At 37.2% G+C, this 72,089-nt stretch overlaps 1 protein-coding gene across 1 annotated transcript; it reads left to right on the forward strand.

Annotated features, from left to right (window-relative positions):
* Positions 1-3,925: 3,925 nt before the first annotated feature.
* LOC131145770 (protein LATERAL ORGAN BOUNDARIES-like) lies at positions 3,926-24,019 on the forward strand. Its single transcript, XM_058094959.1, has 2 exons — positions 3,926-4,463; positions 23,820-24,019. The coding sequence occupies exons 1-2, from the start codon at positions 3,926-3,928 to the stop codon at positions 24,017-24,019; spliced, it is 738 nt and encodes a 245-aa protein (XP_057950942.1).
* The last annotated feature ends 48,070 nt before the right edge of the window (positions 24,020-72,089 follow it).

Here is a 72,089-nt window from a genome sequence, read left to right on the forward strand (position 1 = left end):
TTTTATATTTTATTTCTGTTCATATGTGTGTTTTATATTTGATTAATAAGGTATTAGGTACACTAACATCACTAAAGTAGCGATCCGGGCCCACGTGGCGGGTCGAGGTTGTTACAATTTAGCCTTGTTTGCTCCCAAACATCCCCAACAGTCTTACAACCGAAAGCCAAAATGCCCCACAAAACCCCACCTTCAAACCTCCCATACTCCATACTACTCCAAACAGCCAGCACCTAATACCCAATCTTCTCCTTCTACTCGACCAAACTGACCCCAGTAAACTTTTAACACCCCACGAACCCCTTGCCAAATCTATGGCAAAACAAAGGCACTTGATTGTTTTCATCGCGTGGACTATACTTATCAAGGTCGCCATCCTCCTCCTCAATTAGCGGCTAAGGCTAAGTTGATCTGTTGATGATTTTTGCATCTGTAATTGAGTCACGTTATGATGTAGTATTGAGATGTAGTGTACATAATGGTGATATGGATAACACAGTGGCTGAGATTTTTTTTTTTTTGACATAGTGTTCATAGTGGCTCTAATGCCATAAAGAAAAATTGAAACAATAAGAATAATGATATTTTATTCAATAGTTGAGTCGTGAACACTATATACTTTAGAAAGGATACAAACATGGGTATTTATAGAAAATGAATGATGCGATTGTAGAATTTTGAACTTCAAAAATTCAGCTCCTTGAGACTTCTTGAAGATTGGAATAAGATCTTCAATAAGTATGCAGCAATGGTTTGAATGTTTGAATTTTTCTTTAATTGGTGAGAGATTTGTTGAAATGTCTTCATGGATGGAATTGAAGTGTTTTCCGTGGAATTGATTTGTTCATGATTTCTTGAAATGTTTTCATGGGTGGAGTTGATTGAGGAGAGTGTGTTGCTTATAACAATAGGAGATTACCAAATCTTTTTGGAAAATACAAATTTTACCCAATATAGTTTATGACAATTAAAAAAGGTTTTCAGTTGGCCCCCAACTATAAATGGCAAAATTCTTGAATTGCTTGTTAATCAATACTTGATTACTTTACATTTTTTATAGTTTGGCCAGCCTATTCTTAAAATTCAGTCTTGCCTCGGATATATTCCTACACAGGTCTTGGCCACTAATCTTACCGAACATGACTCATTTCATGATCTACAGAGTGCATTGGCTTGCATAAAGTTATGCTGATGTTTCAAATGAATATCTGCAACCCTGAACATAACCACTGAAAAGCAATTAAGAATATTTGAAGGGTTGATGATGAAGTTCATCATTACTCCATGGCTGAGCTCGTAGGAAGCTTGCCATATCTTGCACTTACCTCATTGCTCCTCCCGCTTAATTAATTTCTCATAAATTCAATACCCCCCATTAATTTCTTCTGTTTCTAATAAAATTCTGCTGCAACGCTCAATGAAATAATCCCATTCATAAATTCTTCTTATGATTGACCATCACCATGACCATCATCATCATGATGTTCTTTTTGCTTTCTCATCTTTTTCTCCACACCCTCGTCCTTTTAGGGTTCCCACTGATGTCCCTGGGGGTGCCTAGTGCTTTTATTTAATTATGTTCAGTAGTTTGGCCAAACCCTAATTTTTGTCCAAGGAACTACTAAACTCTGTGCTAATATTGTGATTATGGTAATGAAAAATACTTATAGGTTTGACAGTACTGTGATTGCCATTTCAGATGAACTTAAATCCTTGACCTTCTGATATTATTCAAATTAAATAATTATATATGAAGTGGGCTGTCATGTTTGATGACTCAAGCAATAGTTACAGAATTTTCTCATTCAAAAAAAAAAAAAAAAACTTCTACTTTTACATATACATGTACAAATACTTACCTACACACCTACATATATATTCATATATACTCATTCTAGGCAGATTTGCTTATCATTACCATCGGTATGATCTTTCCACACTATATGTGCCAAATTGCCCTCCTCCTTTCCCCCATTGTGTGGCTTTAGATTTTTTTAAATAAAATAAAACTAATTGAAGTCATCTAGAGATATGGTCCATTTGCTTAATGGATTTTTTTTTTTTTATATATAATTTGGGAACTCCAGCCGCCATCGCAACAATTTAGATACTATGGAGCGGCACTAAACCCAGAGGGTGAAAGCCGTCCACATATTGATGCGCTTCTAGTAATTCACCGGTGTAATGCCTCAATGGGGAATCAAACCCATAACTTGGGGTCATTAAAGTCACAAGTCATCCTTCCTACCTCAGTTGGCTTGATTGGGCTTTGCTTAATGTTCTTGATTTAGTTTGAGTTAATTTAGAATTTTGGATAACCATAGTGTTGGACATGGATATGGTCTCACGGCACATGAGAATTAAAGAGAAATATATATATGTATATATATAGATAGCTAGGGTAGAATGGAAATGAAGGAGAAATGGGTGACATCCACATGCAAGGCCTTAATATTATTATTAGATGCAGTATCACAGTCATTCTTTTTTAGTGTACCTCCCATTTATTATTACCTTTGTCTTTTGCCTTCCTCACATCCCCTCCCCCCCTCCATCCACTAAATCCTCTTTGCCTTAGCTTCCTCCTCTCATATTGCCTTTTGTGTTTACTACTATCAATTTGCAGGCCTCTCTCTCTCTCTCTCTCTCTCTCTCTCTCTCTCTCTGAATTAGGGTTTCTCCTTTGGAGGCTCACGACCAGAAACAAATCTAACTGCAGTGAAGCTAGCTCCCATCTTTCACTGGGTACAAGCAGCTGCAGAACACTTTTATATTTGGACAGAACAAAGAACAGTCCTGAAGGAACTCCCACAGGAGAAAATTAAAAGGTACTTCCCTTTATGTTCTTCTGAAAGAAAGCTAGATCACAAACAGGTAAACATATGCATACATGTAACTTACTTAATTATTCCTTGTTTATCCTATTTATTTATTTATTTTGTTTTATGCTTTTTGGGTAAGCTGGAGAGAGTTAAGACGCAGTACAAACCTTTGATTATTGAAGTTGTTCTGATCTCTCTCTCTCTCTCTCTCTCTCTCTCTCTCTCTCTCTCTCTCTCTCTCTCTCTCTCTTTTTCCTTATTTTCATGGTATCTTACTACAGCATTTCATACATAATTATGGTGAGTTGCACCCACAGTCAGATCGGGTCTGAAGATATTATAGCTTCATAATAGCTAATGGAACTGAATTCTTTGGGATCAGGGGGCCTGAAATCTCTGAACGTGTGGAGAGAGAGAGAGAAAGAAGAAGAAGAAGAAGAAGATAAGAGAGATCAGAGAGAGAGAGAGGGAGGGGGAGAGAGAAATGATTATAAAAGACAAAATTAGAGACGAAACTCAAGATAACATGCGGAGCACTCTGCTTGGTTTTAAGTATACATGGTGCAAAATGCAGGAATTAACCCCAAAAAATAAATTAAAACAAAAGAAAGGAGAGAGAGAGAGAGAGTTTTTATTTGTGTTTGCAGGTTGGGCAAGAAAGTTGTTTTCAAAACGCTGGAGAACCTTTTAAAATTGAGATTAGTTTTTTTTGAAATCCAGATTAGTTTTGGTTTCAAAAACATTCAGCTGGGACAGCCCCCTGCACATATGAAGTCTTTTAGAACTTCAAAAAAGAAGTGCAAAATCGAAAGAAAGGGAAGTTAAAATCAATACCATCTTTAAAGGGAATTTTTTTGAAAGGTGACCTTTAAGAGAACTTGAAAGCTAAAAAAACAAAAAAAAAACACCCTCTACAAAGCAAACTCTTAATAACTAAGGTGCAACCCAATTCATATAGCAGCTGTTAAAAAAAAAGGGGGAGAGGAGGCGAGGGGGGGGGGGGGGGGAGGGAGAGGAGGGTGGGAAATACAAAACATCAAATAAAGGGGTTCAAAAAATGATGTTTTGAGTGGGTACTCTCTTTATGCAGTGAAAAACTTCTCATGGCTTCATCCAGCTCTTACAACTCTCCCTGTGCTGCCTGCAAGTTCTTGAGGCGAAAATGCATGCCAGGCTGCATTTTCGCCCCCTACTTCCCGCCAGAAGAGCCGCAGAAGTTCGCCAACGTTCACAAGATCTTCGGGGCGAGCAATGTCACCAAGCTCCTCAATGAGCTCCTCCCACACCAGAGGGAGGACGCGGTGAATTCGCTCGCATACGAAGCCGAAGCAAGGGTGAGGGATCCGGTCTACGGTTGCGTCGGTGCAATCTCCTTCCTCCAGAGGCAGGTGCAGCGCCTCCAAAGGGAGCTCGACGAGGCCAACGCTGATCTCATTCGTTATGCTTGCAACGAGATCAATTCGACCGCATTGCCGCCAGGACCAAGCTCGGCGGCTCGGCATAGGCCGGATCAGTTAAACAGAAGAATGGGCAGCCAAGGAGGAGGCTTCTATCAACAAGCACCCACTAATTTTCATCTCCCTTACGGAACTCCCCCATGGGATGATCACAGCCAAGGAGGAGGAGGAGGAGGAGGAAACAGTATGTGATTGAAGAAGAGAAATTTTCTATGAACCCACATTCTAGCTAGCTAGGGTTTATATATATACATATATTCTCTCTTGGGGATGGGCTGTGCCAAAACTCTCAAATTGTGGTATTATATATATAGGGTTTAAGAATTGTAGCTAGTTATTATTATAGACCTCTAGATATATACCTAGATAGCTAGCTAGCTGCAGGAATGCGGAGGAGCATAATGTATTTCTGTGAACATGTGTGTGCAGCGGTGGGTTTAGCAATTAAGTAATTAATCTGGCATGCAGTGCCTAGAAGTTGCTCTTGTGGAATTTAGGACCTAAGGATGTAGAGCAGAGAACATGGGAACTGAAGTACTTAGCTGATCGAGTGTTAGCTTGGGATTGAAACTCTGGAGCATGTGCATGTGAAGTTCCTGTTCTCTTTTTCTATCTTCCTCTCTCTCTCTCTCTCTCTCTCTCTCTCTATATATATATATATATATATATATATGCGTGTGTGTGTGTGTGTGTGTGTGTGTGTGTGTAAATCATTTCTCATGCGTGTAAGAATAAAAGGAAATATCCCTATATATGTATAGTGTGTGTACTTAGATGTAAAGAGGATTCTCTAGTCTAAGCCTATGGCTTAGTCTTGCCTTTACGCCTTAGATTCTTACTTTGGTTTCTGCTTTGTTCTTCAGGACCACAGCTTTATTTTCTCATCAGCTAGCTGATTAATTGATGAGCTAGAGATGATGACTTGAACCCTTTGGTTTCAAAATCCCCATTAATTAAATATGGTCAATCATTCAGCTCCACTTTTCAAAACATGGGAATTTAAAGGTCTGCAGATGGGATTATGAGTATATGTAGCAGTTTAGTACATTCAAAACTCAACGGGTGCTTGTCTGTGAGCTAGCCCTAGCTAGCTTGCCCCTCTCAGGAACTTATGTTACATATATATATTCTAAGGGGAATTAATTAATTAACAAGTTCCTACATAATAATTAGGTCAAGTATTTGATTCTGCAAGAGGAAGCAAGTTCTGAGACAGAAAAGCACCGAGGAATACGCATACATATAGTGTAGTAGGTCAAGTATATATTCAGCGTTTGGACCAATATGGGAAAAAGAAAAGTTGAGTTTTTTGTCCTTCAACACAATTTTTTTTTCTTGTACTAATATAATTAAGGCTACCGTACGTGAAAGATTAGATGGATCTTTTTATTCGTATCTTTTTTTATATTTGAACTTTGAAAGTGTGAATATATATATATATATATACACACACACACACACACACATATATGTATATATATGGCTTGTGAAACTCAGCCGGTGCAGTACCTTCCATTTGTATGCCGATGCACATATCTAAAACAGTAGGGGTAACAGTTGCTGCTCTCATTGGATCCGCAAAGGAGTTGTTCTCCCATGTAAGGGCTCTCAGCTTTTTCTCCCCTCATTATTATCATTCCCAGCAATCAGCAACCACTTCCCAAGACCAAACAGAAAAATCTCTCTCTCTCTCTCTCTCTCTCTCTCTCTCTCTCTCTCTCTCTCTCTCTCTCTCTCTCGTACAAACACAATATTAACCATTGGGTATTTTATACGTTGTTAAGTTTCCTGATGAAAATAAGAAGGCAGATATGAGGCACATGCATGCAGATATCAAAAAAATTTTAGTATAACTGACCAGAAAATGAAAAGGGTTCTTTTTAATTGATTGTTTGGGTGAGGTAAGATGTGACTGAATTGAATATTCAAAGAAATTAATGCTGTCAAACTCCACAGCCTTCTCCCTGATTTCCGCTGAAAATGAAGGCCAATCCATTTGAAACCCTAGCTAGAGGTAGCTTCATGTTCCCCTCAACCCCAACAAAAAATTAAATTCCCCCCAAAAAATATCAAAGCAATGCAATAATGTTTAAAATATTTATATGTTCTACACGCATTTATTTCTTCCTTAATTAATTCTAATAATACGTCTCTTTATTTCAATTGTTGATATAGGAGTAAACTTTGGAGGTCGAAGCATATTTCTCTTTTTTTCACCATGGAACAAAGGTGGGTGCTGTCCTTGATCCAAAGTGAGAATAATTTTATATTAGACTAAGGAATAATATCAGATTATGGAGAGAGAGAGAGAGAGAGAGAGAGAGAGAGAGAGAGAGAGAGAGAGAGAGAGAGATTTGTTAGAAATAATTAATTTTCATAGCTTAGAGCTTGTTCAAATAGTTAAAATTAACTTTAAGATTAAGTTGTTAGAAGATAGAAATTAAATATGTTTTACTATATATATTTAAGATGACCACATGTGTCACTCATTCATAGTGTCTCTTTTTGACATTCAAAAAATCATATCTTGCTCTCAACTTATTATTTAAATATAACGGCATCAATGCCTATTTAAGTCATAGTGTAATATATTTGTCGACCTTAATAATGATTTGACTCCTCCAATGATAAATGAAAGAGCTCATATATAATGCAAATAAAACGTGAATCAATTTCAACAAGAATGCAATCAATAACTAATGCAAAATTTTTGTTTTTGTTTTTTTTTTTTTTTGAAAGGTAAAAGTAAGTGTATTCTATTAATAAGGTTACCTCATGTCAAAGGCTTGAGGAAACATAACAATAGTAGTATGGTAGAATGTCAAAAACCAACAAAGCAGCAAAATAACATTAGATACATGAATGGCCAACAAACCAGAGAAAACATAAGAGTGCACCAACAACAAATGCGACATGATAGAACTTCACTTCCATGATTTTGATTGATTAAGAAGGAGGTCTTCCCAATGTAGATGAATCAGCCACTAAGTATGTGATGCCCTGATTTTTCATACAATTTTTTTTTAAATATAAACGATCATCAATAAATCAATCATCTACCACGTCACAAACTCTGATATCATATCAACATAACCCGACATGAAGTAGGGTACCAGGTAATCAAACTATCACAAACAAACAAACCTAATAGCAGAAGTCAATATTTACAACCATCCAAAATACAAATAACTAGAGTTCTATGCTCCATGCACATCCCAAAAATCCATACCATACTCTACGGGATTACACAAACACATCCCCAACACAAAACACTTACCCTATATATCAGGGTACTAGCTCCCCTCTATCTTGGAGGTTTATCTTCTGGTCTGTTATGGCTCCCTGAAATATTTAAATATTTGGGTGAGATAACTCTCAGTAAGACGGAATAAATTATTTACAGTGTGTGGCGCATGAGTTTAGTTATATCATATTATACTCATTTAAGTAATTATATCATCTAATAAAATATACAGATATGTACTCATAATCATATAGATATAAAACAAAATCTTTTATAAGCCTTAATTCCATTTCCCAACTCATACACATGCAACTAATATTTATTAGCGAAAGTTCCCGAGAATATGGGGGATTACACGCCCATACATATAGCGTACATCTGCTCTAATATCGTTTGTAACCTTACCCGATTAACTCAGGTGAGGTTACAACTAATACTTATCAAGGCACTCACCTTACTCAGTATGCCCTCGAGCGGAGAGTTTTACTTCGCCCTAATTATTTATATAATTAACTCACACTCTTCAATTCTCATATTCAATTTACCATCTAACTCATGAGTATCCTCGGTAACCAATTCATATTCTGTCTGTAACTCATGATTGCCCTAAGAATATTTACCACGTCATGCTTCCCCCCATGATCAGGGTTGCACGGCTCAAAGGTTAGATCTAACCCGCGGTTGGCCTATCCGGTTATATCAAAATAAGAAATTCATATGTCCGTTTATAGTATGATTAACCTGCCTATCCCTGATCCGGACTCCAGGGAGCAAACTACCTTTCTGATCACTAACTCAATCGACTGTCATGTCACACTCTCCACGAGACCCTGCGGTTGCACTTATCATCCCACTAGCAATGGTATCGTGCTTTCAAAAATACTCAAGTCCATCAGGGTTTTCATTTCCACTTTTCAATATTCGCATTTTAGTATTCATATTTCAGTATTCACATTACAGTATTCACATTGCAATATTCACATTTTAGAATTCTTATTTCAATATTCACATGTCATCTCATATCAGTATATATCTCAATTCAATATTTCTGTACCAACATATCTTATATCTAAGTTTCAAATAAAACACATTTGTATCTCACATTTATCATATCACTGTAAAACATATTGGTATATCATTTTTCATCATTTCCAGTAAAAACCATTTCTGCATATCACGTTTCATCATTTCTATAAAACATATCTTTATTTCTCATATTTTCATTTCGATATCAACATATCATTACATCTCATATTCTCATTTCTTTCCATTCCAAAACATATACATATTTATTCCATTTTATCACAATTCCAATGTAAAACATTATTCACGTTCCTCATGCCACAAAATATCGTCTGATATTCGCAATACAATATCTACAGGGAAAATATCATAATTTCATTTTCACGTACTTATTTAACCAGAAATTTTCAAAAATAATTGTTACAATTTATTCCCCTTACCTAACTTATTGAGAGGCATGCTAAAATGCCCAATCCCATGACCGTAGTGTTCAAAATTCAAAACCCTGAAATTCATATTTTCCCTAGTTCAATCAACTTTATCCTCGAATAATAATTATTTTAATATTTCCTAAACCCACACACCCCCAATAGCTAATTAAACTTTAAAAACAATTAATGAATATAATTCCACTATCCTACCCTAACCTTAGAGTGGTGCCTATGAAACCCAAATTAAAAATTTACTCTGATTAAAATAATGAGGATTAGAGTTAGGATCCCGTGGTGGTGTTTGATCATTGATTTGGCTAAAGATTTAAGGATAAATTGAGGAGAGAGAGAGAGAGAGAGAGAGAGAGAGAGAGAGAGAAAGAGAGGTTACCTTACGCCAAGAGTGATACCTACTTCGCTCATACGATAAATCTACTTCGGTTAAAATGTCAGTGGAGAATGGAACTCAGGGGTGTCTTCTGTTTTTCGATCGGCGCCCGTTTGGCCAAGAAAATCGAGGAGAAAGAGAGAAGGAGGGACAAAGGAGAGAGAGAGAGAGAGAGAGAGAGAGAGAGAGAGAGAGAGAGATAGAGATAGAGAGAGAGAGATGATAGTTTTAACTCTCTAGATTGAATTTCCTAAGGATCTTTTGATCCTTCAGGTTAACTAATATATATATATATATATATATATATAATTAATATATTAACATATTATATTAATTAATTAATTAATTATTATTATTATTATCATTTTTTACACTTCCATGCATATTAATTTTCTGGGGCGTTACATTCTCCTCTCTTTATAGGAATGTCGTCCTCGAAATTTGTTAAATACAAGTCCAAGTAAAATCCATCGTTAACCTAGTAAGTTTTGAGTTAATCTTTAAAACCACTCTATTGGATCTGGTAACTAGCCTAAATCGTTGGATAATACATTTTGTCCTAATACACCTTGCTTCAGCACCAATACTCAACAACTTCAATTTTCATCTCCAGTCTTTCAAAAATTTAACACCGACATAACCTTAGAATAATCAATAGATAACTATCCTTTCATTATGACATGACCCAAAAATTTCGCATTAGTTGTCCAAAACCTACATTTCCCATTTATATATCAAGTGCTTATTAAAAGACATCCCGTTAGGATCAAATTAGTGGAATTCTCTAAGGGATTAAAGTGTGCACAAAGACATTTTTAATAAATATTCCCGTGTGTGCCTTAAAAATGTAAAAATCCCTAATTTTGATTTGTGATTAAGCAATTTCCTCCATGAAAAATCTTTACCATACCATGATCATATTCGATAAAGACTCATCTATTATAGGGTCGTACCTTTGCTTAAAATTGAAGACATAATTATAAGGTACCGACCAATAAATTGATTATCAGAAATACCTAAAGAGCAGTATTCAAAATTTAATATTCTCCCAAATTGCTCTTTGGCCTATGTAGTTGGATATATTCACTTGCACGAAAATATTTTGAATATTATCCACACAATGAATATTCTTCCGAACTTAATGACAACAAAATTGTTAAGAGTATTTGCAAAGTCTCACTTCGCAAGCTTTCAAACTTCAAGTCTAATCTTTTAGAAGATTTTGAATATGTAAAAGGTTAAGTTATATGCTATAGGTTTCAATCTATATGATAATGCAAATTACTAGGAAACCTGTGCATTGAGATCCATAAGAAATGAAGCAATATAGGCTTGTGACCCTAAAATAAAATTGTTTATGACTTTTTGGTCCTCTAAGATAAAGCAGGTAAAGTCAAGTATAAATCATTCAAAATCTTAAAACACTCAGCTAAACTGATGAAAAATGATTACAAGAAAAAGACATAAGAATATGATAAGTGTATAACTGAATGGGAGCAAACTAACTTGAAAATACCATGGCTCTGCAACATAAGCATAATCAAATTCAGTATCATATTTTGTATTTACAACTGGTATCAAATCATGAAAGGTATATTTCTTGTGCGCATATCTGATACAACATGTAAACCACATGATTTTTGTTTAAAAACTATACTGAACCAAACTTGTTGCAAGCTTGAAAGTATTTAGGGGAGTTGAGGTCCATTCCTAGAGAAAGAGAATAAATAAGTCATGTGCATCATAGTATCACTTTAGGTGGTCTAAAATATTTTACAATGATTGCTTAAATGGCTTTGAACTAGTAATGAAATTAACCATATGTTTGTGTTTTTGAAATGCATTGATATAATTAGGATATGTATGGTTAGTCCTTCTGGTCATAGTCCTTTTCGGAATGTACTTAAAGCAAATATCTATAACACAACTTGTTTTGAAGATCCAAAAGGTAAGAGATATAAACTAGAGTAAACTTTTGAGGAGAACTAAAGCGGAAAAGATTTTTTATTGCATAATCTACAATGTGAATGAACTTAAATAAATAAAACAAGGGATGTGACAATAGAGTTTGTATGCACGGATGAACAATGAGCAAATATATTCACGCAAGCACTTGCGGGGGATAGGTTTATCCAAATTAGGCGTGAATTAGGCCTGATGCATAGTCGAGAGGTGTCCTAGATTTATATTAGATGACATAATTAAGGGGGAGCAACGTTACTTAATTTTCACAATTCAGCTCGTTTGTTCCCACTCGGTATCATATTAGTAAACATTTGGTATCAACATTCCATATCGCATTTTTAAGATGTAAACATTTGGTATCACATTAATTAATATTTGATATCCTCACATAATCTTTGAAATTTATGCATTAGCAAGGGGGATAGTTAATGTCAAAAAGGGGAAGAAGAAAATTTTTAGTCTGATGGATGAACAAGCTTACAACTTTAAGATTTCTAAGGGGAGAAGAGCATAAGGGTATGTCCACTCATGTCTTATTATTATACACCTTTTTGTTGATGTCAAAAGGGGGAGAAAAATCGGGAGCAAAGATAATAACAAAACAAAAATCAAAAGCAAATAAAAATCGGGAGCAAAATTTGTTATTGATGTTAGGGGGAGAAGGATAATAGCAAAGCAAAAATTGTTGCAATATCATGAGCATATTTCATTTGGAATCAGGAAAAACAATTTGTGTATGAACATGAGCATATTTTTATTTACTGCATATTTGATGCATTATTTGAGGAGGAGCTTGTAATGACCTGCTTATCTTAACATATAATATAACATAATAAATAAAATACTCAACTCAAACCCATGGGTAGTGGGGACACCTGTCATACACAGCGGAACCTAAGCAGCAGTAAATGTAAATCATCAGCCTCATTACCACAAAATACATAATACCAAAGTTAACTATAATCCCGAAACACTGTATTTATATACAATCTCCAAATATACCAAAAATATACTCATATCTAGGGACCTACAACATGAATTTCCTGCCCCTACATCAAAACTTGCCCTCCTAACAGGGTAGTACCACTCTATCTCAACGGCGGCCTCAATCCACCGGTCTTTCTAGGTTCCCTAAAAGTCATTTAATATTTGGGGGTGAGACACTTCTCAGTAAGGGAAAATAAACTAAATACAGCTGTGTGGTAATATGAATATTTGATGATAATATAGATATACAGTACATTTTCTATACCAAGAAACATTAATCATTTAATAACTACATAAATGTATACCTTCATATTTTTAATAAATCATACTTATCATAACTGGCTGGTATAGCTAATAATATTGAAAACATACCTAATATGAATAGCTAGCTGATGTCATATATTACCCCCCATGACAGGTTGTGCAGCCCAAAGGCGGGACCCGACAATGGCTGGCTGACCACTGCAGAGTCAAAAATGTCTGTAAGTACGATGGGCTCGCCACACCCTGGTCTGGACTTCTAGGTGGATGTCTATAACTGTACACTGAAAGTCATATCGGCTATCCATCTCCCACCCTCTCGTGGGGTAGTTAGTACCAATTTGAACATAGATATCTGATTTATATAGCAATGGTACCGTACTCCTGAAACTAAACTAAACTAACATCCGCGTTCTGATAACATATAGTATATGATAATATAACATTTAACATAAATAGATTGATAGCATTTCTATAATTTCATAAATACGGCCTTGCGCCGAACATTTTATAAATACGACCTCGCGCCGAAATCATATATCATACACGGCCTCGCGCCTGCTATCAATCACGACCTTGCACCGAATACTTCATACATATCATTCTGAATAAATAAATCATTTATCATGTACTTCAAAATCATAACGTACTATATTATTTCATAATTCCTGAAAACATGCTTATTCGTAAAATTGTCATATCATAATACTTTTCATGAAAAATAATATTCATGCCACACATAGCTGAGTAAATTCGTACATTTCATTCTAAAATTACATTTCCTATATTACAGCAGTTTTTTCCCAAATATGCATTTTCTCAATAATATTCAAATATAACACATGTTTTCCTGAAAATTAATTTGCTGATAAATAATACTAATTTGCATGGAAAAATAACTGCATTAGTTTATTCCCTTACCTGACATTGGAAAGAAACCCCCTAAAATTTCCGGTCTTGCACTCGCAGGGTTCCCCTTTCAACTCCCTAAAAACAATAACTCCCAGAACTAAACTTCAGTATTTTCACGTAAGTATCATTTCCTATAACTGCGAAAAGATCAAATTTGGCATAAAAAGTATTAACTCAACTTACGGATGAATTTCAACTCGCTTCCACCAACGATCCACTTTGGCAGTTTTGAAGAGAACTTCCCTAGGAGCGTCGTGGTGGCCTCTAATCGTCGATCAGGTGAACGATAGAGCCCAAATTGAAGAAAAAGGAGAGAGAAACCGTAAAGGAGAGAAAGAGTAAGACATTTTCTAATTTTTCTGCGTTTAATCCGAGTTTTAGGCTATTTATAGGGCCGAATTCGTCGACGAGACACGTCACCTCGTCGATGAGTCCCTGAAGAGTTTCGTCGACGAACCTTCACCTCTCGTTGATGAAATTCAGAATTGCCAAAACTCTCCTCGCTATTTTATCGTCGACAAACCCAATTTCCACGTCATCGACGAATGCAAAGCATTCGTCAATGAAGCTTGCTGCTCTTTTTTTTCCCATTTTCCTCTCTCTCTTTTTATTATTTAAATATCATTATTCTTTGGGTCATTATAGAGCATGTTAGGCGTAACCCATTATATATATTTTTGCTCGTGCATTTGTCATCATCAAAAAGGGGGAGATTGTTGACTCTACGAGTCCAATCCAGTTTTGATAATGACAAATCACTTGATCTGTGCATTGAGTTTGTGAACAGGAACTATATTAAGTATGCACGAAAGGATAACGAGTCATGGAAGTCATAAAGTAAAACATACACATCTTGGCAAGATCCATATAACTCAAAGATGTAAGCAGTAAAGTTCAAGAACGTCATGGGAATGGGTACATATAACTCATGTATTTACATTTTCATATGATTTAATTCGAGACTCAACATATAACCTAGAATGACTTTAGGACTCATGCATCTCATGAACATCATCAAGAGACATTCATGGACTTAGAAATATTTTTAAAACCCTAGAAAGTATTTTTATAAAAGAGTCAAGAAAGAGAGCAAAGCAAATTTTTAATTAGAAAGAAAAAAATTCAGAAAATGGGAACTTCAGTAGCCTGAACTCAACCTCAGTCACCTGAAGATTAAGCTCATTCACCTGAAGAATTAAGGTGAAAAACAAAATATGGCTGAGGCACTTCGGTCACCTAAACTTTGCACTTCAGGTGCCTGAACTCGCCACTTCAAGAGCCTGAACTCCACTTCAGTCGCCTGAACTTGCTAGAAAACTTAAAAATCTAATTTTTTTTAATGTACGAATACGTGAGCTATCTTTTGATCCAACGGTCAAGATCTATTCTAAGGGAAAGATAATTATATATATTGAATATCTAAACCCTAGGGGGAGAGCTAAGAAAAACAAGAAGAGAAGAGAACATATTATTGAAAGAGAATTGAGAAACTTAAGCTGATTGCTACACGATTGCCTGCACTTCATCCTAGATTCATCTTCCTTGGGCAAATCTATTCAGAAAACTAAAAGGGATCTCATGTATACATTTTGATCTCATCTTGGTATTAAGGTTTGGTAATTCGAGTTATTATTTTCAAGAGCTTCTCATCTCATCACTTGTTATTGAGTATCATTAGAGAGATTGATCTTGAGTGTGCATATACATATAAATATTGTTTTTGACAAGATCATTACATGAGAAAGGTTTTAACTATTCGTTGAATAGTTTTTGATTCAAGAGTATATCTATTTTTCAAAGAGCTTATCATTGAAAAATCTATTTTTGAATATTTGATAAGAGGTTTATCTTGTGTGTGCATATAGTAAATCATTTTTGAAAATATTACTACTTGAGAAAAGCTTTGGTTATCGATTAAATTTTTTTGGTTCAAATGAATTTTCATTCAAAGAGTTGATATTTTTAATATAACAAATCTACTTATTTGAATATCCTTAGTATTCATAACGATATATTATTGAGGGATATTTTTTGAAAAATATGACTTTGGGTTTTTTTATCTTTGTAATACATATCGTATATATATTTGCATATTACAAAGATCGGATTGTGATTAAATATTCGAAAGAAAGTTTTTTGATATAGATTGTTAAAATATTCAAGATAAAGCTTTTGGTATGTTCACATTAGATTTTCATGCATTTTTGCAAAGTGAACTAGAGCCCTAATATTCTCCAAAGCATTTAAATATATCGTTATTTGGGAGTTTTGATGAAAAGGGAAATTGTGTGTTGAAGCATATTCATTCATTAACGATTATATCGTTTCACACATTCTGAGTTTCAAGTTTAATCATATGATTATGTACTAAGAATTTGAATTGTACTCACGAGCTTTGTTAGAAGCAACTTTTAGTCTTTTACAGATTTCATTGTATTCACGGTTCGTATTGAAAACTGAGTTTGAGGAGAGAGTTGTATCTTTTGTAAGCAGCAGATTAGGGGAAAGTTGTACCTCTTGTAAGTAGTGTGTTGGGCTTTTTGTGGAGCCTAGTTGTGTCTTAATTTGGATGACGACCCGACCTCTATTTAATTAGAGATTTCTATCCTAAGGCTTAGTCCATGGAGCGAAGGGTGCAACATATAAAAAGGGTGCTTTCGGGTGATTTGGATTTGTGTGGTTGTATCCGCGAGAGAGAGCGAGAGAATTGTATCGCCGCACTCTCTGTGCTTTCTTCCTGATAATATTGAAATCCCTGCAACTCTGTGGACGTAGGCAAAATTGCCGAACCACGTAAATATTGTCTTGTGCATGTGATTGAATTTTTCTTTGGCGTTATTCTTTCTCTATTTGTTTTTCACAGGTTTCGGGAATTTGTTCGTATATTCCTAACATAGTGGAGTAGGAGGGAGTTGTAACTTTTGTAAGTAGCAGATTATAAGGGAAGCTCCGTCCCGATTTAAGGAACAGGGATTATAGTAGAATCCTTGAGTGGGTTGCTCAATGCGAGGACGTAGGCCAAGTTGGCTGAACCTCATAAAAATTGTGTTTGTCTTCTCTCTTCCCTTAACTCTTTACTTTCCGCACTACATTTTATTTATTCGTATTGCATGTGTATGTTGATTAACGTTACACACAATTAATTGGGTAAAAATAACTCATTGATAAAATAATTTTAATTCTGTCATAAATCCCTAAAATTGATTTGTTAAATATACAAATAAGGATTAAGTGGTAAATAGGTTCAAAGAATTTAAAATACCCAATTCACCCCCCCTCCCTCTTGGGATTACACCTAAATCAACAATCCTCAATGAAAAACATGGATTGCAATTATGGCAAGTGTAGGTATACTGACTTCAAGTCAACCATTATCTTACACTAGTGACTAGACAAATATAAAATAAACACGTATCTTGGTTTTTCGGTATAAAATACAATACAGATGGAGTTGTTTAGTTAGTTATGATTAATGATTGAACATTATTTAGCGGCATAAATCTTGTGTGAGATGGACCAGGTTGGAAAGGGTGATATTCATTTGTGCTAGAGAGTTGCTAATGGTAGAGGGATTAGATTCTGAATATAGCTTCAAAAGCCACAATCAATTGCAGACAACAGAAGATTTCACATTAAGCTGTATACAAATCAAATCCCAACCGAGCGATGCCTAAGCGATTAAATTTGTGTCCCATTTCCAAGTAGGATTTGCACAAGATAAAGTGAAAAGATAAAGCTCCAGGTCCAAGCATGTATGATTTTCCTTCTAGATAGTAGATTGCTAAAGGTTCGAGTATCATTATGATTTTTCTTCTAGGCAAGTTGCTAAAGATGATTCTATTAGATGTTATTTGGTTCCTAGGATCATTCAAGATACTTGGCAATGCGATGCCCATGATATTTTATTCTCATGTTTGTTTTTAGGTTATGGTGATAACATCCATTCCCAGCGAATAAAGAATTTCCACAAAACATAGGAGTCCAATTGTTGCACACTTAGTATCTTACATTCTTAAGGGCATCTTAATTTTGGGATTAAACCGTCTCAACTATTTTGGCCGACTTATAGAAATATGAAAATATGTAGTCAAAGTACATTCTCATCGGCTTATCTTTCTTTTTCACAAACAATACCGGAACTCCCCAGGGTGTCACACTGGGCCTAATAGACCCCTTATCTAATAATTCTTGTAACTGTTCCTTTAACTTTTTTTTTTTTTTTTTTAATTCTATCGGTGCCATTCTGTATGGCACTTTAGAAATCAACACTGTCCTCAGAACTGGATCAATAGCAAATTCTACCTCACGTCAAGAGGTAGTCCCAACAAATCCTTGGGAATATATTAGGAAAATACCTCACTATCGGGATATCTTCTAACCTCAACTCACCTTCTGATACTTCCTTTATGCAGGCCAAATTTCCCCGACAACTCTCCAGCAATAATCTCCTCGCCTGAATGGTTGATAACATCTACAGTGGGGTGTGCACACATAATCCCACAAATCTATACTCTTGTCCTCCTAAAGGTCTAAATACTACCTCTCTTTGATAACAGTCTATACTGGCATAGTTAGCAGCTAGCCAGTCCATTCCCAAAATTATATCGAACCCATGCATATATAAAATTACCAAGTCATCTGGTAAAGACCTTCCCTGAATCCAAACTGGACAGTTCCTGAGTACCTTTCTATACAACACTATAGCCCCAATTGGCATAGACACTGAAAAATTGATACCTAATGGCTGAGTTTCTATCCTACAAAATCTAACAAATTTTCGGGCGATAAAAGAATGTGTCGCCCATGAATCAAACAAGGCAATAGCTTTATATGATAGTATTGAAATAGTACCTATCACGACATCTCCTGTTGCCTCAACATCTCCAAGCATCAAAGCATAGTCTCGTGCTAAAGAAGTATTCCTCTGTTAACCGCCTTGGGGTGCCTAATGACCTCCTCTATATGGCCTAGGAGCAGGCACAATTACTGGCGGTGCTCGACAATCTCTCGCCATGTGGCCAGGATGATAGCATCAATAACACATCACCTCCCTGACCCGACACACTCCTGGGTGTCTCATGTAGTTAGCATATGGAACAGAGAGGGGGCATCGGTCTACCTTGTATCGCTCGGTCTCCCATCCACTGTCCTCGACCTCCTCTGTGATCCTGCCTTCTCCAAAGCCCTCGGCTGGACCCTACCTGAAGATCTGGAGGTGCAGGCCTCTTCTTCTGACTTTGTGCCACTATGCCTCTCTATAGGCCACTCTCAATCATGGTGGTTCTATCAACTATCTCTGAAAAAGTCTAACTCAAGCCCTCCTGAAACTTTCTTGCCTTCTTTTCCTCATCTAGCACTAAATAAGCAACAAAAAGGGACAACTCAATAAATCTTGCGGCATACTGTTGTACCATCATATGCCCCTACATCAAGTGCGAAAACTCTTCTGCCTTTGCACTTTTAATAGTAGTGGGGGAGTACCGCTTGAAAAAGATCTCCCTGAAGCAGTTCCACATCATTGCTACAGGGTCAGGTCTCTACTCCTCTAGTAATCTCACTGATCTCCACTAGCGTTCTGCCTCTCCAGTCAACTTGAATGCATCAAATGACACTTTTCGCTCCTTATTACAAGGGAACACTGCCAACATGTCCTCAATATCCTAGACCCAATTCTTAGCCACTAATGGGTCGGCCCCTCTAAAAAACAACGGGAGTTTCATGCTCATGAATTACTTAATCATGCAGCTTCGCTCCCCTGAACTCCTAGCCATCTCTACCATCACCTGTTGGGTGACGCTACGTAACACTGCATCAGGGTCACTGCCGCCCATACTGGAAGGCCTTGGCTCATCACCTTCACCATGTGCGCTACTACTCACAAGCTCCATTCTGAAAATAATACAAAACGGTCTTAAAATTCTATCCTCATAACACCACTAATACACATAACAAACTAGGATTCATAAAATAATCTTCTATAACCATTCATTTTATCATCCTCAATCCCAATTTAGGATTCAGTCCTACCACTTAGAAATAAGACCCAGCGATAGTTTACTATGGCTTTTGTGAAGTCATCACCCCAAGAAAATCACAAAAACAATCACGAAACTCCTGCCTCCAAGCCACAAGATAAAACACTAAATTTCAATCTTATAACTGACTCTTATCCCAGTCTACCCAACTACTACTCTCATCAAGATCCATTCCTATACTTTGGTATTGTATTTCGTTGTTTACTAAAGTCTACAGAACCTATCAACCTAGGCTCGGATACCAAACTATGACGCTCTGATTTTTCATACAATTTTTTTAAAAAATATATATATATAAAAAATCATCAATAAATCAATCCTCTGTCAAATCAAAAACTGTGATACCATATCAACATAACCCGACCTGAAGTAGGGTACCGAGTAATCAGACTATCACATATGAACAAACTTAACAATGGAGGTCAATATTTACAAACCATCTAGAATACAAATAAATAGAGTTCTATACATCCATACACATCCCAAAAATCGATAACATACTCTAGGGGATTACACAAACTGTAACGCCTCAAACCCAAAACTAGGGTTTAGAGTGTTATTTAAAATATATCTTTGATACCACCTTGTGACGCCCCAAACCCACCAAGTGGGGCCCGGGTGCCCCATGTTTCATTCACTTGTATCTAATATCATAATCTCAATTATACAACGGATGTAATAACAACTCTTTAATAATATACTAAAGTTTCTACATATCTACAATCTTAAAAGGTATCCTCCAAACAACCAGTATTCACAAACTTATATACATCTCAGAAAACTTAAATATAATACAACCCCAAAAATATTATACATCTAAAAGTCATACCCTCTTGCTCTCAAAAATGCTACGCCAAGCCTTGAGCTCACTAAGATCGATCACGTGAAGGTCCTAAAAAAGATAAAATTCCATATCATGGGAGGCACATCTCAGAAAATCAGAATAGATTAACACCAGTGTGTGGCTAACTTGAGGTTTGTGTACAAATATATATAATCATCATTTATAAAAGTATCAGAATTATGAACCCATTCTCTGTCCCTACTCACACATATGCAGAATATTTTACCAATGAGAGTTCCCAAGGATTGGGGTGATTACCTACCCATACAAGTAGTACCACTTTACTCTGATACCTTATGCAACCTATAGCTACAACTGAAACATATCAGGGCACTTACCTTACTCAGTAAGTCCTCAGGTGATTTGTTTATCTCGTAGACACACACATTCACAAAAATGTTTACAGGCAGAAGTTCCCGAGAATAGGGAAGATTACCTGCCCTTACAAGTAGCTTCCCTCCACCCTAATACGTTATGCAACCTAGTATAGCTACATCAGATACTAATCAAGGCACTAGCCTTTCTCGGTAAGCCCTCGAGCAAAGTGTATACTTCGCCCTAAATAAATATAATACTACAATATATAATACATATTTACTTTACTCTGTATATGTTATCTTTGTATTACTCATCTTTTCATGTTCTCAGTATTTCACATCACATAATTCACTTTCACATTTCGCATTACTCTGATTTCATGCACGTGAATCTCATTTCCATATTTCACATCATCCACATTTCACATTCACATTTCGTATTACTCTGATTTTATGCTACTCTGTATTCATGTCTGCATTCACATATTCTGTTCTCATATTATTCACTAGTTAAATTAAAAAATTTCGCATTTAAAACTCACTACCAAATGGATAATCACTATCATGCTTCCCCCCATAATGAGTTGTGCGGCTCGAAGGCTGGACTTTATCCTGGTCGGCCCACCAGAGCTAAATCAGAAAACAACCTCTTCAGTCTGTAAATTAGATTGGTTTTCCCACTCTGGTTTAGACTCACTACAAAAAATAACGTTATTAGTAACGGTTTTCAATTAGCCGGTATATTTGCCGTTACTAATACTTATTAGTGACAAATTTTTCAAACCGTCACTAATAATAGAGTATTAGTGATGGATTAAAATCGTCACTAAAAACCTAAGCCCGTCACTTTAGATTCTACACCAACTCGACCAAAAATTGTCACTAAAGCCATAGTATTAGTGACGGTTTTAAATTCGTTACTAATGCTCTATTATTAGTGACGGTTTGAAAACTTTCACTAAAACTTTTTAAAAAGGCAATATTAGTGACGATTTTGAAATTGTCACTAATACTTAAATTGGACAAATAGTAGTGAAGTTAATTTTTTCCCCAATTATTAATTCTAGTAAAAATTTGTAATTAAATTACATTTTCTTATACATAACATTAAACCATAATTGCAAAAAAAAATCATAAATTATTCAAAGTTCTAATTCAAATTTAAATACAAATACAAATATATTATACAAATTCAAATTCAAATACAAATATATTATACAAATTCAAATTTAAATACAAATACATTATACAAATTCAAATTCAAATACATTTCATCTATTCAGATAACAAAAAAAGTCAAAAGCTACATCTGTAGTGCATGACATCGTGCTGACGTTGTCACAGTTGCAAACCCTTCAAATTAAGAAAGTTAAAAAAATTAGTATACGCTTTTTGAAAATTTGCAGCATTTCCCCTGTAAATATGACATTTTCCATAGAGATATGCTCCAAACCTAAGTGTTTACAATAAACAGTTCACAATAATCCAACTAGTAATGAATTTTACGAGTGCACAAGAGCTTCATATAATAAGTATTAAATAATGTAACGTGTTCATTCATCCCATAAACAATATATATCAGAATATAGTTCTATGAAAAAATAGAATGTGATGTTTATGGTTTACATGACTTCCATAGGACTCTAAAATAACTATAATAATCAAATAATGCAAATGAGTCCATGATTGATCAAATTTTCACTTACATGCTTGTCACAAATTTTCAAAAGAGTTAAACCTAAGTAAATAGAATAAATATCTGCAAATACTTCAAGGTGCATACTACTTCCATATTCTTTTGGTTGAATTTAGAAAGATCATAAATTTAAGTATAAATAGAAAGAAGGAACTTATAAAATTTAATACTTTTATTCTTAATGCAGTAACATGAAAACAATTCTGGACTTGCAAAACTTCAAATTAAGAATATAGTTATTTTTTATAGGCTTATGAAATAGAACTCAATATAAACAAAATCTAGCAAATAAATCCCATTGCTATAGAAATTGTTAAGTTTTCAAATTTAAGCTTGTTTTAAGATAAAATATTTTTGTGACTCATTGACTTTCTAGAGTTAAACCTACATTGCCAGAATTTAGAGCTAATTATATCAATCAAAATTCTAGCATTCTAAAAAATCACAATAGAAAATGCACACATAAGCTTATACAATCATCAAAATTTTAAAAGCAAGTCATATGATCAAGTGTCAGATATCTTCTTCAATTTCAAGTCATAGAACATATTCTGGGTTACTTGCATAATGGATCTAGGGCTTATCAAAGTTAGGCCAATGAAACTGAAAAAAAAAAAAAAAAAAAGTAATTCAGAAGTTTGTTTTAGGTTTACATATCCAGCAACATGTCTAATTGAATGCATGTATTTGACATTAAACTTAAACCTTCAAACATAAATAACAAACTCCAACCAAAATTGGCATAACCACCAAGTAAGCAAGAAGTCAAAGAAAAGTTATATCACAGAGTCCAAAATTGGCCTCTTTTGAATTTTTCTTTCCTTCCTTAAAATTTTCAACAAATTTTCAACAGCATACGGTCAATAAATAGAACATTTCCCAAACCTGCAATTCACAATTTTTTTGCATTATACAGATGTCATTTAGATTAAGACAAGCAATAACTTAAAAGTATCTACCAGTAGGCAATACACATCCCTGCATCAGCCATGCAGGTGGCGTTCGAATCAAGCATGCGGTCCTAATGTCCACTACCAGCATGCAGTTCACAAGATATATCAATCCAAACATGCAGTCTAGAAGTTAAATCATCTATTAAACTGAAGTTTGAACTTTATGACATAATATATAATTTTCCCATACAAGACAAGCTCGATCTAATATTACAGACAGCTGATTCCCAAGTTTTGTTTAACCACACACATGGAAAAAAGGATTTAAAATTGAGAGACTCGATAAGAAGAAAAACAACTTGATTTGCTCATTCTCTTGTCAATTATCATCAAAGAAAGTGAATTGAGTAACTATTCTATTTCTAACTTTGATTTAAAAAAAAAAGCTTGTTGGATACGGGATTTTGACAATATTCTGGATTTGGTTCTTTTTCTTAGATTCATGGAATTTTGAATGCTGTGAGCTAGGGAATTATGTTTCCAGTTGGAGTCATAATTGCAAGGTATATGAGAAATTTCCACTCTGCAGATCCAGCATGGTTTTATCTGATGGATCCATACCCAGTCAACAGAAGGCTGCTGCTCTCCTTCAATATCTACGGCGCCGGCTGCCCTGCTCCGTCAACATTTCCGGCTCCACCTGCTTTGCCGGAAATGTTGACATTTCCGGCCGCCCATTGTTGAATTTTTTGCTCCCGCTTGTGTGTATATATACATGTGTGTGTGGTGTTGTAAATCAGAGTGCAGAGTGTGCAGAGTGCAGTGCAGTAAGAGATAAGAGAGAGTTGAGTGAGTGCTGAGGGAATCCTCCTCCTCCTCTCTGTTTATTTTTCCCAGCAAATAATAATCCCTCGCTCCCGTGGACGTAGGCCGGAATTTGGCCGAACCACGTAACTCCTGTGTCAATTTTGTGTGTGTGTGCTTGTTTACTCATCTTATTCATCAATTGATTGATCGGTTAAAACCCAACAAAGTGGTATCAGAGAGTCCAGGTACGCCGGAGTTCACCCAACAGAGGTGAACAGAGGAGAAATTCTATTTTCTCCCAGTTTTTGAAGTTGCTCCAAAATCCCAAATTGAGCCTTCCATTGTGCAATTTCAGCTCGAGACGATTCCAACGGTGTAAACCAAGCCTCAAACGGACACCAGGGTAAGCCCCACGCGCCGGCGAAGACTTCGGGACGGCGACACGCGCCTGCACGCGTCTTCCTCGCCAGATCTGGCGAGATCCGACCCGCGTGCCCGACCCGTAACCCGGCACAGTGAACCGCGACCCGGATCCACGACCGCGACCCGGATCCGTGCTCGAGATCCGACCCGCTCCAACCCTCTCCCAGACGCCGCGTCAGCGTCCACGTCAGCGGCCGCGTCAACGCCCAGTCAGCAACCGGTTCAAACGCCACGTCCAGACCCGTTTGACCCAATTTTGACCAAAGTTTGACCAGGCCTTTCAAGGCCATTTCAGGTCCGTTTTTCGAACAACTTAAGTCATTTCCAGGTGTTTTTGACCGTTCCGGACGCAACCGTATATTCGGTTTCTTGAAGATTCTGCCCCAATTTTTCTGTACAAGCAAGTTAGTGCTTAAATCAATGGAGGAATCAGACTCGGGTACTATGATCAAGCTCACAGCCTCCAATTACACTCTGTGGAGGTCTCGGATGGAGGATCTCCTTAATTGTAAGGATCTGGCAGACCCTTTGGATATAAAGGTATGAACCAGATTCCATCAAAGATGACGATTGGAGAAGAATGAATAGAAAGACCATTGGTCAAATCAGACAATGGATTTGACCACAAGGTATATCATCATGTCGCACAAGAGACTGATGCTTATAGCCTTTGGGAGAGCTGGAAAACATTGTACCAGGCCAAGGACTGCCCGCAACAAGCCATGTTAATGAGACGGCTTGTTAATCTGAAGTTAAAAGGCGGGACCTCTATAGCTGAACATACTAGTGAGTTCCAAAATTTAGTAAATCAGCTTTCATCAGTAAAGATGGATCTTGGCGATGAAGCAGAAGCATTGTTGCTTCTTAGCTCCTTACCAGATAGCTGGGAGACATTGGTCATCACTCTCAGCAATTCAGCTCCTGACGGCAAACTTACCATGGCGATGGTAAAAGATGCTTTATTCAACGAAGAAGCCAGGAGAAAAGAAACAGGTGCAGAACAGTCACAGGCCTTTGTTACTGAAAACCAGAGGCCGACCTCAAGAAAGTACCAGTACCAGAAGTCGAGGTAGAGGTAGAGGCAGAAGCAAATCTAGAGGAAGATCCCAGGATCGCAGCAGATTCAATGATGGTAAAAAGTTGGCAGAGAGGGAAAATCTCGTGCTACTATTGTGGCATTGAAGGCCATATGAAGAAAGATTGTCGAAAATTTCGACGGGATCATGGTCAAAGCCACCAGCAACAAAAGAAGGAGGAAGGTGAGAACTCGGTCACCTTAACTCAAGATATATCAGTGTTTCTCCTTGATGAAGATGCATGCTGTCATATGGGAACCACGACACTGAATGGGTGGTAGACACAGCAGCCTTCCTACCATGCCACTCCTCACAAGAATTCTTCACAATGTATAATATGGAGATTTTGGTACAGTAAAGATGGGGAACACTAGTTCTTCTCAGATCGTGGGATCGGAGATGTGCAGATTGTAACCAATATGGTTGCACCATAAACATTAAAGGATGTGCGACATGTCCCAGACCTCGGCTAAACCTTATTTCTGGGGCAGCCCTTGATAAACAGGGCTATGAAGCTTACTTCGGGAAAGGTACTTGGAATTATCAAAAGGTAATTTGACAATAGCACGAGGACGCATTGCTGCACATTGTACAAAACGCAGGTGAAGATTTGTACTGATGCCATCAATTGCAGTGGAGATGAAGCATCACCAAACCTATGGCACAAGAGACTCGGACACGTAGGAGAAAAAGGACTCCTTACACTGGCGAAGAAGGCATTTATAAAAATCACAAAAGGTATTGCCTTAAACCCATGTGATACACTGCTTATTTGGGAAACAGCATAGAGTTTCATTAGTTCCTCTATGAAGAGAAGGTCAAAGCCATTGAGTTTGGTACATTCTGATGTATGCGGAACCCATGGAAGTAGAATCAATCGGCTGGCAATAGGTATTTTGTTACCTTTATTGACGACGCTTCAAAAGAAAGTGTGTGTATATTTTCGGAAAACAAAGAACCAGGTTTTTAAATATTTCAAGGAATTTTATGCTATTGATGTAGAGGCAAACAGGGAAGAAATGGAAGCTGCCTCCGGACAGACAATGGAGGCGAATATACTTCTCAAGCGAGTTCAAAGATACTGTACTGATGTCTTAGGCCATGAAAAGACTGGTCCCACGTACCCCACAACATAATTGTGTAGCTGAGAGAATGAATCGGACCATTATGGAAAGAGTAGAAGCATGCTCAGTATGGCTAAATTACCTAGCCATTCTGGGGGGAACTGTTCGTGCCGCATGTACCTTAATTAACTGATCACCGTCAGCACCACTAACTTTGGAATTCCAGAGAAGAATGGACCAGAAGAAAAATTTCTTACCTCATTAAGAGTGTTTGGGTGCAAAGCTTTTGCATATATATCTAATGAGACAGAGGCAAAAGCTCGACGCGAAGTCCATTCCATGTATCGTATGGCGATGGAGATGGTGACTTCGGGCTACGATTATGGGATCCAGAGAGGACAGGTCATCATCGAGATATGGTTGTGATTATTCATGGACAAAACCCGGGTTTACGATGGGACTTGAACCACAAACTCAACGTACTAACCAACACTAGTGTACGGGCTAACCTGTTCATTGTAACAGATCCCGACACTATCATCATTCCTCCCACAAACATGGAGAATTGCAGGATGATCTTTGGAAACAGATGTCAGAGGGTTGAGGCAGGGGGAGCAACAACCCCTTCACACAAAGTGCAGACAGCGGACAGCAGTCAGATGATGAGTATAGCCTCCCTCCAGAAGACGCTGAGCCAGAAGAGCTTGAAAAGGGGGTATTCGTACATGCCGTGTGAGAAGATATCCAATCAGAATATCTGTTTACTCACTGATGAGGGGAGCCAGAAATGTCCCAGAGTCCAATCGACATACCGACAAGCCAATTGGTAGAGCTAGAAAACAAAGGTGTATTCTTTACTAAGAATCAAACGTTATGACTGGAAGACTTCCCAAAGGGAAGAGACGACACATAATGAACAAATGGTGGTGTTCAAGCTAAGAAAGATGGCAGTGAACATTGTCATGACGACAAAGCAATTTGGTCCGCAAAGTTTCGCGAACAGAAGAAAGGTGTTGACTTTGACGAGATATTTTCGCCCAGTAGTGAAAATGACAACAATTCGAGTCATACTCGATTAGTAGCCAAGATGGAATCTAGAGCTTGAACATGGATGTGAGACAGCTCGTACAGTTGACTTGAAGAGACATCTACAGGAGCAACCAAAGGGATTTGAAGTTCCAGGAAGAACATCAATCTGCAGGTTGAAGAAAGGGCTCCGTCTTAAGCAAGCACCCGAGCCATGTGGTATAGAAAATTTGATTCTTTATGGTGTTCACGGATACAAGAGGACTGCAGCATGATCAGTGTGCATATTTCAGATCTTTTCTGATGGTAATCTTTGTCATCTGACTACTCTATGTTGATGATATGTTTGATCAGTGGTCAGGATACAAGAAAGATCAAACAAGCTAAGAGGAGTTGACAAATCTTTTGATATGCGAAGTGAACTTAGGCCCAGCTCAGCAGATCCTGGCATCAGGATCGTCGCGACAGAAAGTGCCTAGTATGACTTATGGTTATCAACAGGAATAGTATATTGAACGTAATGAAAAAGTTCAACTGGAAGGTGCCAGCCAGTAATACTGCACTGTGCTAATCATTTCAAGCTTAACAGAAGTTGTCTCCCTCTCAAGGAAGAAAGGTCAATAGTCCCCTACTCATCAGCAAGTTGGAAGCTTGTGTACGGCAATGGTAGTGTATCGAACCTGACATTTCCCACGCTGATAGTTGTTGTGAGCAGGTTTTCTTTCCATCCAGGTGAAAGACCATTGATTGCTGTGAAATGGGTTCTCAAGTACTTGAAGGGTAAGTTACTCGGAGAGTTGTGTTGCCTTATGTGCGGGAGCTGAACCATCTGGAGGGTTACACTGATGCAGACATGGCTGGTGATCTTTATGGAAGAAGTCCACATCAGGTTTTTGTGTTCACTTTGCAGGGGGAGCTTAATCATGGCAGGCAACATTGCAAGTGAGTGTGTTGCCTTCTTCCACACACGAAGCATAATCATCATATCGCCAGCAGCCTGAAGCTGGAAGGAAGATGTGATGATGTTAAAGTTTTCTTCACTAGTTTAGTGTTCAAACAGGAAGAATACAAGGTACATTGTGAATAGTGTTCAGAGTGCCTGGACCTTGAGCAAGAATTCAATGTACCATGCCCAGAACAAAGACACATGGACATCGCTATCACTGGATACCGCCGAATGATGGAACAACAACTGTTGAAGTAGTCAAAATTCATACAAAGAAAATCCGCAGATATGTTAACAAAGTGGTACCCTATGAGAGCTCCACTATGTAGGGATAAGCTGATGGAGGTCAATTGAAGATTAACATTATTCTCCCCTATGGGTTGGGGGAAATTGATGTGATCCATCCCTCAACAGAAGGCTGCTGCTCTCCTTCAATATCTCGTCGCCGCGCTGCCGCTGCTCCGTCAACATTGCCGGCTCCACCTGTCTTTCCTGAATGTTGAATTTCCGCCGCCCGTTCGTTTGAATTTTGTTGCTCCACGCTTTTGTGTATATATACATGATTGGTGAGTGTGGTGTTGTAAATCAAGAGTTGCAGTAGTGTGCGAGTGCGATGCAGTACGACCATAAGAGAGAGTTGAGTGATGCGGAGGAATCCTCCTCCTCCTCTCTGTTTATTTTTTCCTCAGCAAATAATAATCCCTCGCTCCCGTGTTACGTAGGCCGGAGTTTGTGCCGCACCCGTAAACTCCTGGTCAATTTGTGTTGTGTGCTTGTTACTCTCTTATTCATCATTGATTGCTCGGTAAAACCACAACAGTATCTTCACGCTTCCGGCCAATTATCGGTCATAGTTTATTTGGCGGGGGGCTGTGGGGGGAACTGGCCTTAAGCGTGGAAAGTGAAGCCAGGAGTTTCCAGTTCACTACTCATCGGATTTGGGATTCTCCCTCTTCTGATCTTCCAAGTACGTATAGGTAAAATTTTTTCGATATTAGTATTTTCATTCCCTTTTCTCTTTGGTCTATAGTTCAAAACAGTATAGTTACACTTTGGTTTGTAGTGTCTCTGTCTTTCTTTATTTTACATTTTATTTTCTGTATTTTTGAAGGGGGCGAGGAAGGGCACACCAATTGGTGTACTGTTTTTGTTGGCACTAAGAAGCAACAGAATCCAAACTATTAAATTTCATGAAACTTAAGACTTGCAAGCCCACTAATTGGGTTAAATACATTTCCATTCTATTCAGATAACAAAAAAAAAAAAGTTCAAAAAAGCTACATCGTAGTGGCATGACATCGTGCTGACGTTGGTCACAGTTGCAAAACCCTTTTTCAAAATTAAAGGAAAGTTAAAAAAAATTAAAGTACATACGCTTTTGGAAAATTGCAGCATTTTCCCCTTGTAAAAAATAATGACATTTTTCCATTCTTTTTCTTCTTTGAGATATGCTCCAAAACCCTAAGTGTTTACAATAAACAGTGCCAATAATCCAATAGTAATGAATTTTTTACGAGTGCACAAAGGAGCTTCATATAATAGTATTTAAATAAAATATAAAACGTGTATCCATTTTCATCCCATAAAACAAATATATCAGGAATATAGTTCTATGAAAAAATAGAAATGTGAGTGTTTATGTTTACATTGGACTTCCATCGGGACTCTAAAACAACTATAATAATCAAAATTAATATGGCACAAAATGGGTCCATGATTGATCAAATTTTTCCCATTTTACATTTGGCTTGTCACCACAAATTTTTAAAAGACGTTTAAAACCTAAGTAATAGAATAAATATCTGCAAAATACTTCAAAAGTGCATTTTACTACTTTCCATATTCTTTTGGTTGAATTGGAAAAGATCATAAAATTTTAAGTTATAAATAGAAAGGAAGTCCCCTTATAAATTTAATACTTTTATTCTTAATGCAGTAATAACATGAAAAACAAAATCTGGACTTTGGGGCAAAAACTTCAAAATTAAGAATATTAGTTATTTTTATTAGGATTATGAAATATGGGGGAACCATATTATACCCCCCCCCCCCCCACCAAAACTTAGGCAAAATAAAATCCCCATTGCTATAGAAAATTGTTAAGTTTTCAAAAATTTTAAAGCTTGTTTTAAAGATAAAATATTTTTGTGACATCATTGACTTTCTGAGTTTAAAAACCTACATTGCCCGAATTTAGAAGCTAATTATATCAAATCAAAAATTCTAGGCATTTCTAAAACAAATTCACAATAGAAAACTGCCACACATAAAAGCTTATACAAATCATTCAAAAATTTTAAAAGGCAAAGTCATATGGATCAAGTGTCAGATATCTTCTTTCAATTTCAAAGTCATTAGAAACATATTTTCTGGGGTACTTGCCATATAAATGGAATCTAGGGATTATCCAAAGTTAGGCCAAGGAAAAAAATGAAAAAAAAAAAAAAAAAAAAAAAAAAAAAAAAAAAAAAAAAAAAAAAAAAAAAAAAAAAAAAAAAAAAAAAAAAAAAAAAAAAAAAAAAAAAAAAAAAAAAAAAAAAAAAAAAAAAAAAAAGTAATAGAAAGTTTGTTTTTAGGTTTACATATCCAGCAAAAACATGTCTAAAATTTGGAATGCATGTATTTGACATTAAAAACTTTAAACCTTCAACAAAATAACAAACACTTCCAACCCAAAAAATTGGCCATACCCTAACCACCAAAGCAGGGGCAAGAAGTCCAAAGAAAAGGTTATATCACAGGAGTCAAAATTGGGCCTCTTTTGAATTTTCTTTTCCTTCCTTAAAATTTCAACAAATTTTCAGCAGCGAATACGGTCAATATAAATAGAAACATTTTTTCCCAAAACCTGCACTCACAAATTTTTTTTGCATTTATAAAGATGTCATTTAGGATTTAAGACAAAGAAATTAAACTTAAAGTATTTACCAGTTAGCAATTATACACCATCACTTGCATCAGCCCATGATGGTGGAAGTGTTCGAATCAGGCATGCGGGTCCTAATGGTCCACTTTACCAGCAATGCAGATTCACAAGAGAATGATCAAATCAAAAAACCAGGCAAGTCAAGAATGGAATGTTAAATCATCTATTTAAACTGAAGTTTGAACTTTATGGACATAATATATATTTTCCCATACAAGGGACAAAGATCGATCTAATTATTACAGACAGATAGCTTATTCCCAAGTTTGTTTAAAAACACACACATAGGGAAAAAGGATTTAAAAAATGAGAGAACTCAATAACCTTCGAAGAAAAACAAACTTGATTGCTCTTCTCTTGTCAATATCATCAAAGGGAAGTGGGAATTGAGTAAAACTATTCTATTCTAAACTTGTTTAAAAAAAAAAAAAAGCTGTGGTACGGGGATTTTGACAATACTCTAGAATTGGGTTTCTTTTTTCTTTAGATAGATTCATGGGAATTTTGAAAAATGCTGTGAGCTAGGGAAATTATGTTTCCAGGTGGAGTCATATTGCAAGGTATATGAGAAAATTTTCCACTCTGGCAGATCCAGCATGGTTTATCTTCACGTTTCCCTGCCAATTATCTGCATGATTGTATTGGGTGGGGGGCTGGTTGGGGAACACTGCGTCTTAAGCTTGGAAGTGATTCCAAGGGGTTTTCCAGTTCACTAACTCATCGTAATAAAGTTTGGGGACTTTCCCTCTTGTCTCCAAACGCTAGGTAAATTTATTCCTAATTTTATATTTCATTTCCCTTTTCTCTTGTTCTATAGTTCAAAAACATTATATTAGTTTACACTTGGTTTGTAGTTGTCTCTTTCTTTCATTTATTTATTTTATTTTTGTATATTTTTTAAGGGGGGGAGGAGGAAGTCACACAATTGTGTATTCTGTTTGTTGCAGGCTAGAAGCAAAAACGAGAATCAAAAACTATATTAAATTTCAGTGAAAACTTAAGACTTGCAAATCCCCACTAATTTTGTGTTCTAACTTCGAGGAGCTCTTTTTGGTAGACCAGGAAACAAAAAATTTTAGACAAACTCTTTATTTGCTTAAAGATGTTATGAAATAAATGATTAGAATTAAGACCCAAAAAACTGTGTTTGGTTTTCTTGGGGCTCCAACGCCAAGTGTTCAATTGAATTAATGAAGAGGTTTCTAATTTCTTACTTTGTTCCAAGACTGAAACAAGAGGAAAAAAAAATTATTAAGAATGCTTTGAAACCCATTTGGGTCTGGAAATGCTTTGTGGTTAGAACCTTGACATTTGTATTTATTTTCTATCCATATTCTCAGCTGCAAGAGGAGAGCAGCCATTGATATGGAAAATAGAGTTGGTTGTCGAAAACAAAAATTTTTTTGTTTGATTGGTCTTTTCCTAATGTTCCCTTATTTGCTCTGTAGATATTTTGCATTGTTCCTGAAGACCAAAAAAAAAAAAGGATCACAAAGTACCGTTTAACTAGTAAGAAACATTCTACCCCACCACAGTAATTGGATTATGCTGTGTTAGTTATTGGCCATCATAAAATTGTAGTTCAAGGGGTCTATTCTAGGGACATCTTGATCCTGCAAAGAAGTGGAAATCAGGCTTACATAGTTGTGGCTTGCTGCGTTGGGTGTAAATTGCTCAAATGTTTTAGAAAGGCAATCAACTTAGGGTGGTTTTGAGGGGAGGGGAAATCTGGGAAGTCGGGCCAAGCCATACGATGGATTCCAAAACAACCATGTAAGGCAGGGCCATAGACTTCTGTCTGGCTGTTTAGATCGACAATTAAAAATTCTGTATTGTCGTTGATTTTGGTGTTTTAATTTCTCATGCGATTTCTTTCAGATGTAAGGTTAATATATTTCAGATCTCTCCACAAACCCCCCCCCCCCCCCTCTCTCCCACGGGTTCCTCTTTCTTGCTTCTATACAATGGCTTCACTTCAGATGTATTTATTTATTATACATGAGGAATGTTTGTATTTTTTTTTCTCTTTTAAAAGTTTTTCAAAAAATTGTGTTGTCTAGTTGTTTCTCAAAACAATTCCAATCTTTGTTGCCCGCGTTTGTTTCCTTGGTTTTTTCGACATTCCAGCAATATGAGAACTATGTGTGGCCTGTTGTCCCCTTAGCGCCATCACCCTACAAAACTCCAACCTGCTTCATGTTTTGGATAATATAACTTTATTTGATTTCACTTTCAAACCATTCTATTTTTAAAGTTTTACCAAACAAGTCATATAAAAGATGAAATCATTAATGTTGATGAGTTTATAGGCAATCTCAACATGAGTTAGAATACTAAAAAATGCACACATTGCCCAATATTAAGTGAGAGAAGAGAAGCAGAAGAATTTTCTACAAGATTTGGTCCAGGTTTTGTTTAAAGGTCGGAATTAAGTGATAACCATTTTAAAGAGGGGATGATAAGCATTTCTTATGGTCAACGACTCCGATGAAGTAGTTAAAATAAAACAAAATTATTATGCCCTAAAGACAAAATACCTTTACATACCTTCTTAATGAGATGGAGGCACCCGCAATCATTCTGGGGGGGGGGAAACGGGATAGTGCATTTCATTTGTTCAATCGGCACTCTTCTACCTTAGCCTCCCTGACAGTTAGCTTTGAAAATAGCTATCAAAGGAACCAATTCTTAAATCGGTCCCATGTCATGGCTATCGGAGTTCCACCCTCTTACTGCTCCAATAGTCCACCGCAGTCCAACCCACCTATACAAGCCTCTCCCTTGTCCGTCTATAAGGTGGCAAAAAAAAGGACCCCTTATGTTCCCAGTTAAACTGCAACACAGCCAAGACCTTTTCTCAGTCTTTCTGCCTATCAAGTTCTCAGCGGCGCAAGATCACAACTCCACCTGAGAACGACGGAGGGTTCATCTTCAAGAAAACTTTCTCGATTTTCTAGTGGCACATGGCCTGCAGAGGAAACATTCTGCTCCCTTGAAGCTACTAGCGATTCTCAGTTCAAACCTGCTGAAGCCCACGGGGGCTAACGTAACTAAAACCGCGTCAGAGTCGGTCCCATGCAGCCCCTGCCTGATGGTCTTGCTCCATCACTGCCAAACTCGCAATGGGCACTACTCCTTCCTGGGATCCATCCTAGAGAAAACAACAAAACCCACAACTTAAAAAAAATTTCTAATCGTTATAATATACCACCTATCCTCACCTTTTCCTCAAACCATTTATAACTCATTTCTAATCCCCACTCCTACATTCTAGGAACACAATGAGGGAGCAACCAACAAATCTTGCTATGATTTTCTGAAATCGTCACCCAGAAAATAACAAAAACTTACCACGGGAAGGTCCTAATCCTCTAGACTGATAAGAATAGAACAAAAAATCTCAAATCATTTCCTTAAACTCTGGTTATTGTTTCGTGCCCCTCTAAGGCCTACAGAACCTAGCAACTTAAGCTCTGTGATACCAAAAAAATGTGGACCGACCTGGCTAATTTCCACATTTTTTTTTCAATAAAAATACAAAAATCAAAAATCTCAACTTAGCAGATCATAATCCACTAGGACCTTGTGAGTTACCAGGGGATACAACAGAAAAATTTTTATAACGAATCCTAAGTAGTAAGAAAAAACATACAATTACAATATTATAACAATACGAAAAACAAACCATCACATTACCATAAATACCAAGGAGTCCTAATATCCACGTATTTCAGTATATTAACATCCCCAGAAAATAAAGAGAAATTAAGGATCTAGGGACACTTCCCACAAATACAAACTGCCCTACTAAAAACTTTACCCCTTTCAAAAGAGCGCAGATAAAAACAGGGGCACTTAGATCAGGCGGGGCTTTTCTCGCTCTCATATCAGGGGCTCTTGAAAAAAGTTTATAAAATTTGGTGGGTGAGGACCCCTTCTCAGTAAGGGAAAATAAAAACTAATACAAGTGTTGTGGCAAAATGAGTATTCCATGGTTATACATATACCATACAGAACATATTCAAATAAAAAACTATTATGTCAAATATGGGAAAAACTAGATCATCAAAACATGGCAAAAACATTACTGCATTCATTAAATATATTTCATCTATAGATAATAATACAAAAAAAACATTTCTTGGTAGGTTTTAGCTTGGCTGTATGTCATGTATTACCCCCACATGAATGGGTGTGTTTTTGTGGTGGCCTAAAGGGCGGGACCTGAGAATGGTTGGTTGACCACTGTTATGTCAGTCCAAAAAGTAAAGATTGTAAGTCTGATGGGCCTACCTAAACCTGGTCGACACTAAAAGGCGGATCACACACTTCTTAAAACCACTATCGGGACCAATCCAAATCTTCACACCACTCCGTTTTTATAAAAAGCAGCGTTAACACAATATCATGATCACGAAGACCATGGAACACATAGTAAATGATACTGTGCAAGTGCTAAGCCAGGACCAAAGCCAACCAGGTTTGATAATCTATTATAACATAGGAACTGAAATGTGAGACAGGGATAATCTCATATCCATTAAATTATCAAATCATTCATTATCATTTTGCATATATTAACGTTATATCATGAAAATTCAGCGGGGGCCATATGTCGGGTATTATTACACATTATACCATAGCTCGGCCTGTACGCCAGTTCTTTTTTATTTCTCTTTCTCTGTTGCAAATCATTATCATAACACAGGCCTTATGCTAGGCTAAAGGAAAATCACCAATCCAAGGCTTAGACCGTACGCCGAGCAAATAATAGGACATAGCTCAGCCCCTAATACGCTGGCAAATCAAATCCATAGCTGGGCCCGTTATACACCAGCAAATCATACACATAATCTCAGCCCGTTACGCTCTGGGAAAATCACAACAATTTATAGGCTCGGCACGTATGCGAAATAAATCCTACAATTAGCTTGGAACCGTTTTTTTGCCGACAAATACTCAAAAATCTCGGCCCCATACTCGTTTTTCCATTATAAAAAATCCGCTATCATAACAACATTTCTTAGAAAAAACAGTATTTTTCATAAACAATTTCTACTCAGGGCCCACACAACAGGGTTTTTCCCATATTCAAAACATACCATCATTTTCAATAGTGGGTTTTTCAAAATATAAAATCATATATATAGACTATTTACTTTCCTAAAATCAAAATGTTATTAATAACATATATTTTTCTTTTAAAAGAACTAGCTTAGTTTATTTTTTTCCCCTTTACCTGATTTCTGAAAAAAGCTCCTAAAGGAAAAATTTTATCCTGCACCAACAGGGGTTTCCCAAACTCCAACACCCTTGAAAAAAATGAAAAACTTCAAGTACTAAAATTTATATTTCAACGTGTTAATATTCACTTCCTACAAAACTATCAAATAACCCAAATAACTGAGTTAAGAAATCATGACCCTACTCTCGGATTTGGGGATGGTTTTCACCTCAGGGCCCCCCACCGATTGATCCGCTCCGGCAGATTTACAAAGAAACTTTCCCCAGAGCATTGTTGGTGTTTTCACAGATCCTCAAAACAGTGAAAATTCCAGCTCGAAAAAGCGATAAGAGGGGAGAGAGAAGGTGGGAAGAAAACCCTTAGGATGAGGAAAAGACGAGGTTTTCTGTCCTTTTTTATCAAAAGATCTTCCATCAAAAATCTGAGTTTAGTTTCACTATTTATAGGGCTTTTAGGCTTGTTGGACGAAGCCACGTCATCTCGTTCAACGAGTCCTTTAATTAATTTTGTCCAACCGAAAAACATTATCCTCAGTCGACAAACAATTCAGGACTGCCCCAAAAAAACCTCTCTCGTTATTTCTTATGTCGCCGAATCTTGGCCTTGAGTCGACGAGGGTTCCTCTTATACCCTCGTTGACGAACCCCCTGTGTTTCATTTGACGGAGGCCCCCCCCCCCCTTCCCCCCCTATAATTTCTTCGGTTTAATCCTTTTCCAAGTGCATGTAGTCGACGAAGCTTTGCGTTCGTAGAACAAGTCAATTGCCTTCTTCTATTTCCGATTTCCATTCCCCTTTCTTTTTATTATTTAAATATCATTATTCTTCGGGTCGTTACATTTTCACTCATGAAAATGATGAAAATGAAGAAATAAGAACACGACTAACGTTTTGAATAAAATAATGAACTAAATAATTTGCTTGACTTACATGTTTCCTCTACACACCCAGGCACCACTCGATGGCCTCTAATGTGTTCTTTGATAAAGATTCGGCCTTGACTCTAGGTCGCCGGTGATGGGATCACACTACATTATTATATAAAAGTTCTTTAATATTAATTCAGCAGTGTCAATATAAAAAACACTTGTCAAGTAATGATCAGATAGTCTCGTAGCAATTACCTTTCGATGATTGACGAATAATTTCGAGCCACCGCAATGCGTCATATGTAGTTTTATGTGATTCGCAGCATTTTTTTCACAGATAGCCTACAAAATAGATGTAATGACTTTTTATTATTCACATAAATATGAAAAATTAGTTATTGTAATTAATAGAAACACATCACCTGATAGTTAGGGTCGCAAAAATGGCGACACACCACCCGCCAATCCTCTAGGGAGATCTTATCGTATGCGTGCTCTTCTGCCTCATCTCCCATCTCCCTAAAATGGTTGCGTATTTTGCTGCGATAGGTCTTAAACCGAGAGCACAACTGCATGTTCACTACCTTTTTGACATGGTCTGTGGTGAAAATGTCCATATCAAACTCTTCCTACATATGAAATATATATTGAATGTTAGACAATCTTTTGGGTAATATATTAAAAGTGAAAGAAATGTTTTAGGGTTACTTACCAAGATGCGCCCATATAGAACCAAGCGTTGAGCCTCCGGCACCTATGGCCAGGTGAAGCAGGTGACTGGAGCATATTGGCGACATATAATGCCAAGCTCCTGTGACCAAGCTGTGCACCAATTGTCAAGCTGGGCCGTAAAGCCTGGAGGAATGTTGATATGGATCCGCCACCTAGTCCTCTCCAAGTGCTTCTTTAGTGCAACGTTCTTCGCTGCACCATGGTTTAAACTCGTTGTCTGCGTCATAGAGGTTGATGCTGAAAGAAGAGTTAAAGAACAACAAGATAATCATACACGTGAAATGATAGTAAATATATTATTCTAAATCAAATACTCGTAACCTTACTAACGCTACTCATTATGGTCGGCAACTCACCTTAGGCTTGATCCCCAACTGATGGATCCATGTCGGGCTGGGGTCCTGAGGGCTTAGATGGTGCCACATCAACACTGACGTGCTCAGTTGCTCTCGAGGATGACCCATCATACTCGTGGGATGATGTTGTGGATAGCCTAGACTAAAGTAAGTGATGACGACCTCCTGGTGCCATGTCTACAAAATAATTCACAAGTAAATATAAGAAGATTGGATATTAGATGGATGCATAGTAAATATATTTTCACTTATTTTCATATGTCAAATACATGGTGACAACATAACATGCTTACCCCCTTATACGTCCTCAATATCAATATCATCCTCACTTTCTAGAGTGTCTTCCTCTTCACTGTAGCACTCAACCATAGTTTCATCTTCTTCGTCAATTTCATCACTGTCGATGAAGTCAACGTGTACAGAGGGTTCAATTCTAATGTCAGCAGTTCCTACATGTTTTGTCGTGGTACCAACTATATTTAATGGTATAGGATCGGCTCCTTCCTCAACAACATTGATAGCAGAGTACGTTGCTACACTAATAGATGGTTGATCTTCCTGGAAAGCATCATTGCTGACACTCTTCTCCCTATCTACAACTTCTGTAATATCATACAAACTTCGAGGAGGAATTTTTTGGGCCACATGCCATTCACCCTTTAATTTTGTGTCCTTAAGGTATAACACTTGTTCTGCCTGCGTCGCAAGCACAAAAAGGTCATTTTGATACCATGTTTTACTAAAATTGACACTAGTAAAGTAGGCATCCAAATTTATCCCACTCTTTTTATTGCTAATGTCCCACCAAGTACACTTGAAGATGTAGACAAGTTTGTTAGCTCCATGGTAAAGCTCTAAAATGTCATCCAACACACCAAAGTAGTCAATTTCCTCATCTCCTTCTGTACCTAGCACCGCAACTCCACAATTTTGGGTTCTTCTATGCAGTTTGAGGGACTTTGTATGAAATCGTAAGCCGTTGACAACGCAACTGTTGTAGTAGTTAACTCGTTGATCAGGCCACATGTCAACACGTACAAATCTTTACTTGCTGTTGGTTCTTTATTATAATACATGACTTTCATCTATTAATTACAAAGGACTTTCGATGAGTAAACCGTCAATATTGAAAGTGTACATTATAGCGAACTCGGGCAATAGTTGTTACTTACCAGCACCCAAACCAATTGACAAATTCCTTCTTATGTCTTTTGTCAACATTCCTTTCATTTTGAGCCAAAAGTTCAGCTTTATGTTCGCTATATGCAACAATAGTACATGTTAATGTCAACTAAGTATATATGCATATGTAAACACAATGCAAAGTAAGGAGTTTTGAACCACGTACTCAATATATGGAATAATTTCATCACAATTATTGAGGACGTAAAAAAGTGCCTTTCGTAGGTCGTTCATATCAATGAAATCATAAACTCGTGCACCGAATGGCCGAACATTTCCTCAAAATATAAAGCTCCTCGGTTCTTCATCTTCAACATTAATAGCATGAACACATTTCGCTCCTCACGAATGAACCTTGTTTCAATATCATGTAGATACATTGAACAAAATGTAAAACAGTCACTGTCAATGTATGCCTCAATGATTGAACCTTCCAATCGTGCCTTATTACGCACATACCCCTTCAAAGTGGATAAAAACCTGTGCATTTTACATAGCATTAGTGACTTGTACACAAAAAAAAAAAAAGCAAGGAAATCATGTGAACATTGTAGGACTTTATAATTTACCTCTCAATAGGATACATCCAACGATATTGGACCGGTCCTCCAATTATGGCCTCCATTGGTAAATGGACGGCTAGGTGGACCATCACATCGAAGAATACTGGCGAAAATATTTTCTCTAGCTTGCATAGTATGATCACAATGTCCTCTGCTAACCATTCAAGTACGTTTATGCTCAATTTCTTAGAGCACAACTGTTAAAAGAAAATCCCCAATTCAATCAGCACCGAGCGAACATCTTCGGTCAAGTGTCAATGAAGGAAAACAGGCAAAACCCTTTACAAAAAAGGACGTGACAGTCATGACTTTTCATTCCAAACATCTTCCCTTCCTTCGTGCTCATGCATCAAGATATGTTCGATGCATATCCATCAGGGAACTTCACTAATTTCAACCATTCGAAGAAATTATTCTTCTCATCTTTCAAAAATGTGTAACAAGCTGATGGCATCAGAAGTTTTTCCCCATCACGATTCATATGCAACTCGGGCCATATTCCCATATCTTCTATATCCCGACGAGCATTTGCATTGTACTTTGTCTTCCAATTTATATCCAGCAATGTACAAATGAAATTCTCACAAATGTTCTTCTCAATATGCATGACATCCAAGTTGTGGCGTAGTGGAAGATCTTTCCAGTATGACAACTCAAAGAAGATGCTTCTCTTTGTCCAATTTAACTCCCACTCAGCACGTTTCCTTTTTCTACTACTACATGATTTCCTAAATTTCATATATCTGATCAACCTGAGCTGGTTTAATATCTCTTCCCCACTTAGTCAATTTGGTTGCAACCTTTGTTCAAGTTTTCCATTAAAGTTTCTGACACCACGAGTCCTCCAAGGATGTCCAGGTCGTAAAAAACGACGATGACACATAAAACATAACTTGCGTCCATGCTTTAAGGATAAGGACCCATCATCCTTATTACACACTGGGTGTGCTAAGTAACCTTTTGTGCTCCAGCCCGAAAGATTGCCGTAGGCGGGGAAATCATTAATTGTCCACAACAGTACAACATGCATCCGAAATGTTGTCTCGGTTTCCACATCAAATGTCTCCACTCCTTTTTCCTATAGTTCTTTCAACTCATCAATTAATAGCCTCAAGTAAACATCAATATCATTACCAGGTGCTCTCGGTCCAAGAATAAAAAGAGAGATGTAGATGAAGGGTTCTTTCATACATCGCCATGGCAGCAGATTGTATTGCATCATCATAATTGGCCACATGCTATACGAGTTGTTCATAATACCTAAAGGATTGAACCCATCTGAAACAAGATCAAGTCAGATGTTGCGAGGATCACTAGCAAACCATGGGTGCATTTTATCAAACTCTGCCCAAGCTTTCGAGTCCGCTGGATGGCTAAGGGTGTTTTCCTCTTGAAGATGTTTCGCTTTATGCCATCTCCTCATATCTGCAGCAGTTTTTCTACACATGTACAATCGTTGCAATCATGGTATTAATGGACAATATCGTAAAAAAATTTGGGGGATCTTTTTACCATTCTTCTCATTAGTTGTATACCTCGATTCACCATATTCTAGACACTCATTCGCACTTTCATGTTCACCATAAAAGTGCACAATCATACCTACACACATGTATTGTAGTGTAACCGAGACCCAATTCACACATGTATGCCTTTGCTTCATAAAAGGACTTTGGAAGTGTTTCACCATCAAGCAGTGGTGCCTTAATGAGGCTTAAATGCATGTTGAATGCGCTCTGAGATAACTCGTGCATTGTTTTTGTATGAAGCAACTTTATCAGGAACTATAATTTTGAGAACTTTGTATAGTTTGGATATAGGGGCACTCGTGCATCCCTCACGAGATTAGAAAATGGTTTACCAAGTCGATTTAACGTACTAAGATCGCAAGTTAGGTACCTACTGAAGTAGATTCATCACCAGTATGCGACACACTAACGTCTTCTGTTTCCACTGCAATCCTCCTTTATAAGTCACCTAACATTTTGATTAACCTTTTCGAATGTGTATCACCACCTACTACATTTGCCCCCTTATCTTCATCATCATCATCATCATCGCTCTGAACTGCGTAATCTTCACCATGCAACACCCATGTTGTGTACCTTCTCTCCATTCCAAAGTCTAATAAATGTGTAAGAACCAAATCAATGTGTTTGAATGTTATATTTTGGCATTTCTTGCAAAAACACCTTATTTTACTAGCACCGTCAGCACAAGGATGCGCGAACTCTATGAAATCATGTACCCCTTTCACGTATTCTAGCAAAAACCTACCCCAAGCGTTCATCCAACTCTTATCCATGTTCATTAATTCCCTATAACATGTTCAAGTAAATGGTGTTGATTACATTGTCATAATGTTTATGACGCATGTATTGTGAATCCTATAATCAACCACCTTCCGTCTAAAGGGTACGAATCCTATCCCATTCAGGAATGTTGCAATTATATTGTGATCAATCGCTCAAATTCCTTCGTCGTAGTCATTATAAATTTCAGCAGCAACTCCCCATGGCTCTCCAAGTACACGAGATGGGAGAAGTGCACATCACCTGCTAGTTTTTCATCACAAACAAATTGCCACCACACCCCACTATGCACCAAGAGAACACAAGTAGAGATGCGATCGAAATATATAATGACAATGACCAAAGCGTGAACAATGACAGCAATGTAAATACAACTTCTTAAATTGTCCACATTGGACAATTCAATAATGATTGAAATACAAACATCACTAATCGTAAATGAAACAAATAATCAACATGTTCAATTGATTATTAGTCTACATAATATGACTAATAATCAATTGAATTTTAACAATTGATTTGTCCCACATGTACAATGAGGCATTAATGTATAGTAATCATTCTTGAATGGGTCTAAGTTTCAATGCACACATGAAATGACAATAATTAATTTTGCATAAGGAGCCCGTAATAAGTAGGCAAGGCATAAGCCTTATGGCATTAAGGTGTAAACATTTTGAGAATTTCAATTTTTTGAATTAAAATACATAAATAAATTACTTGTACTTTAAAAATAAGGAAAAAACAACATAATTATAAATGCAATGTAAAAAATAAATATACTCTTTAAACTATTTTTTAGTCATTCAAAAGACTAACTTAAATTCATTAAGTAAATCAAGCCAAGAGAAAGTTATAAAATTGCAAAGTTCATATTACTTTCAAGATTTATGATACAACTCCCAATTATTTTGGAAAGGTTGAGGCTTAATAGTTTTATAGATCAACTCATATTAGAATCCCTTTATATAGACATGTAGTTAAAATTTTCCAACCAAATCTAAACTTGAGCTTCATGCACCCCAAAAGGCTTAAAAAAAAAAAAGGCCACAAAAATAGTGCCTTTCATACAAATGGGCCTTTTTAGGATTTCAAATTTTGGACTCAGTCTCAAGAAGTTTTAGGATTTCAAATTTTGGCTTGCTGCCATTCTTAATATTGGGGCTCACTATTTGGAGGGCTTTCAAATAATTACAAAAATACTAACTTAAAAAAGTCTCCTTGGCACTTAGTGAGGGTAGAGGGTGAGGATCGTACTAGTGTACACCATTGTGGACTAACAAAACTAGAAAATGTGAATTTGAAAAATTGGTCCAAATTAGATTCCTACCATTGAATCAAGAATTAATTATTTATAGAGAAAATATTCGGGAGCCCCTATTGGCCATCACTTAGGGTAGTTAAGATTTTGAGAATTCTGAAGAGAAGATCCTTTATCACCTTAGATCCTTCGAATTGAAAAATATGTTTGCTTTCTTGATTGTGGGAAAGTTAAAAAAAAGTCACTTTTCTTACCTTACTAATTTAAACCTACTTCATATTAGAGACTGTGAGTTAAATATTCTAACCCCATCAAGTAAGAGTTACTTCACAAAATCAAATAAGTAGTACATACTTGTACTAATCCTATTAAATGAGAGTTACTTTCATAAAATCAGAGCAGTGCCCACTTGTACTCTCTCTATGCAATTGTGCTTTGATGGATGACATATTAACATGTTTGGTTCAAGCAATCAAAATTGAAATTGAAATACATAGGACTTAAAAATAGATTAAAAAATATTTCTTAAATTTTGATCCTTAGTCTTGGGTACATAGATAAAAATCAAAATTTATCTAATTTATCAACATAACTCATGAAATTTAAGATAAAATTTGCATTATTAACATTTTCACTAAGTGCCAAATTCCATAAAAACCCATCCTTCCCATGATGAAAATAGGAGAGAGATCACCAGATATGATGCCAATTCTTGCTACTATAAGACTAGTGTTCTAAGAATAAGCAGCATCACACCAAACAGAAGTAGATAGTTTAAAGTCTTGGCCTTTCACCAATTTACGGGATCAAAGAGGAGTGATTTTTTCTTTTAATCACTGATCGTCTCTAAAAGATAAGATTAAACACAAACCACCTAGAAGAAGAAGAAGAAGAAGAAGAAGAAGTAGCAGCAGCTTACCGTGGAAGAAAAGAGGGGAGAGGCCGCTGCGCATAGACGCTGTGGGTAGAGATACTGTGGGAGGCGGCGGCGGGCGGATACACTATGGGTGGAGACGCTGTGGGTGGCGGCAGCAGGTGGAGATGTTGTAGGTGGCGTCGAAAGGCGGAGACACTCTCCGCTGTGGGCGACGGCTTGAGGAGGGAGGGGTAGGAGTGAGGAGCGAGGAGGAGGGAGGGGCAAGAATGAGGAGGGATTATGAAATTTGGGGATTTTAGATTTTGAAGGACGGGCTGGCAGAGAAGGGATTTTAGGTTTTGAGCTAAATAAAAGGACAATTAGTGACGGTTTTTAAAACTGTCACCAATAAAGGGCTAGTAGTGACAAAAATAAAAAACCGTCACTACTACTCTGATTTTTTTTTTTTTTCTTAAAATAAAAAGACTATTGGTGACGGTTCTAAAAACCGTCACTAATAAGGACCCATAGTGACAAAAATAAAAAACCGTCACTACTACTCTGAAATTTTTTTTTTTTTTTTTATCTTTTTTAAATAAAAAAGAGTATTATTGACGGTTCTAAAAACCATCACTAATAAGGACCCATTAGTGACGAAAATACAAAATCGTCACTACTACTCTAAATTTTTTTATTTTTTTAAATAAAAAAAAAACTATTGGTGACGGCTCTAAAAACTGTCACTAATAAGGACCCATTAGTGACGAAAATACAAAACCGTCACTAATACTCAGAAATTAATTTTTTCTTAAATATAAAAGACTATATTAGTGATGGTTCTGAAAATCGTCACTAATAAGGAACCTGTAGTGACGAAAATAAAAATCGTCACTAATAGTATGAAATAATATATTTTTTATTTTTTTAATAAGACGACCAGTAGTGACGGTGGCAAAACCGTCACTAATGTCCCTTAATAGTGACGCATTTTCCAAATCGTCACTAATACCCTTATATAAATTTTAGTAGTGACGATTAGTTAATCGTCACTAATAAGTGACTTTTAGTGACAAATTTAATCTGTCACTAATACCTTAAAATCGTCGCTAATATTTTTCCGGAAAAATTTTCGCCCGAAATTGTTTACTGCGCAGTTTTTAGTGACGAAAGTATTAGTGACGGTTTGAAAATTGTCACTAATAGTGTTGTATTAGTAAGAGCTGCTAAAATCGTCACTAATTCTAACACTATTAGTGACGGTTTTTAAGAATCATCACTAATACCAACTTTTAGTGACGAAATTGAATTCGTCACTAATACTTTTGTCACTAAAAACTAGTTTTTTTGTAGTGACTCCAGGGGGAATCTTTACCCTACATAACTCAATCAACCATCCCGTCTCCATACTCTCTCTAAGACATGTGGGTGCACTAATCTCTGCCAAATATCATACGCAACAGTACTATTCCTCACTATGGTTTATCAAAGTTCTCAAATCATACATTGCAATTTAACATTCACATCCTACTCTGATTAAACAATACACATGCAATATATATTCTCATCACATTTCAGTATTCCCAAAATTATAAATTTACTCATGTCACACCATTTAAATAATACACATAATCATATCATTTAAAATAACAAAAGCTAAACCTATGTTCATCAATCAAATTATTGAAAATACACATTTCATATCCTTCACAATTATCCAGAAATATCATTACTTTCCACATTTCATTTTCACAAATAATATCTACGCAGCCCTAGGCTCAAAATCATAGTTCAAACGATTGGCATTTCTTTTAAAAATTCACATGATAATCATATATATATATATATATATATATATATATATATATATAAACACGTAAAATTTCCATTTTAACTTGTGAAGTTTACAAATCTACTAGTTTAATCTATTCCCCTTACCTGGTTTTCAGAAACTACGCTAGCAGGGACCCCAAAACAATGCCTGCGGCGCTCACCCAAACCCTGATTCAATAACCCTAGTTCAATCAAATCAACCCTAAATAAAATATTATTTTAACATTTCCTAAGCCCATAAATTCCAAATAAACAATTAAACTTCCAAAAATAACCAATTTTATTAATTTCGTAAATCTCACACTCACTTTGGAGTGGTGCCTAGGATCCCTAAATTGAAAATTTGCTCCAACCAAAATGACGATGATCGAGACTAGGACCCCATGGTGGTGTCCGATCGTCGATTTAGCTTAAGATTTAAGGAGAAATTGAGGAAAGAGAGGGTGTTGAATTTTTGGGTCCATCTCCTGTTTTGATTATGACAAACCGCAGTATCTCATCTGTGTGCTTTGAGTATTTGAACAGGTTTATTTTTCGATGCATGGATGTCAGATGACAAATGGAAACTAAGACGCACTTAAATGAGCATACCCCAACATTTTCCATGGAATTGGAAAGGAGCAGTGCATGAAGACCGATCTTTGTTTTACGTTGTATTTTTATATATTTATTTTAATTTGGGTCTATAATAATTTATGGCTTGTAATAATCTGCATATCATGCATAATAGGTATTTATACTTAGGATACTTTAGTTTGACCATAAGGAAAATCAATGACCATAGAAAAGGTCGACCAATGCCAGGTTTTTTAGGCTAAATTAAAATGCCTAGACCATAGATCAACCCGCTCACACAATCACTTAGAATAATCCCCACTATCAACTATGTAATTAGGAGTGAACTTTTAATCATAAGCAGGACCTAATTTTAAAATTGAAAGGGCTTCGGGCGACCGAACCTGTGTGTTGAAAATGCCTCGGTCGACCGAACGTGTGAAAATTCAAAATGTTGACTGAGGGTCAGGCAACCAAACCAAAATGAACTGAACGTTCTCGGTCGCCTAAACACTTACTGCTGACTTGTCCACTTGCCCTAGGCGCCTGAACTTCACGTTCATTTTTACCTCAGGTGACCAAATTGGCATGTTCAGCAAACTGAACTATTTTTCAGGTGACTGAACCTCAAGCACTTAGAAAAATCACCTTGGTTCAGCCACCTGAAGTTCTCACTGGGCACCCAAACTTCAAAATTGCACTTTTCATCATGTGTTTGTTCGGGCAACGGAACCCAAAGATTAGGCAACTGAAACTCTCGGCTTGACCAAATTTTCCGTGGGTTATTAAAGGTAAATAAGGGTTATTTAGGTTAAACATGTTTTAAACAATTTTAAATATTACCCTTATGTCCCCAACGGTCAAAATTTTGAGTTTGGCTATATATATGGATTCATTTCGACAAATTAAAGAGGATTAGGATGATCATTAGCCAACAAAATTCTTTGAAATTCTTTTTATTCATACTACTCATTTTGAACAAATCTTTCAAAATATTTTTGCTTACTCTCCTTACTCTTTAATTTGAAAAACTTTTCTTAAGGAGAACCATTTGTTCATACTCCTTGTTTTGCAAATCGATTTCAACTTGAAAGGGAGTTTGAACTTTTGAGCATTGTGCATATTTCCATCCATTTTCAAGCATACAACTCTCATCTTGCATAATCTTTTGAAAATTATTTTTTGAGAGTTAGCTTAAAGAGTTTTTCCCATAGTATTTTATATTGATAAATATTGATTGGGAAAACTCTATATTTGCTTGAGATCTTGCATCTTCATTGCAAGTATCTAAAGCTTGCATATTATTATTGATATATATATATATATATATATATATATATATATATATAATATCTTTGCAAGCTTTAATCCTAATCTTTATTGGGCATTATATTGAAAAATATTTGTTAAGAATATTTGATTAGGTTTCCTAAGTTCCTTTGATTATTTGTTAATTATAATATCATGAATCAAAGGTCTTACTCACACATACATTGATATACACAAATTGTTGTGAGTTGATATTTTCACTTGACCAAGCTCACCTTAGAATAAATACTATTATCTATGAGTGTATTAGTTATTGTTTGAGTGCATTGGTACATATCTACTTATTATAGAAGCACTATAAATGTACATGTTGATTGTGCTCAAATTATTATATCTGCTGTATTCCCTACGTGTGATCGGAATAGGGAGACTTGCCCTGTGAAAAGTCCTAGAATTGCTCAGAGCCGGTTAGGAGAGCACCGGATTGGTTCAAACCCGGTTAGGAGAACTAGGTGCACTAGCCTGTAAGGTATTGTAAACGGTGTTGCTCCACCCACAAGTGAGCAACTTAGTGGAATCCTCTTGCTTGTTAGCTTGAGGCGGGGACGTAGGCAGTATTGGCCGAACCTCGACAACATATATGGTGTTAGTTTTATTTTTCGCAATTTACTTTCTGCACCTGTATGTTTATGTTTATTGTTTGAACATTTGATTGGGTTTGTGATTACATAGAAAGACACAAGGTTTGTGTAATACTGCTTGTGGAATCTGGTTTAACCTAAGAAGAATTTTTAAATACCTAATTCACCCCTCCCCCCCCCCTCTTATGAATACTCCAATTCCAACAGAGGGAGTATACGTTACCCCAGGAGTGGTGCCTATGTCGCTCCTATGACAAATCCACTTCGATAGGAATGTTGGTGGTAGAGGTAGGAACCCAACGGCATCTTCTATTTTTCGATCGGCCAAATTTTTTCCGAGAAAATAAGAAAAAAGAGGAGGACGATGGAGGAGAGCGTTGAGAAAGAGAGAGAGAGAGAGGAGAGTTAACTCTCTGGAATGCAGGAAACAATTTTCCTTTCCTGAAGCATAAAGTAACCTATGTATATGTATATTATATATTATATTATTATCATTTTATATTATTTTATATAACATTATAAATATATATATATATATATATATATATATATATATATACTTATTACTTTAACCTTACATATATACATACATACATACATACATACATATATATATATATATATATACACACACACACGCACACAAAATTAAATCAATTTAATAATATTTAATTAATTAATTACTATTTTTTTTAATCACTACATTCTCCCCTCCTTATGAAATTTCGTCCTCGAAATTTCACTAACTGTTCATTTCCACATTTCTACAATTTTCTAACTTATCATATCTCATACAATTCAGTATATACACCATCTGAATTTTCTGCATTAACTACAACTAAAAAAAAAATTCTCATTATCTTAAACATAAACTCGTACCTACTCCCTTGGCAATATCTGCCTCGATCAAGATCATCGTGTATACACATGTCGGACCACCTCCACCTCGGGGTACGTGCTAGTTTCCCTAGATCTAGTTCAGTGTAGGTGCATTAGGTAGCAACACATGACAATTCTGCATAATATGCCCCCGCTTACCGCACCTATAGCAGTTATGACCCCCAGCTCGGCATTCACCCCTATGCCTCTTGTTACATCTATGGCATACTAGGTAAGATGATTCATTCTAATAACCAGAATAACCCCGATCCCCCGTCTCCTGCCTCGGGCCCACCGTGTCCCTTTCTCTCTTCCACAATCCCTGACTAACCTCAACTTGAAAATTAGAAGGTGCAGGCCTCTTTCTCTGCTCTGACGACTCTGTACCGCCCTACAAACTCTTCTCCAGTACCGAAGCCTTATCCCCAAAGTTCAAAAAATTCTGGACCTGGAACCCCACCACAAGCTCAAAGATCTTTCGTCTCAGACCTTTTTCGAACATTCTAGCCTTCTTTACCTCATTTGGAATCATAAAGGGAGCGAAGTGAGATAGTTCCATAAATTTCGCCGCATACTCCCCAACAGTCATATTTCCCTGGGCTAGGTTGGTAAACTGCTCAACCTTTTCTTCTCTAGTGGACGAGAGAAAATACTTGTCAAAGAACAGTTCCTTAAATCGTCCCCAGGTCAATGCCACTTTCACTACCCTCTGTCCCTTTAACAGTTTCACAGAAAGCCACCAACTTTTCACATCTCCGGTTATCTTGAATGCATTATAGCGGACCTTTTGCTCGTCCATGCAGCTGAGTATTTCCATTATCTCCTCAATTTCCTAAACCCAGTTCTCTGCAATCACTGGATCGGATCCTCCCTTAAAAGTCGAAGGGTTCAACATCATGAACTCCTTGATGTTATTCCCTTGATTTGTAATTGGGAAGTTCTGCTCTCTAGGTTCCTTCCTCATTTCTACCCTGACCTGACAGGTTATACCCTTCAGCATCATAGAGGTATCAAAGTCCTCCTCACTAGAAATCTCTGAGTCATCTCTTTTTTCAACCTCTACATCCTCACCCCTAGGATCCATCCTGAAAATAAGACAGAAAAAATTTAAGAATTCCATTATCATAACCTAATCAACACATTCATTAAACTAAAATACAATATACACCCAAATCTCTAAGTTAAGGACCAGTCTCATAGCTTAGAAACAAAATCATCTAAGGTTTGCCGTGATTTTTCTGAAACCATCGTCTGCTTCAGAAAAATCAAAGAAAGTCATCGACATACTTTTGTCACCAGGCTACAAGACAAAATTCTATAACTCTCAACACCTAACCTACTCATTTCCTATCCCCATTTTCATATGTTCCTATACTCTGGTATTAATCATCCTTAAGTCTACAGAACCCAAAATCTAATGCTTTGATACACCACTGTAACGCTCTAAACCCGAAACTACGGTTCGAAGTGTTATTTAAAATATATCTCTGATACCACCTTGTGTCGCCCCAAACCCGCCGAGTGCGGCTCGTCTGATGCCCTGATTTTCATACCATTTTTTATTTTAATAAAAAATATTCAAATCACACATCGGCCACATCAACACCTCTGATACCATTTAAACATAACCCGACTCATAGTAGGTACCAGGTTCACAACCATTCTCATATACACAATCCTAACAGCGGAACATTTATATATACATACCATATCGAATACACATACCACAGTACTAATCATCCTTATATACATGTCTAACACATTCCCAAAAATAGTACAAAATACTCTAGAGGAATCCTCCATCCCTAACTCAGAACATTCACCCGGTCTACGCAGGGTATCAGCTCCCCTCTATCTCAGAGCTCTACCTCCAGTCTATTTCAGTTTCCTGAAATATTTAGAAGTTTGGGTGAGACACATCTCAGTAAAACGGAATAAATTATTTACAGTGTGTGGTCAAATAAATTTCATTATATCATGACATACTCTTTAAAATCATCATACCATCTGAGAAAATAAACTGATATATACTCATAATCATATAAATATAAAACACAAGCTTCCATAAGCTTTTAATTTCATTTTCAAATCCATTCACACGCAACCCATGTTTACCAGCGAAGTTCCCGAGAATAAGGAAGAATACCTACCCATACAAGTTCTTTCCCTCTGCCTTAATACCATTTGTGTTCTTACTATATTAACTCGAGTTCGGCCACAACTGATACTTATCAAGGCACTCATCTTACTCAATAAGCCATCAGGCGGATTGTTTTACTTTGCTTTAATTATTTATGTTATTAACTCACACTATTTCTTTTCTCATTTTCTTTCTCTTTTCCATGTTCATTTTCATTTTCATTTTCATTTCCATTTCCATTTCCATTTTACATTTAGATCATAAGTGTCCTCGGTAACCAATACATCCGTGTCCGTAACTCATGGCTTCCCTAAGGATAATTTACACGCCATGCTTCACCCCATGGTCGAGGTCTCTCTCCATGCTCCACACTATGCTTCCCCCCATGGTCAGGGTTGTGCGACCCGAAGGCTGGACCTAACCACGGTTGGTCTACCCAGTTAAATCAAAATAAAGATACTATACGAAAACTAAGGTGTAGTCCTAAGAGGGGGGGGTGAATTGGGTTTTAAAATTTCTTTTAATTTTCTTCAAGAATCCTTAACCTCTTTTAAGTCTTTTTAATGAATTCTTGTTTTCTTGTTGTTTTATCAAATAAAACAAAATTCAATCCACAACCACAACCCAAGTACTTAAACAATTAAGTAACCAATCAACCTTTCATTTAACCACACTATCCAAACCAATCAATCATAAAATATTCAATCAAGATATACGTTGCAGCTTAATGGAAATTCTCAACTTTTCAAGAATTCAAGATATTTGTTTGTTTGTAGCCCTATATATAATTATTATTTAACTCAAGCCCTATAGAGAATGAAATTAGTCTTTCAAGGTGATGAGTAATATAACATCCACACTCTTGCAAAATTCAGATTTTAAATAAACTTTTAGTTAAAGAGTCTTTGGGTGTTAACCAATCAACGTACTCCCTTTCGGTTTTTGCAAAGTATTGATCAACCAACGTACTCCCTTTTTGGTTTCCGCAAGCTCAAAAACAAATTAATCTTTAAGTTTATATAATATCCAAACTCCGTAGTATTTCTAAAATTAAAACATCCGCACAGTTTATATGTGTGCTGGAAATTAAAAAGAGTAAGGAAAAGAGAAGGAGACCACGATTTTTATGAGGTTCATCTTATCCCCAGCCTACATCCTCGCCTTTGGTAAACCACCAAAGGATTCACTAAAATTAGTTCCTTTTTCGAGTGGAACAACACCATTTACACACTCCTTCAGTAGGCTAGAGCCTGCCTCTCCAAATGATGTACCCTCGTTTGGTCACTCTTTCAATTAGGCTAGAGCCCATCTCTCTAAGTGATACCCCATGCTTAGCCAACAATCCAAACAATCCTTGGAACGTCAAAGAAACACAAGATACAATCTGCGTACAAGTATACTCTCACAAAGAGCAAGTTAGTACAATTTCAGTACTATATACTTCAATGTAAAAATATCAATATGAAACAGAATTGAAGCTTAAGTATAGAATTCACCAATATCCTTCTTAGATGAGGATTAGCAATAAGAATTCAGAGGATGAAGAATCAGCACTTCAGAATATCTCAGCAAAAGAGTTTTGCAATGAGTAAGCAAAAGAGCTTAGTAAAAACAAGAGTGCTTTCATCTTATCAATCAGATTTTTCAATTCTTGGTTTATTTTGATTTTCAAAACCATGTATTTATAGGCTTTTAAAAGAGTTTTCGTGTTGCCCAAGTTTACTTGGAGTATTTCTCAAGTTTTTAGAAAATTTGGGGCATAAGCAACTGATATTTAAAAATTAAAACTTTTTAAAAAATTTGCCCGTTAACAGTGTTCAGACGACTAAACCATCAGGGTCAGTTTTCTGAAGTTCCTTCTCTTTTGAAAAATTTGAACTGGATACAGGGTCAGATGACCAAGGTTGAGGGTCAAACGACTGAAGTTTCAGGTTTAGACGATCAAAGTCTAAGTTCAGTCTTTTGAGGTGCTTCTGCCAATTTCTGTCTTTCATCAATAATTCTTCAAACGACTGAACTTATTCTTCAGACGTCTGAAGTAATTCTTCAAATGATCAAACTTAAAGTTCAGTCTTCTGAAATTGCCACTTTAGGGTTCTGAGCAGAAACTTCAGTCTTCTAAGGTACTTGTTTTCTGATTTTTCAATTCCAATTCAAAATATGTTTTTGCTCTCTTTCTTTATTCTTTTATAAAACTTTTTTCCGGGGTTTTTAAATAGGTCACTAAGTCTATATAATTCCCCTAAAGAGCTTCAAAATATTTCAAACGATATTTAAACATTAGAGTACTTACATAAAGACTTCTAAGACTTTTCACATTTTAGGTACTTGAGTCTTCATGCTTTGTCTTTCTTTGAGCTCTCTCACTTTGCTTTTCTTTGGCTCTTTTGACTTCTAACTTTTCTTTGGCTTTCAAAAAATCATCTATGTCATTATTTTCTTCAAGATTTAAAATATCATCTTTAAATCCATGCTTTGACGCTTTTAAGTTTCATTTGATCTTTGTGAGCACTTTGACCTTACTTTCTCATATATGAGCCCTGAAATAACATTACTCAGACAAATATGTTAAGTTCCACTTGTTTGTTAGCATCAAAATAAGATTTTAAGCCTTGTAAGGCCAACACTATATACTCGTTTGTAGTACGAATGGTCTGCCACATACTTTGGTCTGGACCTAGGGGCCAAAACAACCCTTCACACTGGCTCATTCGAACTGTCACGCCATATGCTCCACGAGTCCGTGTGGTTGCACTTAATCATCACTAACAACGGTACCGTGCTCATTATAGCAATACATCCATCCATCCGAGTTCCCATTTCCACATTTCAGTATTTCACAATCGCAGTATTCACAATGCAATTTTTCACATTTCCAGTATTCTCATTTCACATTCATATTGCAGTATTCACGTTACAATATTCACATTTCTCATATTCACATTTCAATATCCATATTGCAGTATTCACATTGCAATATTCACATTCTCATTTTCTCATTCTAGTGTTCACATTTCATCATTCTTGTTGCAGCATTAACATTACAATATTTTCATTATCAGTATTCACAACTCATTTCGTCATTTCAATGATATATTCATCAATTCAATACACATTTCATCTCATAATAACGTATGCATATCTCATTTCACATTATTCAACATTCCTCAATAAAGCATTTCCATATTTCATGTTTCATCATTTCTCAGAAGATACTTTTCAGTACATATCACTTTTCATCATTTTCCACATTTCAAATCTCATATTTCAATTCACATTCCATAACCTCGTTATTCTCAATATAAATCATTTAACCCAATTTCAAATACATTTCAGTATAAATCATATGCCACACAATTTTCATCTGATATTCATATTATAATAATTTTAGGTAAAATATCATATTTTAATTTCTCATATTTCCCAACCAATAATTTTTTTTTTTTTAAAAACTACTATAATTTTTTCCCCTTACTTGGCTTACTGAGAGGTCCACTAACACCCTAAAACTCACGCTCCTCCGTGCTCGCAACTCAAAAACCTGAAATACAATTTCCCCAAATTATTCAATGCAACCTTCAAAATATTGTCATTTAGTATTCCCTAAGCTTTATATACTCCAAATTAACATTAAAATTCTAAAATATCCCACTTACCCTGGTTTTGGGATGGTGCCCCGAAACCCCAAATTGAAAGTTTGTTCCGCCTAAATTGTAGAGAATCTTTCCAAGAATCTCGTGGTGGTTCCTGATCCTCAATCTAGGCTTTAATAGAGCTGGAATCGAAGAGAGAATAAAGAGGGGTTCGTACGGTTTTAGAAAAGAGAGAGAAGAATTTTAATTTGTTAAATAAAATGAAGCTCACGGGTTCCCTTATAACGCCCACTATAGAGAAAAAAAACCGTTGACGGTTTTCTCTAGCTCCTAGAAAATCATCGCCGATTTTCTATTAACCGGCTCAGTTTTACCATTTACCTATTACCGGCTCTCAGTAAAATCCCATAACCGTTGAAGGTTTTCTTTTCACTTTAGAAAATCATCGCCAGTTTTCTCTTCTCCCAATGAAAAACCTCTTTTTCCCAATTTCTTTTATTATTTTATTTTCTGGGTCTCTACATTCTCCTCTCAAAAAATTTCATCCTCGAAATTTTCCATTTATCACATTTTCATTCTTAAAGAAAAACACCACCATTTTATTAATTACCCTCACTTATGGCGGAGGAATACCATGGTTACAAGGGAGGGTTTTGGGAGAATACAACCATTGAAAGAAAATTCTCCCCAAAATCATTTTCCATTAAAAACCAAAACACTACCTATCATATACTATACAAATCAAAATACATACCTTCAAACCTAGTTCCCACTGAACAAGTGTGGGTATCTCTGGCACATGTGTTCCTCCAATTCCCAAGAAGCTTCCTCTACTGCATGATTGCACCATAGAACTTTTACTAGTGGTATGCTTTTCGTGCGTAACTCCTGCTCTTTCTGATCCAAAATCTGCATTAGCACTTCTTCATAAGACAAGGCATCATTAAGATCTAGTGCCTCATAACTGATCACATGAGAGGGGTCTAGAACATATTTCCTCAAGATAGGGATGTGAAATACGTCGTGAATTCTAGAAAAAATTGGTGGTAAAGTCAACTTGTAGGCAACTGGACCCACTCTTTCCAAAATCTTAAATGGTCCATTATACCTAGGGCTAACTTATCCTTCCTCCCAAATCTCATAACTCCTTTCAACGGTGCCACCTTCAGAAACATGTAATCCCCTGCGTCAAATTCTAACTCTCGTCGACGAGTATTTGTATAACTCTTCTGCCGACTCTGTGCTGTTTTGATCCTAACTCTGATGAGTCTGACTTTATCCTGAGTCTACTACATCAACTCCAGCCCCAATATTTGTTTTTCCCCAATCTCATCCCAGTACAATTGGGATCGGCATCTTCTACCATATAATGCTTCAAATGATGTCATCTCAATGCTGGCCTGATAATTGTTATTATATGCAAACTCAACTAGTGGCATATACCGTATTCAACTGCCTCCAAAGTCCAGCACACATGAACGTAGCATATCCTCCAATATCTATATCGTTATCTCTATCTTCCCATTTGACTAAGGATGAAATGGTGTGCTAAATGAGAACTGAGAACCCATGGCGCCTTGCAAACTCCTCTAGAAACGGGATGTAAACCGTGAGTCTCAATCTGAAACTATGGACACCGGAATGCCATGCATTCTAACTATCTCTTGTATATACAACTCTGTCAATCTTTTTAAGGAGCAGTTAACCCTGATAGGTAGGAATTGGGCAGTCTTTTTAAGTTGATCTACAACTGCCCAAATGGCATCCTGTCCATTTAATTCCGGCGGTAATCCCGTGACAAAATCCATCGCGATATGTTCCCATTTCCACTCAAAAATGTATAGCAGCTGTAGTGATCCCTCCGGTCTTTAATGCTCATCCTTCACATGCTGGCATGTCAAACACTGCATTACAAACTTAGCAATTTCTCTTTTCATGTTGCTCCACCAAAAAGACTCCCGAAGATCCCTATACATTTTAGTGCTACCAATGTGATGCCCCGATTTCTTATACCATTTTTTTTCAAAAAATAGCAAATATTCATCAACCATCGGCCACGTTAACAACTCTGATACCACTCACATGACTTGACCCGCTTTGGGTACCGGGTAAACAGGTATTTAATTTATATTAACCTAACAGCGGAAGACATAATGAACATACCATCCAAAATACAATACCTAGAGTAACAATATCCATATATATACATTTCTAAATCATATCCAAAAACAATACAACCATAGGGAAATCGCACCTCCCTATCCCAATCAGGGTCCAAGTTCTTTACTATCTCGGAGCTCTATCACCTGGTCTATCTCTATTCCCTAAAAAGTTTGGATAATTCAGGTGAGACACATCTCAATAAGACAGAATAAATTATTTACAGTGTGTGGCAATATGAGTTCAGTTTTAACATATTTTACTTTTTAAATCATCAATTCATCTGAGAAAATACACTGACATATATGTTCATAATTATATAGATATGAAACACCAGCTTTTATAAGCTTTAAAGCTATTTCTCAAAATCATTCTTACACAACCCATATTTACTAGCAAAATTTCTGAGGATAGGGGAGATTTCATGTGCATACATACAGCTCCCCTCTCCTTTGAAATCATTTGTAACCTTACCCGATCAACTCGGGTTTGACTACAACTGATACTTATCAGGGCACTCACCTTACTTAGTACGCCATTAGGCAAAGAGTTTTACTTCGCCTCAATTATTTATTTTATTAACTCACATATATCCATTTCACTATCCAACACATGAATATCCTTAGTACTAGTACCAACATCGCATCTGTAACTCATGGCTACCCTAAGGATCTATTTTCCACACCATGCTTCCTCCCATGGTCAGGGTTGTGCGGCCCAAAGGCTGGATCTAACCGCAGTTGGTCGATCCGGTTAATCCAAAATATCATATCATATATACTGCATCTGCAGTATGACTGGCTGACCTATAGCCCTGATCCGGACTTAGGAGGCACAACAACTCTACTAAATGGCTCAGTCAACTGTCATGCCATACTTTCCAAGAGTCTGTGCGGTTGCACTATCACCACTAGCAACGATATCATACTCAATATCACAACCCAACATTAGGATTTCCGTAACCATCCATTGGGGTTATCATTACCACATACCCACAATCATTATGTGGTATTGGCATTTCATCATTTACATTTCAATGATCTCATTGCAGTTTCGCACTTTGCAATGTTCATATTTCCCAAAATTTACAATCAGTATTCTTAATTCAGTATTCATATTTCAGAAATCACATTTCAATTTCCACATTTCAATATTCATATTACAGAATTCACTTTGCAATATTCCCATTTTTAATATTCACATTTCATCTCATACCAATATATATATATCATTTCACACATTTCAGCATTTTTCAATAAAGCATTTCATTATTTTTCCAATATACATATCCATGTTTCTCTTTTCGTCATTTCTTAGAAAACCCTTCAATATACATATACATATATTATTTCTATTGTTTCTCAATAAACCAATTCTCACTTTATAATCATTTCCTTGTAAACATATCAATGTTTCACATATCAGTATTTCTCAGAAAATACTCATTAATATTTATCACTTTTCATCACCTCTTTTATTTCAAAAACCAAAACACCACAATTCAATATAATTTATACGCTACACAACTTAATATGATATTCATATCATAATAATTTCAGGTCAAATATCATATACTCATTGTCACGTGTTAACTAAATCAATAGTTCTCAAAATAACTATAATAATTTATTCCCCTTACCTGGTTTCCTGAACTACGCCTACAGGGATCCCGAAATTATACCTACGGCGCTCACACAAACCCTAAATTCAATAACCCTAGTTCAACTCCAAAATGCTCAATATTCAAACATTTCCAAATCCACATTAATTAAATAACAATTAATCTCTAAATAACCCTCTTATCCTAGTTTTAGGGCTATGCTTACAACGACCCCACGAGAAATCCACTCCGCTAGACTTGTAGGGAATCATCCTTAGATTCTCGTGATGATGTCCGATCGTCAATTTGACTTAAGATTTATGAAAAATTGAGGTAAGAGTAAGAATTTACCTTACCACAAGAGATATGCCTACGCCGTTCCTACAACAAATCTACTCCGGTAGAAATGTCAGTGGCGGAGAATGAAGCCCATTGATATTTTTTTATTTTTGATTGGCACCTATTTGGCCAAAAAAATTGAGGAGAGTGGGAGAGAGAATGAGGAGAGAGATGGAGCATTGGGGGCGTTTTGGACTTCTACAGGAATCAATTTCTTCTTGAAGAGACTTCAGAAAGCTTAGTTTACATATATATATATATATATATTATAATATAATATTATTATAATCTATTATATTAATATATTATATTTTTATATTATTATATTATATTATATTAATTAATATAATTTAATAAATAAATAAATAAATTTTATTTATTTATTTTTATTTTTTTTTTTGAAATCACTACATCCTCTTTTAATAATTATTCTTGTGGCATTACATTCTCCTCTCCTTATAAAAATTTCGTCCTCAAAATTTATTAAATATAATCCTACTTTTATCAAAGTCTTAGATAATGTTTATTCGGCTCTAAGAAGAGCCGACGGCCACTCACATAGCAGTTCCATCCCAAATATATTAATAACCCTCACTTGTGGCAGAGGAATATCGTGGTTACAAGGGAAGGTCTTAGGAGATTACAATTATTCACATAAAAGAAAGTTCTCCCAAAATCTTTCACAACCAAAACCAAAAGACTTTATCTATCCTACACTATACTATACAAATCAAAATACATACATCATTATTTACGTTTTCTCTAACTGGCTCAGCTTTGAACTCCACTAAATAAATATGGATATCTCTGGTGCATCTGATCCTCTAATTCCCAGGAAGCCTCCTCAATGGCATGATTGCGCCATAAAAATTTTACTAGTGGAATATTCTTCGTGCATAGCTCCTTATCCTTCCAATCTAAAATCTGCACTGGCACCTCTTCATAAGCTAAGGTATCACCTAACTCCAGTGCTTTATAGTTGATCACATGGGAGGGTTCTGGGACGTATTTCCTCAGTATAGAAACATGGAATACGTCATGGATCCTAGATAGGACTTGTGGTAATGCCAACCTATAGGCAACTAGACTCACTCTTTCAAAAATCTCGAATGGTACAATAAACCTAGGGCTCAGCTTACCGTTCCTCCCGAACTTTATAACCCCTTTCAGCAGTGCCACCCTCAGGAATACGTGAGCTCCTTCGTCAAACTCCAATTCTCACTGACGAGTATCTGCATAACTCTTCTACCAGCTCTGTGCTGTTCTGATCTTGTCTCTGATGAGTCTGACTTTATCCTGAGTCTGCTATATTAGCACTAGTCCCAAAATCTGTCTTTCCCCAATCTCTTCCCAGTATAACGGAGATCAGCACCTCCTTCCATATAATACCTCATACGGTGCCATCCCAATGCTGGCTTGGTAGCTATTGTTATACGCAAACTCGACCAGTGGCAAATACTGCATCCAATGAACTCCAAAGTCCAGCACACATGCTCACAGCATATCCTCCAGAATCTATATCGTCCTCTCTGTTTGCCCATTTGTCTGAGGATGAAAAATTATACTAAACGACAATTGAGAACCCATGGCCCCTTGCAAACTCCTCCAAAAACGAGATGTGAACCATGGGTCTTTGTCTGAAACTATGAACACTGGGATGCCATGGAGTCTAACTATCTCCTGGATATATAACTCAGCCAATCTGTCCATGGAGTAGTTAACTCTAATTGAAAAAAAGTGGGCAGTCTTCGTCAGTCGATCCACTACTACCCAAATAGCGTCCTGTCCATGCAACGCCGACAGTAATCCTATGACGAAATGCATCGCAATATGTTGCCACTTCTACTCAGGAATGTGGAGTGTCTGTAATGATCCCACCAATCTTTGATGCTCATCTTTCACTTGTTGACATGTCAAACACTAATTCACATATTGGGCTATCTCCCTCTTCATGTTGCTCCACCAGAAAGACTCTTAAAGATCCCTGTATATGTTAGTGCTACCCGGATGTACAGTATACAGGGACCGATGTGCTTCCTCCATAATAACCCTATTGATCTTAGGGTCGGCAGGAATGCATAATCTAGTACGGAACCTTAAGGCTCCATCATCTGAGATGCTAAACTTTGTCTATAACGCCCCGACCCTTTAGGTGGGCCTAGAGTGCCACCAAGCATTTCTCTGATACCATACATATATAACCCAACCAAATAATGGAAATCGGGTGCTTCATACTGAATAGCATAAACATACACAGTAGAAAACATACATCTTCTAATACAACTTACCAGAGTTTCTAACTGTTTCTCATATACATTCATACATAACTAAAAACATAATCTGCTATTACAATCCCCAAAAGGAACATAGCTACCATCTACGACTCACCAAATCTAACAAAACAACCGACGATCAACAACCAACCTGGTAGTACACTATATTCGATCCCTCAGAGGACCTGAAATAACATTTGTATGCTAGGGTGAGACACCTCTCAGTAAGACGGATTATATTATCATCAGTGTGTGGCTAACATTAGATTTCATGTGTACATATACTGCTAGCATTTAAATACATTTAATTAGCGTTTTAAAATTTGTATTGCTCTGTAAATCTGAAAATACATACTACTGGCTCAATGTAATCCTTTCTATAGTAAATATGCGCATATATGCCGAGAAGATACAGCCTGGTCTGTAGCACTAGCGTCATCGCGAAATTACTTACACGTGCGACATGGTTCCCCCCAATGACGGGTTGTGCGGCCCGGAGCCTGGACCTAGCAAATAGCCGACCAACTAATGCTAAGTCAAACATAAAGTAGTATGATGGTGCCTACTCAATCTATACGCGAAGACCGCCCGAAGGCTGGGTCATCCGGAATTACTCCATCAGATGGGGCCCCGAAATATCTCCATCAGGGAGTACTTTACCCAGGCCACCAGTTGCCTTTCCCATCCACACTCTATCTGAACCGTATGGTTGCACCCTTACATACATATAGCTACGGTACCATGCTTTGACCATGAGAACATCATAACAGGGCTCTACTATCATATATGGCAATTTACATCATATAAAACTGTAATCATCATTCATTTCATAAAACTATAATATAACATAATTTGTACATACTTTTGTGAAAACATCCGCTAGATGTTGACTTGGTAAAAATTGACGTATCATATCTATCATAACTGGATCGGTAAAAATCGATATTTCATAAACTTGGCATTTAGCCATCACATCTCATCTCTTGGCATATAGCCATCATATCCCACATCTCGACTTATAGCTATTATAGTTCAATATTACACAAAATCTGCTCATTTAATGCCAATTAAAAATATACCCATGCCACACAATTTTCATCTGGTAACTCATACATAACTCATCTACTTAAGAACATAAATACTACTGCTAAAACTAGGGTATGAATATCGTCAGGTCGTTATTTTACTAAATACAAATATATAGCTAAATACGAGAAAAATGAAGATAATCAACCCTACCGTCTTTGGTTGGTTTTAAAAACAAGTCTATGGTTGAAATAACAATTTCCTAACCGGTAAAAATGTTTAGAAAGACCAATACTATACTTTAAAAATATTATACTTAAATTTAAATGGTTGGTTTCGAAATAAAGTCGGTTAACCAAACCTTAGGCCTGAAAACCCTAGAAAAGTCGTAACTATTTATCTAAAAACCATTTTAACATTTTAATCCATTAGAACTCATAAACATAGCTGACATAATATAATCCCCTTACCTATTTCCTGAAAAACACCCGAGACACTCAAAAACTGAACCTAGCTTTTTCCTAAAATCAAGAATCCACTATGCTAGACTTGTAGATATTTGCTCCCTGATCCTCGTGGTAACTTTCGATCGTTGAAACGGGCAATGAATGGCGAAACATCGAATAGAGAAAGAGTGTGGGCGCAAGTTCTAAAGAGAGAGTGAGTGAGAGAGATATTTTGATTTCTTAACAATGAAGTAATTGAAAATCTATTTATAGACCCCTTGACCCGGTCAAATTTATTGACAAAATGACGCCTTCGTCGACGAACCACATAAGGTCGTTCGTCGACAAAAAAAAGGGCCTCATCAACGAACCCTAAGCCTGATATTTTTCGGACATTTTGGATCTCTTCATTAAAGAAGCTCTGAATTTCGGCGACGAACCTTAGAAGGGCCTTCGTCAATGAGAACACCTACTTCGTCAACAAACCCTGCTGGAATCCTCTTTTTCCTTTTTCTTATTTAATTCCCTTATTTTCCTGGTTCGAGTCTCTACACTATCTCCTAACCATCCTGTATCTTCTCCATAAGCTCTACTAACTCTGCATCTTTCCTCTAAGCTACTTTAATTCTCTCATATAGAGTTGGCTACAAAACCAGGTTAGCAATAAATGCCTGGTGATCGCCCTCTACCAACTCCACACTGAGCCTCTCTAGATCCATCTAGATCAGATGCTGAATCTCCACTGCAGATATAGTTGAATCCACTGATTTTCAGCTCAAAGCATCAGTGACCACATTAGCCTTTCCCGGGTGGTAGCTAATAGTGCAGTCGTAATCCTTTATTAGCCCCAGTATTCTCCTCTGCCTCATATTTAACTCTTTCTGCGTTATCTCAAACTCTTATGGCCTATAAAAATCTCACACCTACCCCCATAAAGATAGTATCTCCATATCTTCAACGCATAGACCACTGCTGCTAACTCCAAATCATGGGTAGGTTTGTTCTTCTCACATTCTTTCAACTGTCATGAAGCATAAGCTATCACTCTCCCCTACTGCATTAACACACATCCGAGCTCTTTATGGGACGCATCACTATAAATTACAAAACCCTTTTCTCCTAAAGGAATCGTCAACACAGGCACAGTGATGAGTTGCTGCTTCAACTCCTAGAAACTCTATTCACAATCATCAGACCACTCAAACTTCACGTCTTTCCTAGTCAATCTAGTTAGTGGGCCTAACAGTTTTGAGAAGCCCTCAACAAACTTGCAGTAGTACCCAACCAATCCCAGGAAACTCCTAATCTCCTATACATTCTTCGGTCATACCCAGCCTACTACAACCTCAATCTTACTTGGATCAGCAGAAATACCCCTCCAGAATATAACGAGTCCAACGAAGGTAACCTGCTCCAGCCAAAACTCGCACTTCTTGAGCTTCGCATACAACTTCCTTTCTTTCAGCACCTGAAGCACTATCCTCAAATGTTCCTCATGCTCTTCTAGGCTCTTTGAATACACAAGCAGATCATCAATAAACACTACCACAAACTAATCCAAAAACTGGTGGAAAACCTTGTTCATCAAATCCATAAACACTGTAGGAGCATTTGTCAAACCAAATGGTATAACTAGAAATTCATAGTGGTCATACTGTGTTTTAAATGTCATCTTCAAAAAATCTTCTGCCCTGACTTTCACCTAATGGTACCTAAAGCATAAGTCTATCTTTGAGAATATATGTGTCCCTTGTAACTGATTAAACAAATCATCAATATGAGGGAGCGGGTATTTCTTCTTGATAGTTACTTTATTTATTTCCCTGTAGTCGATGCATATCCTCATCGACCCATCCTTATTTCTCACAAACAATACTGGCGCTCCCCAAGGCGACACACTGGGCCGAATAAACCTTGTATCTAACAATTCCTACAACTATTCCTTTAATTCTATCAGCGTTTCTAGTGTCATTCTGTACGACACCTTTGAAATCGGCGCTGTCCCCAGAACCAGATCAATAACAAACTCTAGCTCATGAGTAGGAGGTAGTCCTGACAAATCCCTAGGGAACACATCAGGAAAATCCCTCACTACTAGGATATCCTCTATCCTCAACTCTCCTTCTGATACCACCTTCACATAGGCCAAAAATCTTTGACAGGCTTCTAGCATCAACTCCTCGCCTGAATGGCAGATAGTAACTGAGGTGGGGTGCGCACACATGATCCCACAAATCTATACTCTTGTCCCGCTAGAGGTTTGAACACTACCTCTCTCGAATGGCAGACGATGCTGGCATGGTGGGCAGCTAGCTAGTCCATCCCCAAGATTATCTCAAACCTATGCATCTCTAAAACCATCAGATTAGCTGACAAAAACCTCCCCTGAATACCTATTGGACAGTCCTAAGTACCTTTCGGCATATCCCTACCGCCCTAGTCGGCATAGTGATAAACAAGTTAACATCTAACTGCTGAAGTTCAAACCCACGCAACTTAACATATTCTTGAGTGATAAAACAACGAGTCACCTCGGAATCAAACAAATCCGAAGCTTTAATTGACAGTATTGAAACAGTACTTGTCACATCATCTCCTGCTGCCTCAGCATCTTCCGGTGTCAGTACATAAACTCGCGTCAAAGCAGTATTCCTCTGTTGTCTGCCTCAAGGTGCCTAGTAGTATCCCCTATATGGCCGAGGAGTAACCTCTATCGCTGGTGGTGCCAGGAAGTTCCTCGCTATATGCCCAAGTTGATGGCATCGATAATAGACAACCTCCCTCACCTGACACTCTCTTCGTTGTCTCTTAAAGCATATGAGGCAAGAAGAGGGCATCTATCTGCCCTGTAGTGCTCGTTCTCCTCCTCCTTATCATCGTCCCCCTCTATTATCATGTCTCCTCCATAGCCCTTGACTGGATCCCACCTGAAACTCTAAAGGCACGGGCCTTTTTCCCTGACTTTATACTGCAGTGCCTCTCTATAAGCAACTATCAAACACCGTAGCTCTGTCAACTATCTCTGAGAAGGTCTGAGCTCGAAAGCCTACCACCTGCTCATATAAATTCTATCTGAGGCCCTCCTTAAACTTTCTCATCTTCCTCTCAGCATCTAGCACTAGATACGGGGTAAACTGGGACAGCTCAATAAATCTAGCTGCATACTACTGCATCGTCATAGGCCCCTGTGTCAGATGAAGAAACTCCAATGCCTTCGCACTCCTAACAATAGCGGGAAAGTACCGCTTGAAGAAGATCTCCCTAAAGCGGCTCCACATCATCACCATAGAATCAAGGCCCTACAGTGGAAGAAAGGCTTAAAAGGATTTGATGTTACTACCCATATCAACAAGGTGCACATTTCCTTTCAGGAGCCTTCGCATAAGAACTCCATGGTTAAGCGTGCTTGGCTTGGAGTAATCTTAGGATGGGTGACCTTTTGGGAAGTTTTCTCAGAAAGTGTGTAAGGACAAACTACACTAAAAAGGACACGTGTTGGTCTATGGGGCCCGTCATTAGTCTGATAAAACCCGCCCCCTTTTGTCTAGTCTAGGTAGAGGAGGAGAGATGCAGTGCTCCCTATCAGACCCAAGTTGGGGCGTCACAACCAAGATGTACTATGTACTGGGATCAGTGTGCTTCTTCCAGAATCACTTTCTTAATCTCAGGGCCAGCAGATACACATAGCTTGGTATAGAACCTCAAGGCTCCATCATCTGAGATACTGAAATCTATCTCCTGACCATCATGTACTTTCTCTATAAGCTCTACCAACTCTGCATCACTCCTCTAAGCTACTTTAATTCTTTCATGTAGAGTCAGTTGCAATACCAGATTGGCAACAAATGTCTAATGATCACCCTCTACGAGTTCTATCCCAAGTCTCTCCAAATCTATCTAGATTGGATGTTGTATCGCCACTGCAGATATTGATGCACCCACTAATTTTCGGCTCAAAGCATCAGTCACCACATTAGCCTTTCCCGGGTGGTAACTAACGATGTAGTCGTAATCTTTTATCAAATCCAACCATCTCTTCTACCTCATGCTCAATTCTTTCTGCGTGAAAGAGTATATTAAACTCTAATGATCAGTGAAAATTTCACTTACCCCCATAAAGATAATGTCTCCAAATCTTTAGTGCGTATACCACCGTCGTCAACTCCAGATCATGGGTAGGGTAATTTTTCTCATATTCTTTCAACTGTCGTGACGTATTTGCTATCACTCTCCCCTACTGCATCAAAACACAACTAAGCCCTTTATGAGATGCATCACTGTAAATCACAAAAACCTCTTCACTTGAAGGAATCATCAACACTGGTGCAGTGATGAGCCGTTGTTTCAACTCTTAGAAGCTCCATTCACATTCATCGGTCCACTCAAATTTCATACCTTTCCTGTTTAATCTCATCAGAGCACCCGACAATTAAAATCATCAACAAATCTATAGTAGTACCCAACCAATCCTAGGAAACTTTTGATTTCCTGTACATTCTTCGGTCGTACTCAGTCTACTACCACCTCAATCTTACTCGAATCCACTAAAATACCACCCTTGGATATCACATGTCCAAGGAAGGTAACTCGCTCTAACCAGAACTCACACTTCTTGAGTTTCACATACAATCTTCTTTCTCGTAGCACCTGTAGTACTATCCTCGAATGTTTCTTGTGCTCCTATGGGCTCTTTGAATACACCAGAATGTCATCAATGAATACCACTACAAACTGATCTAAATATTGGTGGATTACGCAATTCATCAAATCCATAAACACTACATGACTATTCGTCAATCCAAATGACATAACCAAAAATTTTTAGTGGCCATACCGAGTTTTGAATTATGTCTTTAGAACATCTTCTACCCTAGATTTCACCTGATGATACCTAGACCGTAGACCAACCTTCGAGAAGACTTGTGCCCCCTATAACTAGTCAAATAAATCATCGATGCGGGGAAGCGGGTATTTATTTTTTATAGTTACTTTATTAATTTCTCGATAGTAAATGCACATTCTCTTCGACCCATCTTTCTTTTTCACAAAAAATATCAGTGCTCCCCAAGGTGACATGTTGGGCCGAATAAATCCATTGTCTAACAGTTCCTACAAGTGATCCATCAATTCTTTTAATTCCGCCAAGCCATTCTGTATAGCGCTTTCGAAATCAGCACTATCCTTAGAACTAGATCAATGGTAAACTCCACCTCACGATCAGGATGTAGTCCCGGCAAATCCTCGAAAAAAACATCGGGAAAATCTCTCACTATTGGGATATCCTTCACACATGCCACATATCCCTAACAACCCTCTAATAACAACCGCCTCACCTGAATGGTGGATAGCAACTATGGTGGGGTGCGCACACAAGACCCCACGAATCTATACTCCCGTCCTCCTGGAGGTCTCAACACTACCTATTTTAGATAATAGTCCATACTTGTGTAGTGGGTAGCTAGCCAGTCCATCCCCAATATCACCTTAAACCCATGTATATTCAAGACCACCAGATTAACTAATAAAGACCTCCACTGAATGCATACTGTATAGTTCCTAAGTACCTTCTCACATATCCCTACAGCCCCTGCTGGCGTAGTCACTGAAAAATTGACACCCAACTGTTCTGTTTCTAACCCACAAAATTTGACAAACTCTCGGGCAATAAAAGAATGAGTCACCCCTGAATCAAACAAAGTAGTAGCTGTATATGACAGAATTGAAACAGCAACTGTCACAACATCTCCTCCCACCTCAACATCCCCCGATGTCAACGTGTAAACTTGTGCAAGGGCGACATTCCTCTGCTGTCTGCCTCGATGTACCTGGTGACCTTCTCGATATGGTCTATAAGCAAGCACAACAACTGGTAGTGCTTGGAAGTCCTTCTCCAAATGCCGAAGATGATGGCACTGATAACATATCACCTCCTTAATCCGGCACTCTCCCGGGTGTCTCTTGTAGCATATGGGACAAGAAGGGGGCATCTGTCTACCCTGAACAGCCTGATCTCCCACTCCCTGTCTCCATCCTCCTCTGCTATCCTACCTTCTCCAAGGCCCTTGACTGGACCCTGCCTGAAAATCAAAAGGTACAGACCTCTTTCCCTGGATTTGCGCTACGCTACCTCTCTAAAGGCCACTCTTAATCACAACAACTTTGTCCACTACCTCTGCAAATGTTTGGGCCCGAAAGCCTAAAACTTGCTCAAACAAACTCTGCCTCAAGCCCTCCTCGAACTTGCTTGCTTTTCTTTCCTCATCCAGTACCAAATACAAAGCAAACCAAGACAATTCAATGAATCTAGCTACATACTGTTGTACTGTCATCGGTCCCTATGTCAAGTGCAGAACTCCACTACCTTTGCACTCCTGACAGTAGCGGGAAAGTATCTCTCGAAAAAAATCTCCCTGAAGAAACTCCATGTCACCACTACAGGGTCAGGTCTCTACTCCTCTAACAGTCTCGCTGATCTCCACTAGCACTTTGCCTTCCCTGTTAGCTTAAATGTTGCAAAGAGTATCTTATGCTCATATGTACATGGCAGAATTTCTAACATATCCTCTATATCCTAGACCCAGTTCTCAGCCATGAGTGGGTTAGCTCCTTCGGAGAATGAACGGGGCTCATAAGCGTGAACTGCTCAATCGTGTAACTCCGCTCCCCTGAACCTCTAGCCATCCCCACCATCACTTACTGAGTGACGCTACGTAGTACAACATAAGGATCTCCGCTACCCATACTAGAAGGCCCTGCATCATCCCCTCCAGCATGTGTACTACTACTCCTTGGATACATCCTGCAAATGGTATAAAATTTTTTTCGAACTCTATCATCATAACTCACTAACACACCCAGCATACTAAAACCCACAAGATATTCTGCTGTAAACATTTCTCTTAACATTCTCAATCCCCTTTTAAGATTCAATTCTACCAATTAGAAACAAGAACCGGCAATAGTTTCTATGGTTTTCCTCAAATCATCATCCTATGAAAATCAAAGAAACAACCACGAAACTCTTGCCTCTAGGTCGCAAGATAGAACCCTAAGTTCCAATCTCATCTTCTAAAAACAACTGACTCATATCTTGTCAATATCCATTCTTGCACTCTAGTATTGTATTTCGCTATTTACTAAAGTCTGCAGAACCTAACAATCTTGGCTCTGATACCAAACTATGACACCCTAATTTTTATACCATTTTTTTATTTAAATAATAAATATTCAAATCACACATCGGCCACGTCAACACCACTGATACCATTTAAACATAACTCGAACCAAAGTAGGTTCCGGGTACATAGCCATTCTCATATACACAATCGTAATAGCATAAGTCATTATTTATATATACATACCACAGCGAATACACATACCAGAGTACTAACCATCCATATATACATGTCTAACACATTCCCAAAAATAATACAAAATACTCTAGGGGAATCCTCCATACCTAACTCAGAATACTCACCCTATCTACTCAGGATATCATCTCCCCTTTATCTCGGAGCTCTACCACCTGATCTATTTTGGTTTCCTGAAATATTTAGAAATTTGGGTAAGACACGTCTTAGTAAGACAGAATAAATTATTTATAGCGTGTGCCAAAATGAATTTCATTATATCATGACATCCTCTTTAAAATCATCATATCATCTGAGAAAATAAACTGATATATGCTCATAATAATATAAATATAAAACACAAGCTTCCATAAGCTTTTAATTTCATTTCCAAATCCATTCACACACAACCCATGTTTACCAGCGAAGTTCCTGAGAATAAGGAAGAATACCCGCCTATACAAGTAGCTTCCCTCTGCCCTAATACCGTTTGTGCTCTTACCTGATTAACTCGGGTTCAACCACAACTGATACTTATAAGGACACTCACCTTACTTAGTAAGCCCTCAGACAGGGTGTTTTACTTTGTTTTAATTATTTATATTATTAACTCACGCTATTTCATTTCTCATTTTCTTTCTCTTTTCCATCTTCATTTCCATTTTCATTTCCATTTCCATTTCCATTTCCATTATCATTTCTATTTCTATTTCCATTTTACATCTAGCTCATGAGTGTCCATGGTAACCAATACATCCTCATCTATAACTCATAGCTACCCTGAGGATATTTTCCATGCCATGCTTCACCCCATGGTTGAGGACTCTCCCCATGCCCCACGCCATGTTTCCCCCCATGGTAAGGGTTGTGCGACCCGAAGGCTGGACCTAACCACGGTTGGCCTACTCGGTTAGATCAAAATAAACATACCATATACTCGTCTGTAGTACGAATGGCCTGCCACATACCCTGGTCCGGATCCAAGACGCCAAATAACCCTTCATACTAGCTCATTCGAACTATCGCACCACACACTCCACGAGTCCCCGTGGTTGCACTTAATCACCACTA

This window comes from Malania oleifera, chromosome 13 (genome assembly GCF_029873635.1).
Source record: "Malania oleifera isolate guangnan ecotype guangnan chromosome 13, ASM2987363v1, whole genome shotgun sequence".
Lineage (NCBI taxonomy): Eukaryota > Viridiplantae > Streptophyta > Magnoliopsida > Santalales > Ximeniaceae > Malania > Malania oleifera.

Coding starts and splice junctions, on each gene's coding strand:
- LOC131145770 (XM_058094959.1), top strand. CDS start 3,926: ATGGCTTCATCCAGCTCTTACAACTCTCCCTGTGCTGCCTGCAAGTTC. Junction 4,464..23,819: donor AGGAGGAGGAGGAGGAAACA/GTATGTGATTGA, acceptor TTATGTTTCCAG/TTGGAGTCATAATTGCAAGG.